This window comes from Hemitrygon akajei, chromosome 8 (assembly GCF_048418815.1).
Source record: "Hemitrygon akajei chromosome 8, sHemAka1.3, whole genome shotgun sequence".
NCBI lineage: Eukaryota > Metazoa > Chordata > Chondrichthyes > Myliobatiformes > Dasyatidae > Hemitrygon > Hemitrygon akajei.
In genome coordinates this window covers 78,525,404-78,597,492 of record NC_133131.1, presented here as the reverse complement: position 1 = coordinate 78,597,492, position 72,089 = coordinate 78,525,404, and the positions used below count along the sequence as shown (strand labels likewise).

Sequence of the window (72,089 nt, the reverse complement as noted above, 5' to 3'; positions counted from 1 at the left end):
AAGCGTGGAAGAGCACCAGAGGGAGGCAATGGGCAGGCAATGAGATAAGGTGAGAGAGGGAAAAGGGGATGGGGTGAAGGGGGTGGAGTGCCATTACCAGAAGTTTGAGAAATTGAAGTTCATGCCATCAGATTGGAGGCTACCAAGATAAGGTGTTGTTCCTCCAACCTGAAGGCTTCATCACTAAAGTGGAGGAGACCATGGATGGACATATCGGAATAGGAATGGGAAGTGGAATTAAAATGGGTGGCCACTGGGAGATCCCGCTTGTTCTGGCGGACAGTGCTCAGTGAAGTGGTCTCCCAATCTATGTTGGGTCTTACCGACATAAGACCATAAGATATAGGAGCAGGAGTGAGCCATTCGGCCCATTGATTCTGCTCCATCATTCAATCACGGGCTGATCCAATTCTTCCAGTCATCCCCACTCCCTTGCCTTCTCCCCATACCCTTTGACGCTCTGGTTAATCAAGAAGCTATTAACAAGGGGTGATTGATAAGTTCGTGGCCTAAGGTAGAAGGAGTCAATTTTAGAAATCCCAACACATTTATTTTTCCTACATTTACACACTTAATCCAGCTGTCGTAGAGCATACAGATCCCTCCTTTGTAGAAGTCGGCGTCTTGGACCTCCAGAAATGATCCACAGCAGGAGTGATAGTTTGTGGCCTAACATAGAAAGAGATTAGTCATTAACTTCAAACTTTCTCATTTTCACTCAAAGAGATGAAATGCATGCGCATGTAACGAGAGCTGTATAACTCAGCTCCTTCTAACTTAGGCCACAAACTTATCAATCACCCCTATTGTGGACCACTTCTACAAAGAAGGGATCCGTATGCTCCATGACTGCTGGACTAAGTGTGTGCATGTGGGAGGGAACTATGTTGAAAAATAAATTGGCTAGGGTTTCTAAAATTGACTCCTTTTACCTTAGGCCACAAACTTATCAATCACCCCTCGTATCTCTGCCTTAAATACACCCAATGACTTGGCTTCCACAGCCGCTCACGGCGACAAATTCCACAGATTTACCACCCTCTGACAAAAGTAACTTCTCCTCATTGCTGTTCTAAATGGACGTCCTTCGATCCTGACGTTGTGCCCTCTTGTCCTGGACTCCCCTACCATGGAAAATAACTTTGCCATATCTAATCTGTTCAGGTCTTTTAACATTCAGAATGTTTCTATGAGATCCCCCCTCTTTCTCCTGAATTCTGGGTAATAGAGGCCAAGAGCTGCCAGACGTTCCTCATAGGGTATCCCTTTCATTCCTGGAATAATTCTCGTGAATCTTCTCTGATCCCTCTTCAATGTCAGTATATGATTCCTAAAATAACATGAGGCCACACTGGGAGCTCCGAACACAGTATATGACCCCCAACAGACTCACAGGTTAAGTGTCACCTCACCTGAAGAGACTGTTTGGGGCCCCGAATGGTAGTGAGGGAGGAGGTGTAGGGGCAGGTGGCAGGTGGAGCACTTGTTCTGCTTGCAAGGATAAGTGCCAAGAGGGAGATCAGGGGGAGGGATGAATGGATGAGGGAGTTGTATAAGGAGCAATCCCTACAGAAAGAGGAAAGTGTGGGGTGGGGGTGGAATGTGCTTGGTGGTGGGATCCCGTTGGAGATGGTGGAAATTGCAGAGAATTATGAGCTGGACGTGGAGGCTGGCGGGGGATGGTAGGTGAGGATAAGAGGAACCCAAGAGGGTGGCAGGAGGATGGGGTGAGAGCAGACATGTGTGAAATGGAAGAGATGCGGTTGAGGGTAGTGTTGGTGGTGGAGGAAGGGAAGCCCTCTTCTTTGACAAAGGAGGAAAACCTTGTTTATCCTGCCTTCCCCATATCCAAAGGCCCTTACTGGTGAATCAGCTACCTCTATTAATTTTAACTACAGTTCGTGCTCAAAATGTGCTCATTTGAGATGACTAAACCTCTAGTTACCACTTCGCAGAACTTTATATATATACATACACATACATATATATATCCTGTCTCTTCCTCTCCCCCCTCCCCCTCTCTCACTTCCTATACTGTTCCAAGATGATCAATACAATCTCAAAAAACAACACTTCACCTTCTGGTTTTGCACAGATCAGAATTCAACATCAAATCCAACAATTCTGCATTTTTGTATTTTACATTTACAACAAAGGTTATTTCTAACTCTCTTCCCTGGATGTTTCAGATTTCATCCCTCCCCACCTTTTCCCTACATCTCCTCCGGATACCCTTCCCCAGTCATCATCACCACCATTAAATTCAGTCCCTCCTCGTCACCACCCAGTCACAAACTTCCCCTTTTGTTCCCTCCACCCTCCCCACTTTCCCTGCATCCCGAATGTTGTCTCAATTCTAACTTTTTCCGATGCAGGGCTTAGACCTAAAATATTAAAAATCGTCAATCTCTGTCTCCACGGATACTGCCTAACCTAATGAGTATTTCCAACTCCTACTCATTTTATTTTACGAGTGTAATTGTTAATGTTAATTAGATCTTCTTCCATGTGATGGTTTATAATCTGGCAATGTACATCTGAGTACAGTACTCTGCAAAGGTCTTAGGCACTGATACAGTGCTGTGCAAAAGTCTTAAGCGTGGATACAGTACAGTGCAAAAGTCTGAGGCATTTCCTTCTAACATCATACAGAAGATTTTGAGAAACTTAAACAACTGAACTATATCCAATCCTCTTGGCTGAGGGGTGGATAACTACGAGACATGGATTTAAGTGAATTGGTGGAAGAACATGACAAAATACATTCATCTCAATAGTGGGAGTATAGAACTTCTATCAAAAAAGATTCTGGTGTTGGAAACACTCAAATTTAAAATGCATGAGGATAAACACTTAAAGCAGGGGTTCCCTGCCTTTTTAATGCCATGGACTATTACCATTAACTGAGGGGTGCACAGTCACCAGGTTGGGAAACCCTGACTTCAGGGTCAAAACCTACCAGATTACAGGTCAGGAGTGAGACATGCTAATATGTTTGTCTGAATGGACAAAACAGACCAAGTACCCTCCTGCACCTACATTTCTTAAGAGTACCTCACCGATTCAGTGCCTTCTATGTCATCAACATTCCAGCATCATCCTGGAGGCTTCAAAAGCTTGAGAAATGGAAAGGAAGTGAGAAAGGTGCCCTCACTCAGCACACTTATCAGCCATAAAGTAATTAGATACAGGGAAGATTGCGCAGACTGAGGTGGGAAGCCATACGGTAAAACCTCCAGGAGCACTTCCATTGAGCTGGTAATCCTACCTGAAACGGATGACTGTGTCCATTCAAACAACACACACAAAATGCTGGTGGAACGCAGCAGGCCAGGCAGCATCTATAGGGAGAAGCACTGTCGATGTTTTGGGCCGAGACCCTTCGTCAGGACTAACGGAAAGGAAAGATACTAAGAGATTTGAAAGTAAGAGGGGGAGGGGGAAATGCGAAATGATAGGAAAAGACTGGAGGGGGTGGGATGAAGCTAAGAGCCGGAAAGAGGCGAAAGTGATACAGAGCTGGAGAAGGGAAAGGATCATGGGATGGGAGGCCTAGGGAGAAAGAAAGGGGGAGGGGAGCACCAGAGGGAGATGGAGAACAGGCAGAGTGATGGGCAACTGAATATGTCAGGGATGGGGTAAGAAGGGGAGGAGGGGCATTAACGAAAGTTAGAGAAGTTAATGTTCGTGCCATCAGGTTGGAGGCTACCCAGCCGGTATATAAGGTGTTGTTCCTCCAACCTGAGTGTGGCTTCATCTTGACAGTAGAGGAGGCCATGGATAGACATATCAGAATGAAAATGGGACGTGGAATTAAAATGTGTGGCCACTGTGAGATCCTGCTTTCTCTGGCGGACCAAGCGTAGGTGTTCAGCAAAACGGTCTCCCAGTCTGCATCGGGTCTCACCAATATATAAAAGGCCACACCGGGAGCACCGGACACAGTATACCACACCAGCCGACTCACAGGTGAAGTGTCACCTCACCTGGAAGGACTGTCTGGGGCCCTGAATGGTGGTGAGGGAGGAAGTGTAAGGGCAGATGTAGCACTTGTTCCGCTTACAAGGATAAGTGCCAGAAGGGAGATCGGTGGGAAGGGATGGGTGGGACGAGTGGACAAGGGAGTCACATCGGGAGCGATCCCTGCAGAAAGCAGAAAGAGTGGGGAGGGAAAGATGTGCTTGGTAGTGGGATCCTGTTCCATTCAAACAGATTTATAGCAGCAGATAGGCAAGGAATCAAAAATAATCTCTGGGATCCAGAGCACTGTAGATTGATGATCAGCACGCTGGTTGTAAACAATACAAGAAGGTACATAAGAACAGAGAAGGTTAATAAGATTTTCAGTTGATATTAGAACTTCCTTGGATAGATGACACAACGTTGTGGTGTAGATGTAGTCAATGTCAATAGAAACATAGAAAACTTACAGCACAATACAGGCCCTTCAGCCCATAAATCTGTGCCAAACATGTCCATACCTTAGAAATTACCTAGACTTACCCATAGCCCTCTATTTTTCTGAGTTCCATGTATCTATCCAGGAGTCTCTTAAAAGACCCTATCGTATCCACCTCCACCACTGATGCTGACAGCCCATTCCTCACTACTCTCTGCATAAAAAAAACTTACCTCTGACATCCCCTCTGTACCTACTTCCAAGCACTTTAAAACTGTGCCCTCTCATGCTAGCAATGTCAGCCCTGGGAAAAAGTCAGAAAAAGCTTCTAACTATCCACACAATCAATGCCTCTCATTACCTTATACACCTCTATCAGGTCACCTCTCATCCTCCGTCGCTCCAAGGAGAAAAGGCCAAGTTCACTCAACCTATTCTCATAAGGCATGCTCCCCAATCTAGGCAACATCCCTGTAAATCTCCTCTGCACCCTTTCTATGGTTTCCACATCCTTCCTGTAGTGAGGCGACCAGAACTGAGCACAGTAATCCAAGTGGGCTCTGACCAGGGTCCTATATAGCTGCAACATTACCTCTCGGCTCCTAAACTCAATCCCACGATTGATGAAGACTAATGCACTATATGCCTTCTTAACCACAGAGTCAACCGTCATAGTAGCTTTGAGTGTCCTATGGACTCGGACCCCAAGATCCCTCTGATCTTCCATACTGCCAAGAGTCTTAATAATTATTAATTATTAATACTATATTCTGCCATCATATTTAACCTTCCAAAATGAACCACCTCACACTTATCTGAATTGAACTCCATCTGCCACTTCTCAGCCCGGTTTTGCATCCTATCGATGTCCCGCTGTAACCTCTGACAGCCCTCCATACTATCCACAACACCTCCAACCTTTGTGTCATCAGTAAACTTACTAACCCATCCTTCCACTTCCTCATCGAGGTCATTAATAAAAATCACAAAGAGTAGGGTTCCCAGAAAAGATCCCTGAGGCACATCACTAGTCACCGAACTCCAGGCAGAATATGACCCATCTACAACCACTGTTTACCTTCTGTGGGCAAGACAGTTCTGGACCATAAAGCAATGTCCCCTTGGATCCCATCCCTCTTTACTTTCTCAATAAGCCTTGCATGGGGTACTTTATCAAATGCCTTGCTGAAATCCATATATGAGGGGTGATTGACAAGTTTGTGGTCTAAGGTAGAAGGAGATGACTTATACAACTCTCGTTACGTGCACATGCAGGTCAACTCCTTGAGTGGTTATGCAGAAAGTTTGAAATTAATAATACATTTCTTTCTAACTTAGGTTACGAACATCAATCACCCCTGCTGTGGGCACTTTCTGGAGGTCCAAGATCCGTATGCTCCACGACCGCTGGACTAAATGTGTAAATGTAGGTTGGGGACTATGTTGAAAACTAAATGTGCTAGGGTTTCTAAAATTGACTCCTTCTACCTTAGGCCACAAACTTATCAATCACCCCTCGTACACTACATGTACTGCTCTACCTTCATAATGTGTTTAGTCACATCATCAACAATCATCAATCAGGCCCATAAGGCACGACCTGCCTTTCACAAATCCATGCTAACTATTCCTAATCATATTATGCCTCTCCAAATGTTCATAAATCCTGCCTCTTAGGATCTTCTCCATCAACTTACCAAGCACTGAAGTAAGACTCACTGGCCTATAATTTCCTGGGCTATCTCTACTCCCTTTCTTGAATAAGGGAATAACTTCTGCAACCCTCCAATCCTCTGGAACCTCTCCCGTCCCCATTGATGATGCAAAGATCATTGTCAGAGGCTCAGCAATCTCCTCCCTCACCTCTCACAGTAGCCTGGGGTATGTCTCGTCCAGTCCTGGTGACTTATCCAACCTGATGTTTTCCAAAAGCTCCAGCACATCCTCTTCCTTAATATCCACATGCTCAAGCATTTCAGTCCTCTGTAAGTCATCCCTACAGTCACCAAGATCTTTTTCCGTGGTGAATACTGAAGCAATGTATTCATTAATGTTTAATGTTCAAAGTTCAACGTAAACTTATTATCGAAGTATGTATGTACATGCTGTAGGGTAACGTAATTGGTGCAAATGTACATCTTCACAGCCACCAACACTGAGTTGGGGGTTCATTTTAAGAGGCTGGTCTGATGTGATGACAATTATGTAAAGGGTTTTTAGAACACTTTGAGTTTGCTTTTATGCTGTTCAATAAATGAGTTGCTACAGCTTTTCTGAAACATGAAACACCTCACTTTGTTTTATTCGGGGAAACATACATTGCTGACCCTGATGCTCTAGGACAATTCCGGAGTTATTGAACATGTCGGCCAAAGTCGTCGCTTTGAAACTTTTTTTTAAGCTTTGGGAGGCTGCCAACAGCAGCAGGATCCAGACTTATGGGACACAACGGGTGACATTCTGCTTCAGTGGGTGGCATTACATGGGGGGCTTCATCATGGCTAAAGTGAAGGCGGAACTTAGGAGGGTTAATGGCACCTAACAACAACCCCTTTTGCTTGCATCTTCAGAAACAGCTCTATTTCCAACTTTAGTATCTTTATTTTTCCCTTTTGGGGTTCTTTTGAAGACCCTGACCTGGAGTTAAATGTAGGCTTTGGTTCTTGCAGGAACAGGACCCGTTCTCGGGGTTCCACAACTGGCCGTTATTCGACATGCCTGAGAGTCTCGATCATATTTCAAGCCTCAGATCTCGGGGGCGAATCCAGGGTCGGTGTCATGGCAGGAGACTCGTGTGTCATCGGGGAGGCTGGAAAATCTTTTGCTGTGGGCCCGAAGACTCGAGGTCTTTGCGATCTTCGGACGCAGAGCCCGAAAAAAACGATGAAATGGACTTTTAACATCGTAAACCAGCGGGTTGTTGTTATGTCTCCCGCTCGCTGTGAAATGGGGGACACCTCCCTCTCCCTTGCCGGGGAGAGAGAGAAAACCTGTGGTTTGTCGAATGTCAGATCAAATGCAAAGCCTTTGGGGTAACTCTGGTCTGTGTCTTTGCTATTGCTTAGCACACGCTTGGTCTCGGTGACAGTACCAATGTGCTTTTTTTTGCTGGTGGGGGGAGGGGGGATCATTGCTTGCTGCTGCTTACGCACAGGAGGGGGGAACTGGGGGATACTTTGGGGTTCTCATGTTTAACTGTCGTTCATTCTTTGGGTCGAGCTCCACAGTCCCACAACTGGCCTGCCATTCCATGCCTGCGTGTGGACTGGACCCAGAAAAGCTGGCTACCACAAAGGCCGAGTTTGCCAACATGGAAAGACTTGGCATTGTACGCTGGTCAAATAGCCCCTGGCTTTGCTCCTCAATATAGTCCCCAAGTCCAATGGTGGTTGCCGCTCATGTTGGCGATTAATGATGCCTTAACGAGGTCCCCACCCCCGAATGTTACCCAGTTTCACACATCCAAGACTTTTCAGCACCACCAAAATTGGGAGCATTGCACTGCCATGCCCCAGGTGTCAGGACCTGTCCATGAACTTGTCAACACACCTCAGGACGAGCCAGAGGTACCTACGGTTCCTCCACCCGCGGGACATAGGACCCAAGGATCGTCCGAGCTCCAGACAGGCTCACAATGCCAGTTTTAGTGAATTCAGGGGGTGGGGGGCTATGTTGGGTGATATAATAAGTGGAAATGTACATACCACCTACATTGAGTTGGGGTTTCACTTTAAGAGTCTGATCAGACATGATTACATAATTACATAAAGGATTTTTAGTGATCTTTGAGTTCAGTGCTTTGGTGCTCAATAACTGATTCGTTACGGCTTTTCTGAAACATAAAACACCTCTGTTTTTTCTTTTTGAAAGCCTACATTGGTGACCACATACGGCCTTGAGATTTCTGTAGCTTCCTGTTTCTCAGGGATCACATCTGCTCTTGAAGGGTGTTCCACCTGTCCAATGGGTATTAAATCCACCTGGATTCTAACTGAAGCACTTTCATTCACCGTCTCTCTCTCTCTCTCTCTCTCTCTCTCTCTCTCTCTCTCTCTCTCTCTCTCTCTCTCTCTCTCTCCACATTGTGACTGTATCTTCCAGTTTCAACTTCCTTCTTTACTTTCTTTATTAACTGCCAGTTTTTTAAAAATTTTTTAAAAATAAGTGTTTTAAAAATAATAGTTTTGCTCTGCGCCCAGGTACAGAGATGCATTCCCTGTTCTCTACACTCTGTCTCCCTTCCCTCCCCCACCCAGTCCAGTTTAAAATCTGCTTGTTTTCTCACTTCTCAATTCTGATGAAAGGTTTTCTTTATCTGAAATATCAACTCCATTTCTTGCCCACCTAGCAGTGCCTACCCTACTGAGTGTTTCTGGAACCCTCTGTCTCTGTTTTGGATTTGCAATTGCTTCCTCCAGTTTATTCAGTTATAAGTGGACTGCCTATTATTTATAACCAAAGTGTTATTTGTATAGGGACCAGCTAGCGTTTGTATCTCCTGTGTCAGTAGCAACACCATGACAAATTCCCTGGGTTCACTAAATCTGACTAACGATGTCAGATTTAGTGAACTGAGTAAGCCCCAAGCACTGGGAACAGGAGATACTAAACGGCCCTACTGACACCAACACTCTCAGATCTGCTCATGGAAGAATTACTATGCTGCTGCATGAAGGGTTTCTCTTCTGTTTGAGGTGCAGCATTGGGGACAGTGGACCATTCTGAGGAAATCTACTCAGTCACGAGGAGAAGCATGCAGTGGGGATTAGACAACACTCGGACATGGTTGATACAGTCAAAGGCAAGTAACAGATACCAGACGATGATCATCACCAGCAAGAGATACTTGTTCATGATATTCTGCAGCTGTACCAAAGTTCATAGTAAAATTTATTATCAGAGTACATATATGTCACCACATACAACCCAGAGATTCTTTGTGAGCATACTTAGCAAATCTATAGAATAGTAACTGTAAACATCAGGAACAGTAAACTGTAAACAAAGTGTGTAAATGCAGATAATAAATAAATAGCAATGAGTAATGAGCATGAAGTGGTAAGATAAAAGAGTCCTTAAGTGAGTGTATTTATCCCCTTTTGTTCAAAAGCCTGATGGTTGAGGGGTAGTACCTGTTCTTGAACCTGGTGGTGTAAGGCCTGAGGCTCTTGTACCTTCTACCTGATGGTAGAAGCGAGAAAAGAATATGGCCTGGGTGGTGAGGATCTTTGATGATAGATACTGCTTTTCTATGGGGCAATGTTTCCTGTGTATGTGCTCAATGGTTGGGAAGGTTTTGCCCGTGACGTACTGGGCCAAAATCCACTACATTTTGTAGGATTTTCCACTCAAAGGCATTGGTGTTCCCACACCAGGCTGTAATGCAGTCAGTCAAAACACTCTCCACCACACACCTGTAGAAGTTTACCAAGGTTTTTGATGACATGTCAAATATTGGCAGACTCCTAGTGAAGTAGAGGCACTGTTGTGCTTCTTTCGCAATTAAAAAAAAATTCTACTTTTCTTATAATATTTTTACCTGTGCACTTGTAATGCTACTGTGAAACTGTAATTTCTTTTGGGATCAATAAAGTATCTATTTATCTATTATATTTATATGACGAGTCCAGGACAGGTCCTCTGAGATAGTGACACCCAGGAATTTACTGTTCCTGACCCTCTTCACCGCTGAACATCAGTGAGACCTCTACTGCAACAGGCTGGATGTCACCATTGAACTGAACCTCAATAGGATCAGACACATGAAAATATGTCAGAATCTGGGGCATCATGCGATGAGTGACTCATCTCCTGCTTTCGTTCTGCTTTTCCATCATCTACAAGATGTGATGGATGCTCACTGCTTTCCTGGATAAGTGCAACTCCAACAACATGAAAGAATCTTGGATCCCATCCAGTATAAAGCAGCTCACTTGATTATCTCTACCCTACAAGCTTTTAATTTTTCAAGTGTATATCGCAGCATCCTTTGAAAAGCATCATTGAACTTGATTCTGGTGCTCAACCCCCTTCCCTTTCTTCCATGCTCTTCTACCCTTTCCTATCAGATCCCCTCTTCTCCAGCCCTTGATCCCATTCACCAATCAACCTCTCAGCTCTCTACTTCATCAGTCCCCCTCTCCCAGTTTCACCTTTCACCTACAACCTTGTACTTCTTCTTCTCCTCCCCCCACATTTTTACTCTGACTTCTCCCCTTTCTTTCCAGTACTGATGAACGGTCTCAGCCTGAAACGTCGACTGTTTACTCTTTTCAATAGATGCTGCCTGGCCTGCAGAGTTCCTCCAGCACTTTGTGTGTGTTGCTTTGGATTTCCAGCACCCGGAGATTTTCTCGTGTTTTTGAATCTATCATAACTGCAGGCCATACACTCCTCATCATAACATGGACATGGACAAGGACATTCAAGAGCCCAGGCTTGGCCTTGGCCCTGGAACCATTCCAAGCTTTCTACCATTGTTGATTATATCATAAATTTTTGAATTTTCATTTTTCCTCTATTTTGCTCCATCTTCCCTATTCCTACTGTTAGCAATCAATGGGCATATCCCCAAAGAATTATTATTCATATCCAAGGACCATTCCTGGGCTTTAAACATCCAAGGATACACATTGTATCGAAAGAACAGGCAGGTAGCTAGGGGGGTTGTGGTGACTCTGTTGGTAAAAAATGAAATCAAGTCCTGAGAAAGAGGCGATATAGGATTGGAAGATTTAGCATCCTTGTGGTTACAGTTAAGAAACAGAAATGGTAAAAATACCCTGTTGGGAGTTATATAAAGACATCCAAACAGTAGCCAGGATATGGGCTACAAATTACAATGAGAGATTAAAAAGGCATGTCAAAAGGACAATGTTGCAATAATCAAGGGGGATTTCAATGTGCAGGTAGATTGGGAAAATCAGGTTGGTGCTGGGGGATCCCAAGAGGGGGAGTTTGTAGAATGCCTACAAAATGGCTTTTTACAGCTGCTTGTGGTTGACCCCACTCGGGAAATGGCAATTCTGGACTGGCTGTTGAATAATGACCCAGATTTCATCAGGGAGCTTAAGGTAAAGGAACCCTTAGGAGACAGTGATCATAATAAGATAGCATTCACCCTGCAGTTTGAGAATTAATGGACAAATTGAATAAGTACTTTGCATCATTCTTCACTGTGGAAGACACTAGCAGAATACCAGAAATGTGAGAGTGTCAGGGGGCAGAAATGAGTGTCATTGTTATTAATAAAGAGAAGGTACTTGGGAAGCTGATAAATCTGAAGGTGGATAAGTCACCTGGACCTGATGGACTACACTCCAGGGTTCTGAAAGAGATAGCTGAACAGATTGTGAAGGTGTTAGTAATGGTCTTTCAAGAATCTCAGATTCTTGAATGGTTCCTGAGGACTGGAAAATTGCAAATGTAACTCCACTCTTTACGAAGGGAGGAAGGCAGAAGAAAGGAGATTATAGACCAGGTAGCCTGACTTCAGTGGTTGGAAAGATGGTGGAGTCTATTATTAAGATGAAATTTCAGAGTACTTGGAGATACATGATAAAATAGGCCAAAGTCAGCATGGTTTTCTGAAAGTGAAATCTTGCCAGACAAATCTGTTGGAATTCTTTGAGGAAATAACAGGCAGGATAGACAATGGAGAGTTAGTGAATGTTGTTTATTTGAATTTTCAGAAAGCCTTTGATAAGGTGCTGCACGCGAGGCTGCTAAACAAGATAAGAGCCCATGGTAATAAAGGAAAGATATACTAGAATGGACAGAGCACTGGCTGACTGGCAGGAGGCAAAGACTGGGAATAAAGGGAGCCTTTTACCGATTGGCTAGTGGTGTGCCGCAGTGGCTGGCTTTGGGTCCACTTCTTTTCACGTTATATGTCAGTGAAGAAATTGATGGCTTTGTGACCAAGTTCCTGGATGATATGAAGACAGGCGGAGGGCCAGGTAGTGTTGAGGAAGCAGGATATGTACAGAAGGACTAATACAGATTAGAGGAATGGGCAAAGTTGTAGAGGGAAGTTATGGTCAGGCACTTTAGTAGAAGGAATAAAGGAGTGGACTGTTTTCTAAATGGGGATAAAATTCAAAAACAGAGGTGCAAATGGTCTTGGGAGTCCTCATGGTGGATTCCCTAAAAGTTTAAGGTAAATGCAATGTTAGCATTCGTTTTAAGAGGACTAGATTACAAAAACAAGGATGTGTTGCTGAGGCTTTATAAGGCATGGGTCAGACCACACTTGGAGTATTGTGAGTTGTTTTCAGCCCTTTATCTAAGAAGAGATGTGCTGGCATTGAAGAGGGTCCAGAAGAAGTTCCTGGGAATTATTCCAGGAATCGAAGGGTTAATATATGAGGAGCCTGTACTTGCTGCAATTGGGAAGAATGGCGGTTCTAATTGAAAATGATCGAATTTTGAAAGGCCTTGATAGATCAGATGTGGAGAGAATGTTTTCTATAGTGGGAGAGTCCAGGACCAGAGGTCACCGCTTCATAATTGAATGACATTCATTTGGAACAGAGATGAGAAAAAATTTCTTTAGCCAGAGGGTGGTGAATTTGTGGAATTGATTGTCACAGACGGCTGCGCAGGCTAAGCGGAGGTTGACAGCCTTTTGACTAATCATGGCCTCAGAAGTTATGGGGGAGTAGGCAAGAGAATGGGGCTTAGAGGGATAATAAACCAGCCATGATAGAATTGCTGAGCAGACTCAATGGGCTGAGTGGCCTAATTCTGCTCCTATGTCTTATGCTCTAAACAAAGCTTCTCAAAATGTTTTAATTAAATTGGATGATGATATTAAGAACCACTTCATTTATGAATATCCATACTTGCCCAAGTGCATTAAGAATGTTCCAATTTTTAGGAATAGCAGATTTATTGACCCCCAAACTCAGATCCCATTGTCCGTAACTAAGAAAAATGAATTTTTGAGAAAGCTGAAGCCGGGATGTTAGATCTGAGTTTCCAGTTTGGGGAGTATCAATTTAAACAAGTGACAAAAAGCAACTTATCTGACAGGAAACAGAGTAGCTGTGTCCTAATTTTCCATATAAGTACAAGCCAATGGCATCAAGTGATAATAAGTGGTGTGCTGAACTGTAAAATGGGAGAATTTGGATGATAGTAAATGTAATCGCAAACCTCAATGGACTGTCTCCCCATTTGCCTTCAAGTACTTAAGTTTAAAAACATAGAAAAGTATGTTCTGATAGAAAAGTATCTGGGAGTACAGTTAGACGAGAAGCTAGACTGGACTGCCAACACAGATGCCTTGTGCAGGAAGGCACAGAGTCGACTGTACTTCCTAAGAAGGTTGGCGTCATTCAATGTCTGTAGTGAGATGCTGAAGATGTTCTATAGGTCAGTTGTGGAGAGCGCCCTCTTCTTTGTGGTGGCGTGTTGGGGAGGAAGCATTAAGAAGAGGGACGCCTCACGTCTTAATAAGCTGGTAAGGAAGGCGGGCTCTGTCGTGGGCAAATACTGGAGAGTTTAACATCGGTAGCTGAGCGAAGGGCGCTGAGTAGGCTACGGTCAATTATGGATAACTCTGAACATCCTCTACATAGCACCATCCAGAGACAGAGAAGCAGTTTCAGTGACAGGTTACTATCGATGCAATGCTCCTCAGACAGGATGAAGAGGTCAATACTCCCCAATGCCATTAGGCTTTACAATTCTACCGCCAGGACTTAAGAACTTTTTAAAAGCTATTATTAATGCTTTTTGAGATAATGATTTAGATGCATATCATATTTTTTTACTGAGTTAAGTATTGTATGTAATTAGTTTTGCTACAACAAGTGTATGGGACATTGGAAAAAAGTTGAATTTCCCCATGGGGATGAATAAAGTATCTATCTATCTATCTATCTATCTATCTATCTGTACTACATCGTAAGAGTTCAAAGTAAATTTATTATCGAAGTACGTATGGTGTATGTCACCATGAGATTCATTTCCTTGTGGGCATTCACAGTAGATACGAAGAAACACAATAGAATCAATGAAAAACTGCACACAAAGATGGACAAACAACTAATGTGCAAAAGAAGGCAAACTGCAAATACGGTACAATAAAGAAAATAAAAATAACAGTAATCAATAAATAAACTGATAGATTAATTAATTAATTGAAGACAAGAGTTGTAGAGTCCTTGAAAGTGAGTCCCTAGGTTGTGGAATCAGTTCCTAGATGGGGCTAACATGTGCAGGCTTTATCCTCTGAAACTGGGGGAGAGTGGAATGAGCGTTCATAGGTTTAGGGTGGAAGGTGAAATATTTAAGGGGAATCGGAGGGAGAACTTGTTCAGTCGGAAGATGGTGCAAGTGTGGAACAAGCTCCTTGCACAATGATACTTGCAAGTTTAAGTGCGACATATAAGACAAGTTTGGAAAGGAATGAAATGAATGAAAGGTGTATGAGGGGGCAATGGTCGAGATGCAAGTAGATGGGACTAGGCTGAAAAACAGGCTGCCACAGATTACAAACAAGAGAAATCTGCAGATGCCGGAAATCCGAGCTATACACACAAAATGCTGGAGGAACCCTGCAGGTCAGGCAGCATCTATGGGAAAAAGCACAGTCGACGTTTCAGGCCAAGACCATTCGGCAGGCTGCTGCCTGCCCGGCTGAGTTCCTCCTGCAGTGTGTGTGTGTGTGTGTGTGTGTGTGTGTGTGTGTGTGTGTGTGTGTGTGTGTGTGTGTGTGTGTGTGTGTGTGTGTGTGTGTGTGTGTGTGTGTGTGTGTGTGTGTGTGTGTGTGTGTGTGTGTGTGTACAAATTAGATGGGCTGAAGGGCCAGTTTCTGATCTATAGTGTTCTGTGATTCTGACTCTATGATAAACAAATCAGCGTTGAGGTGAGTGAAGTTATCCACGCCAGTTCAGGATCATGTGTATATAATGAAACTTATTCCCAACAGTGCACATCAAAATTCCACTCACTGCTGTTGGTCAAAGCAACTGTTGGCTAATACACTGGGAGGGACACCCTGAATTTCCTTGACAAGATTCCCACGATATCTTATTGTGCTCTTTGTTAAGCTTCCTTCCACCACCGTGCATGTGATCTTAACCATTACAACTAGAACTCCAAAGCATCCAGGAATACTAGCCCGGAGACTAACTTGACATCTCATCTGAGAGCTATCAGCTGGATATTACACTGTAAGTAGTGAAAGCACTGACGGGTGAGACAAACCCATGGAGAGAGAACTGGAGAAAGCATTTTGAGTCTTTGACCTTTCATCTGAGTGAAATGTCTGCTATTCCCAAGCCCTGATGTTTTGCTCAGGGCATAATTATATGTGTGCTCATCTGAGAAAATCTAATAAAAATATTTTATTAAAAAATTCATGATGGTAACCCAATAACCATACTGTACAGCAAATCCATCAAACAGCATTCACATGCAAAGTTTCTCCTCCAGAAATAGCCACATGTATAAATACTTCCAGCCTTTTATAGGAGATGACCAGACGGGATCAAGCAGCACTGTGTGTGAGGTTTCATTTGACACACATCACCCGGCTCTGCAGCCTGCTAGAACTCTATTAGACGAGATGTCTAAAGACAAGAAACCAGGTAGGAAATACTCTCATGCATTCCAAACAAACCCAAACCACATTCTGCTGTGAGACAATCTGAGCAATTACAGGCACAAAAATGCACAATGTTCAGTCTGCTTACGTCCTTACAGTTTGACAACTGTAATAGTTATGGTCCAAGGGTCCCCTCTCTCTGATTGAGTGGATCACAGTAGACTTGTAGCAGGAGAGATAAAATGTCAGCCTTTTTATTGCAGATTTGATTGCCAGTGTGAGTTTTTACTAACTCAGTCGCCTTATCTCTCAGCCTTCAATCTGAAGGTTGAAGCTGTGAAAAAAAAAATCTTTACAGCTGAAATTTTGATAAGTTTCATTAAGGGATACAATCTCTCTTTAATGTGCTGACAGCTCAGATGGAAACAGCAGATAAAAGCATCTGTTATCTATTGTTGTTTGATATGAAGATCCAAATTTCACTCTGGAACTAACTCTCTTGTCAACACGCATTTGATGTTAAAGAGAAGTTTTATTTCCAGCCAGACCTGTCTGACAGTGCAGATGAATGCTATGGAATCTTTCACAGGATTTTCTTTTGCTTCCCTTGCTTCCTCTAGGGGTTTCCAACATGGGTCCACAGACCCCTCCATTACAGGAACTAGGGCTCTACTTGTGAGGTCCTTAAAGTAATGAACCCTTTTCCCTATATAATGTTCACCTGTATCTTTGTGCTCCTGGAGATGTGTTATGAGGTAATGATTCAATGTGCACATAGCAAAGCTATAAAGAGACCCTGATAAGACACAACTCTGCTGACCAGGCCATGACTCTGGATGGCGTGATTGTCAATCCATGTGGTTAAGTATTAACTTCTGCACTGAAATAGGCTGAGGCTTCAGTGGAACATGAATCCAAGCATGAATTGGTTGACCTGTTCCTGTGCTCTACGATACCATGTCATTCTTTCTGTGTTTTGGTCTTCCATGGTGTAGCGAATCTCCACAAACTCCTAATGAGGTATAACTGTTGTGGACCCTTCATCGTCATTGCATCGATATGTTGACCCCAGGATAGGTTAGATCTGTAGACTGTAGATTTTACAATCTGGTAGATGAACAAATTGCCTTAGATGAACTGCCTTACTGAGGGCTTGTATTACGGAGCATTTGGTTACTGTGCCAGAAGCAAAACATGGTTCATATACAATGAAGGGAGTTTTGCTCTTGACGGAATCCTGAGAGCAGGGGATCTAGCAGACAGGGTTGAGGGGGAGGGAGTGTGGAGTTAAGAGGAGGAGACAGGGTTAATCTTCAGTGATAATGATGGATTTATAGAGTCAGGGAATATTAGAGTAATACTTCACAGAAACAGGTCCTTTAGCCCATATAGTCTGTGTTGAAATGTTATTCTAGCTTGTCCCATCAACTCACACCTCAATAACTGTCCCGTCTATGTATTTATCCAAACTTCTCCTAAGTGTTGCAATCAAACCTACAACTACCACTTCAATTGGCACTCTTAGCACCCTCTGAGTGAAGAAATTCCTCCTCATGTTCCCCTCACCCTTAACCTATGACCTCTGGTTCTACTCTTATCTAACCTCAGTGGAAGAAACCTACTTACACTATACCCCTGATAATTTTATATACCTTTATCAAATCTCCCCTCATTTTCTTATGCTCCATGGAATCAAATCTGAACCTATTCAACTCAGGTCCCCAAAATCCTTGAAAACTTTCTCTGTACTTTTTCAAATAATTGATATCTTTAAAAAGATATCTTATTGATACCTTATGGTCAATTTTGAAACTTACAGAACAATAGATGTCATTGAACCAACACAGAGAGGGAAAAGGGTGGCACATACATTTTTCCATGTCAGCCCCTTGATACAGACAAAATCCGTACATTACGGGAAGTAGGGAGAGGAATCAAGAATCCTGTGGAACTTCCTATATTCCTTTATTCACACTGGATAAGAGACCTGCTACATCAAATTCATGTTGACAAGAGAAGCTCCTGGATGAAACATGTATCTTTATATCAAATAACAACAGATAACAGATGCTTTTATCCTTTGTTTCCATCTGATCTGCCGGAATATTTAGAGAGAAGCTTCATTTTCCTATTGCGAGGAACAGCCCTAATGAGACATTCTAAAAATTGTGGTGTTTAGACAGATTTTTCACAACTACAGCCTTCAAGCTGTCACTTTTTCAACCAACTTTACAGATAAAACAGTGTTTTTTGTTCTTGTTCCTTTATCATTTGAGGAAAATATTCAAACATTCAAACATCGAGTGTGAATATAATTTTAGATCATGAGTAAACAAGGCTGACAAGTTCCGTTACAAGTACAAGGAGTGACAGGCATTTCCAACAGTGAGGTCGCATTAAGACTTGTCAGTGTTTGTGTTTGCAGAAGTAAGAATAGAATAATAAAGTCAAACGTTTGAAATCAGAATGCAAAGAAGAGAATGCAGCAGTGAGTGCTGGCATGTCAGCTGCACTGTAAACAGAGCACCCTGTTTGAAAGTGAGGGTCAGTCCTGTGGGACGTTCTCCTGCAGGGGTTCCCAAATACTTTATGCCCTGGAGCCATACCATTAACCGAGTGGTCCATGGACCCTGGGTTGGGAACTCCTGTTCTACTGGATTGTTTACAGAAATTACAGGGTTCTACTGAAATCTGCTCATCACCCACAAGTTATCTCCAACCTGACAGCATGAACATCGATTTCTCTACCTACCACTAATCTCTCTCTGTTACCCCCACCTTTTTTCTTTCCCTTGTCCCATCAGCCCCAATCGTTCCTTCTATATCGCTTCCCCATCATCTTGATCTGCTCAACATTCACACATTCTTCCCTCCAGTTCCCGTCCCCATCTGCTTCCTTTTATTCTAATGTCCACAGTCGTCTCCTACTAGTTCTTGCTCCACCCCTTTGCCAACAAACTCTCACCCTACAACCCCCCCCCCCCAGCAGTTTATACAGGTTCTCTCCCCTCTTTCTTCCAGTCTTGATGAAGGATCTTGACCTGAAACTTGGACTGTCCTTCACTGATGCTACCTGACCCTTTGAGTTCAACCTGTATTCTGTACGATGCTCCAGATCTCCAGCATCTGCAATCCCCTGTGTCTACAGGATTCTTTGATGCTTTCCCTGCTTCTTTGACCATGAGTGGAGGCAATGACATTCGCTGCCTGGTCACTAGGCAGGATCAAAGCTGCAGAAAGTTGTAAACTCAGCCAGCTCCATCATGGGCACTAGCCTCCCCAGCTTCCAGGATATCTTCATGGTTCAGTGCCTCAGAAAAGTGGCATCCATCATTAAGGACCCCCATCACCCGGGACATACCCTCTTCACATTGCTACCATCAGGGAGAAGGTACATAAGCCTGAAGGCACACACTCAGTGATTCAGAAACAGCTTCTTCCCCTCTGCCATCCATTTTCTGAATGGACATTGAACCCTTGAATACTACCTCACTACTTTTTTTTCTCTTGTTGCACTGATTATTTGATACACAGTTTTATAATTATGTATTGCAATGTACTGCTGCCACATAACAACAAATTTCATGACATATGCTAGTGATATTGAACCTGATCTGATTCTGATTTCAGCTTACAAGGGAAATTTGAAATCCTGATTGTCCCTTCTGCACCTTTATTAAATTGCTCGCATGTTCTCATAAAGCTCCCATTTACAACTCTGTTTCATTTCCATAAATTGATACTGCCAAGAACTCCAAATGCTTATGCTTATTTATAGAGCTGAGACAAGATTCACTGCGGCTGTGTGAACAGAAGATTGGAGGTTTCCCACACACACACTAACCATAGATTAATAAAATCACTAAATAGTTTACAAAGTGTATGTATAAATAAAGTACATATCTATTTCCACTTCAAGCCACCATTCTAAGCAGGAAATAAAGAAAGGGAAGCTGGATTATGAAAATAAACTAGTGCAAAATATAAAAATGAATAGTAAAAGTTTTTATAATTATGTAAAGCAGAAATGGTGGCTAAAGTTAACTTGGGTCCCTTGGAAGACAAGAAGGGGGAACTGATACAAGGAAATGAGGAAATGGCAGAGGTTTTGAATGACTATTTTGTGTCGGTTTTCACAGTGGAGGACATGTCTTATGTGCCAAAGAGAGATGGTATGCAAGTGTTGGGAGGTGAGAACCTCGATACAATAGCTATCACTAAAGAAGCAGTGCTGTACAAACTTGTGGGCCTGAAGATAGAAAAAGTCCCCTGGTCCTGATGGAATGCATCCCATAGTACTGAAAGAAATGGCTGATATAGTAGAGGCTTTAGTGATAATTTACCCAAATTCTCCGGACTCTGGGCAGGTCCCGGTGGACTGGAAGATGGCAAATGTCACACCACTGTTCAAAAAAGGATGTAGGCAAAAGGCAGGTAATTATAGGCCAGTTAGTTTAACACCTGTAGCTGGGAAAATGCTTGAAGCTATCACTAAAGAAGAAATAACAAAGCATCTGGTAAGAAATGGATCCATTAGCCAGATGCAGCATGGATTCAGCAAAGGCAGGTCCTGTTTGAGAAATTTACTGGAGTTCTCTGAGGATATAATGAGCACAGTGGATAGAGGGGAACAGACGGATGTTATTTACTTGAATTTCCAGAAGGTGTTCGATAAGGTGTCACATGAAAGAATTACCCATAATATAAAAATGCATAGAGTTGAGGGTGATGTATTAGCATGGAGAGGGGATTGGTTAACTAATAGAAAGCAGAGAGTTGGGATACATGGGTGTTACTCTGGTTGACAATCAGTGGTGAGCCGTGTGCCACAGGGGTCGGTGCTGGGCCTGCAACTGTTCACGATATACATTAATGATCTGGAAGAGGGGACCGAGTGTAGTGTATCTAAGTTTGCTGATGATACTAAATTGAGTGGAAAAGTAAATTTTGCAGAAGATACGGAGAGTCTGTAGAGAGATATAGACAGATTAAGTGAGTGGGAAAGGGTCTGACAGATGGAATACAATGTTGGTAAATACAAAGTCATCCAGTTTGGAAGGAAAAATGGAAGAGCAGATTGTTATTTAAATGGTAAAAAAAATTGCCTCACGCTGCTGTGCGGAGGGACGGGAGTGCTTGTGCATGAATCACAAAAGGTTGGTTTGCAGGTGCAGTAGTTTATCAAGAAGGCAAATGGAATGTTGACCTTTATTGCTAAAGGGATTGAATTTAAGAGCAGGGGAGGTTATGCTGAAACTATACAGGGTACTGGTGAGACCACACCTGGAGTACTGCGTGCAGTTCTGGTCTCCTTACTTGAAGAAGGATATACTGGCTTTGGAGGCGGTGCAGAGGTGCTTCACCAAGTTGATTCCAGAGATGAGGCAGTTAGACTTTGAGGAGATTAATTCACCTGAGACTGTACTCACTGAATTCAGAAGAATAAGAGGAAATCTTATAGAAACATATAAAAATATGAACGGGATGGATAAAATAAAGGCAGGAAAGTTGTTTCCACTGGTTGGTGAGACTAGAACTTGGGGACATAGCCTCAGAATTTTGGGGCAGTAGATTTAGGACAGAGGTAAGGAGGAACTACTTTTCCCAGAGGGTGGTGAATCTGTGGAATTCCCTGCCCAATGAAGCAGTGGAGGCTACCTCAGTAAATATATCTAAGACAAGTTTGGATAGATTGTTGCATAGTAGGGGAATTAAGGGTTATAGAGAAAAGGTAGGTAGTTGGAGATGAGTCCATGGCCAAATCAGCCATGACCTTATTGAATGGTGAATTCAATGATATCCTGCTCCTATTTCTTATGTTCTTTTGTTCTCATGTTAAGCGATTACCCTGCTTGAGGTGTAGAAATCTGCATCGTACTTGATATCGCTCTGATTGTTCTCCTCAAAGCTGTGGTGGATGTGCAGAGATAGTGTCATTCAGTGTACATGGTTTGGTACGGTAGGAGTCTGTGGGGTTGATTGAAAGTCTGGAAATTGAAGCCCAATGCCCCCAGAACCCTGAATCTGCAAATCTCTGCGAGTCTGCTGAGGGTAGGGTGGAAGGAGGGGGCATCTACAGGCCCAAGTCCATGTCTGCTGGAAGCCAGAGCTGTGTATGTGTGTGGGTGGCAGGGAGGAACAAATTTTGTATTTGTCATTGTGTTCCAGTCGGCCATGACCAGTGCTTGAGCTCTTGTACTTTGCAAAACTAAACCCAACAGGTACACAAAAATGTCTATAGCTGCTGATTTAACAAAGAAAGTTCTCCTTCCTATTGCTACACCTGCCTGCCCCCCCCCACCATCTTCTTTGCAAAGTGGTTGAATTTTGCTATTAAGTCAAAGTTTTGAAATCTTTTGAAAGCAAGCTATAAAGTTCTTTTTTCCAAGCCAAATCCTGAATAAGGTTTATATTTAGTTGTTATTTATTTTTGTAGGGGTGGTTTTGGGGATAGGGAGAGGATTTGGGGGTCTGGTTATCCTTTAGGGCAGGGATGTAGGGAATTAAAGGTTAGGTCGGAGTCTAAGTTTCCACTCTGTGTTTGAAGACCAGTGACATGGACGTGGGATATCTGCCAGTTGGATGCTGGGCAGGCAGACCAGAGTGGACAAGGGCTGGTAGCCCCCACCCCAGGGTCAACAAGTTGTTGCTGGGCTCTGGAGTTGGAATTCCATGCTTGCAGGAGAAACAGGATCCAATTCCACCCAAATCTGTGAGACCAGAGTTCGAGGCCTGGGTTCAGGATCCCATCATCAATGAGTCTGAAATTCAAGACCTAGCGTCTAGTGATCGGTGGGACCTGGGGCCGATGGCGAGATTGAGCCCCGATGATTGATTGGAAGTCCGATACCCAGAACCCAGAGTCAGCAAGTTTCTGTGAGTTTGCTGGTAGGAGGTGGTGTCTGAAGGCCCAAGTCCATGTCCGCTGGAGGCCGGGGCTGTGTTTGTGTGTGGGCGGGAGGGAGGGACGGGGTTTGTATTTGCTGTTGGTTTTATTACTTGTTTATGTTCCATGGTGTTCCGTTGAGCAGGGTGGGCATACTAATTTGGCACTCGAATGTGTGGGCTGCCCCCAGCACACCCTCAATGCAAACGATGCATTTCATTGTATGTACACGTGACAAATAAAGCTGAATCCTGAAACCTGAAATTGCCCTCTGATCCACCGATTATTAAATCATGTCATTGAAATGCAAAAAAGAAACAGATGTTGTAAATCTGGGACAGAAACAGAGAGTACTGGAGATTTCCAGCAGAAAATGTGGAGAGAGACAGTGACTGAATGTTTCCAGTCGATGACCTTTCAGTGCAACACTGATCACATTAAATGTTCTGCTCTTATAGTTGCTGTTTTACCCCCTGACTGTTTCAAACTTATCTGTATCTTTGTTGGGAAGTGCCCACACTGGTAATTCCGTGACATTTATAAACTAGAAATGATCTTACAGCTGCAATGTTGGGCCGTGGCTCAGTCTCTCCGAACTGGGAGAAGGATAATCACAGCCCATCCTGAAGCATCGCATGCAGGAGCTCTGATCAAGTGCCCCATTCCCGAAGATCCAACTGCTTTCTTGCTTCATGACTTAGACTCTGCCCGACAGAAGAGGGGAGAGAGTGAAAGCAGTGACTGACTGAGAAGAGCGGGCTGAGGGAGAGGCTGGACCATACCGCCAAATGAAGCAGACGGAGATGGAAAAGCTTGGCCTATGACCAATAGGGGAGAAGCAGGGGTGGGGACTGAACCTGACAAACACCAAGAGGAGGTTGAGAATGGAGAAGTAAACTGAAGGATCTACAACAGAGGTTTCACCCTTTTTTATGCTATAGAGTAACATCATTAAGCGAGGTAGGGAACCCCTGATCTACAGGAAGCTTGATGCTGGATGTCTTCCTCTACAGCTGTCTCCTGTGTGGTAGAGGAAAGGGAGATGTTATGTCACCAAAGACTCTAGCAAACGTCTACAGATGTACCGTGGAGGGCATTCTAGTGGAGGGGCCACTGCACAGGAATGGAACAAGCTGCAGAAAGTTGTGAACTCAGTCAGCTCCAACGTGGCCTCTAGCCTCCTCAGCATTGTGCACACTTTCAAAAGGCAATCCCCAGAAATGTGGCATCCATCATTAAGGGCCTCCATTACCCAGGACATTCCCTCTTCTCATCAAGGAGGAGGTACAGGAGGCTCAAGACACATACTCAACATTTCAGGAACAGCTTCTTCCCCTCCACCATCAGATTTCTGAATGGCCAATGAATCCATGAACCCCCAGCTTAGTAATTTTTTTATGCCATAGACCAATACCATTAAGTAAGGGGTCCATGGACCACAGATTGGGAACCCCATTTCTACTGTTATATATTAAGATAGTGCTGATAAATCTGACTCTTTGTGTGCAGCTCCAATGGGAATCATCAAATATTCCCACTTAGGACTACGAAAGCTGAAATCCACAGTCACAGCCATGGGTACTTCAGTAAGCAACATTGTTTTTAGATGTTTAACAAGTCAGATGGCAGACTTGGGTAGTGAGTGCAATCCCACTTTAAGGAAATAGAAGCGGGGATGCCACAGTGGTTTGCAAGTTCGATTGAGGCTTTAGAATTCCAGACCCGACTATCCTGCTGGCAAATATAGTCTCTGGATAACAAAACTGAAGGCATCAGAACCAGCACTGCTGTTTCAGTGGGACAACATCAGGGACACATGGCTCACCCCCGCCATTTTTGAAGTGACGTTGCAGCTTGATGGCTTTACCATTACCTACAAGGACAGGATAGCTTAGTCTCTTAAAGGCAAAGGAGGTGCTTTATGATTAACTCATTGTGGTGCACAAACATGGCAGTTCTGTCTCAGTCCTGCTCTCCTGCCCTGGAACATCTAGCTGTCAAATGCCATCCATTTAATCTGCCAAGTGGGTTTTCCACCATCATCCTGGTAGCAGTATATATTTCTCCTCAGGGTAATGTCAGGTGGGCATTGGAGGAGCTGAGCATGGAACCATACACACTGATGCTTTCTCTATCAATGTGGGAGATTTCAACCAGGCCAGCTTGAAGAAGTTTTTGAACTACCACCAACTTATCACCTGTGGAACCAGAGGAGCCAACACACTTAACTACTGTTACACAACCATCAAGAATGCTTACTGTGCCATCCCATGCCACACATTGGAAGGTCCGATCACCTGGCTGTACTTCTACTCCCAGTATACAGGCAGACACTGAAGACTGCAGCACCATTAGAGAGGACCAAGAAGGTATGGACAAGGGATGCAGAGGAAAGCTTTCAAGATTGCTTTGAATTGATGGGCTGGACAATATTGAGGGGATTCATTTTCAAGTCTGAGTAAATACACCATAGTTGTCACTGACTTCATTAAAAGCAATGTGGAGGAGTGTGTGCTTTCGAGAACATACCCAAACCAAAAGATGTGGATGAATACAGAGATTTGCAGTCTGCTGAGGGCTAGATCTGTGGCATTCAAGACCAGTGATCCAGAACGACACAAGAATTCCAGCCTATGGAAGGCTACCTCATGAGTGAAAACACGTGAAAACATTTTTGATTGAGGTTAGAGACAGAATTGGATGCACATCAGCTCTGTCAGGGATTGCAGGCCGTTATTTCTGACATCATGAGTACATGTGACATTTCACTCCCCAATGAGCTCAATGCCTTTAATGCACACAATTTGAAAGGAAGACTGAAGACTGAAAATATAACTATATGAACCCCTGCAGCATCCAGAAACCAATGTCAAAACATTTTCAAGAAGGTGAAAATGGTACACCCTACCAAGGTGTACCTGGTAGGGGTCTGAAAACCCATACCAACTAACTGGTGGGAGTGCTGTAGGATATTTTCAATCTCTCACTGCTGCAGATGGAGGTTCTTATCTGCTTCAAAAGGGTGACAATCACATCAGTGCCCAGGAAGAGCAGGGTGGGGTGCTTCAATGACAATCACACAGTGGAAATCATATCTCCTGTGAGGAAGAGCTTTGAGAGTTTGATTATGGCCAGGATCAACTCCAGCCTAAGCAAGGACCTGGACCCGCTGCAATTTGCCTATTGCAACAATAGGTCTACAGCAGATGCATTCTCACTCATCCTTAGATCACCTGGATAGTAGCTATATCTATGTTAGGCTGCTGTTTATTGATTACAGCTCAGTGTTCAACACAGTCATACCTTCAGTTCTAATCAAAAACCTCCAAAATTTGTGCCTTTGTACTTCTCTCTACAACTGTATCTTTGACATAGTCACCAAGAGACCTCAGTCTATGCAGATTGGAAATACCATCTTCTCCTCACTGACGATCAACACTGAAGCATCTCGACAATGTGTGCTTAGCCCACTGCTGTACACTCTCTACACCCATGAATGTGTGGTTAGGCACAGCTCAAACAGTGTCTATAAATTTGCTGACTACTCATAGAGTTTCAAATGATGACTAGGAGACATACAGGAGCAAGATTGATCAGCTGGTTGAGTGGTGTAGCAGAAACAACATTGCACTCAATGTCAGTAACAGGGAGAGGAAGTCACTGGAGCACACACCAGTCCTCATAAGGGATCAGAAGTGGAAAGGATGAGGATTTTCGAGTTCCTAGGTGTCGACATCTCTAAAGATCTATCCTGGACCCAACATAGAAACATAGAAAACATACAGTACAATACATATTGAAGCAATTACAAAGAAGGCACAATAGTGGCTGTGTTTCATTTGGATCTTGAGGAGGCTTAATACATCATCAAAGACTCTCACAAATTTCTGCAGATGTACTGCGGAGAGCATTTTAACTGGTTGCATCACTGTCTCAGAAAAAGCTGCAGAAAGCTGTAAACTCAATCAGCTCCATCATGGGCACTAACCTCCCCAGCATCCAGGACATCTTCATGGAACAGCACCTCAAAAAGGCGGCATCCATCATTAAGGACCCCCATCAACCAGGACATGCCCTCTTCTCATTGCTACCACAGGGAGGACATATTGGAGCCTGAAGACACACACTCAAAGTTTCAGAAATATCTTCTTCCCCTCCACCATCAGATTTCTGAATGGACAATGAACCCAGAAACACTCCCTCATTATTACGTTATCTTTCTTTTTGCATTGATTATTTATTTATATATATATATATTTCTTATTGCAATTTGTAGTTTTTATTATTATGCATTGCAATGTACTGCTGCAACAAAACAACAAATTTCATGACATATGCCAACAATATTAAATCTTTTCCAGAGCCTGAGAGTCTGGAGTTCTGATTGGCAGTGGCCAAGGCATTAATTTGCTTTTGCAATTTCCTCCGATCACTACACTGGCCTGCCCACTTCTATAAATGGATTGGTTTCTATCTCCCATTAAACCACTGCCGGCATAGACTTTGGCCACTGTGAGTTGATGTTTGAGGGAAACTTCTTGGTTTTCACTACAACTTCAGCTGCCCTGTCATGTCTGTCTGAACCAAACATCCTCTACTGATAGTGACCAACATCCAATTAACATCAGTGACTAATGTAACAATGGGTTAAAAGTCCAATCACATGATACAGGTAATTCTTAAAGGGGATACTCATTTTGTATATACCACGTATGTAATGGCTCAACATCATGTGCCGAAGCGGCTGTACTGTGCTGTAATTTTCTACATCCTGTGTTCATATTTTTCAATTCTGCTTGGCAGCTTCAACTGTGTTAAGCAGTTTGGGAGAATTCAATATATAGTGGATTCTGATTAATTGAGACCAGTACGTTTTGTCCCCATTAAGTGGAAGTTTCGTGGAAGTAGTTAAAAACATATAAAAAAGGCAAACTACCATTTAAATGAGTAACAAATTATGTATTTAAATGAAATACAGAGCAAATTAGAATTCTAGCAATACTACTGCGGTACTATAAAACTGTATTAGTTCCTGATAGTTATTGATGAAGGAATTCATCCAGTTTACACTGCTGTGTACTTTTGATTGTCTGTAACTGAACAAAATCAGTGCAGACAATGGACTGCCTTCATACAATGCTTTTGATGACTGCATCCTCCAAATCTTCTTTTACATTATAATATTCAGGATGATTATCGATACTTTCAGATTCTTCATAGTTTCTAACTTGTTGAAGTGAAATAATTTCATTTTCACTCCTGCCCGTTATTAGCATCTCACTTCAAACATCAGTGAGCAAAACAATTCCAAATTGTCTTACTGTTTATTTCTCACCAACTATCAGTGACAAAAATCACTACTTTTTGAACACAAACACATGCAACTGCCATTATTTAAAAACTGTTCGCTCTATGCATGGTGTCGTGTTTAACAGCCACACAAATGAATGCAACTGGCATTCAGTAGAAACTTCAGCAATAATCTCCTGTCTCAATTAAGTGGTATTGTGTCCCAAATAAACAAAAAGGGAATCCTGGCTATTTTCTTCATTAGTTTTTGTTCTTTAAGAGTTGTCCCAAATAAGAGGCTGCCCCAATTAACTACTGGCCCAAGAAAATGGAATCTAATGTACTATTAAAATATTAATAGTATCTTTTCACACCTCTACAAGACAGTTTTTCTTTTTGCTAAAAGTTGCCCAAGTATAATTGTACTTGAGTGCAGCTCCATAATAACAAAAAAATATGTTAAATATAATATCTGTATCTAATTCATAGCCTATCTTTCTTAAATTCTCTTATAAATTTTCTGCTTGATTAAACTTTATCACTCATTTCTGTTACTTTGTGAATTTCCTTTCTAGGATTAGATGAGAAATCACGGCTCTTAGCTGAGAAAGTCTTTGCACATGATGCTAAGGATGAAGACGAAAAAGATGAGGTCTCCCCATTTGGCATGGCGGACGACTGTCCAATTGGACAACATGAGCTACAAGACAGCCTAATTAACAGAACGACAAAGGAATCCATTGAGAAGAGGTACCAATGCACAAAGATTGAATCACAAAAATATCTTGAATTTATGTAATTATCCTCTCTAATGTAGAAAGATATCTCAAAGGGTTTAACAATAACACTACCCACTATGACTTTGACAAAGAGCAATAGAGGGAAGTTCAGGACTCATGAGCAAAATGTGAGGTCAGAGAAGGAATTCCAGAGCTTAAGAATTTGGGGACCAGAAGTATGGCTGTAAGTGGTGAAGTGATTAAAATCAAATATGGCAAAACTAGTGGAACATGGAGGTGTTGAAATTTTGGACGACTGAAGGAAATTCCAAAATTAGGAGGAACCTGGTATTTGATAATTTGAAAAACTAGGCTTGGTGTTTTAAAGCTTGGTGTTTTATTAGTCTAGGAATTTTGTAAACTCAGTAGGCATAGGGGTGTAAAGGACTAGGTGAGTTAGGAGCTAGGCTTTGGAGATAGATGTCCACATTTACACAGGGTGAGGAGAAATTGATCAGATGAACACTAGTGTGGATGATGGTTTCCAATGGGGACAGGTTCAGCTTGGGTCAGAATAGTTGATGGTACAAAGGTGAAAGTGAATAATCTTGCTCGCTGGATGGAAATATCATCAGGGGCTCAAACACAACACTCAAAGTTATGAAAAGTCAGGTTCAGGCTAATGGCAAAAAAAGTAGCCGAGGAAGAAGTAGCAGGGATGAAAGTCAATAGCTTTTACCCTTCTGATATTAGGGCAACACACCACAGTTTGCAGAACCGGAGAAGGGGAACGTACAAGGATGTCATGGGCAATGAGTGATGTACCAAACCTCATAGCCTCTGAGTCAAAGTTGTACAGGGAACATCAGATGATAATGAGCAAGATAACAATGCAGGCAGGCAATTTGTATTGATATTATAGATTTTTCTGCATTTGATTATTAATAATTATTTTATTAATCATTTACGCCTTTCTCCCTCCACAGAAAAGGATTAGATTAGCTCCATAAAGTGAAATAACAAGGAATATAGTTGACACATTTACCTTCCAATCCAGTTTTTGAGCAGAATGTTGGTAGACAAAGACATATCATTTGATTGTTACTTCCTTGCCTTTCCATCTGTTTTTTTTTATAGAAACATAGAAAATAGGTGCAGGAGTAGGCCATTCGGCCCTTCAAGCCTGCATCGCCATTCAGTATGATCATGGCTGATCATCCAACTCAGAACCCTGTACCTGCTTTCTCTCCATACCCCCGATCCCTTTAGCCACAAGGGCCATATCTAACTCATGGATTGAGATATCTAAATCATGGATTGAGATTTGGATTGTGGGTCACCTTCTTCCTAATACATAGCCGAATGTATTAGAAAGTAAAGATGGATACTTGGGAAGTCCTTAAGAACTCTTGGCTGGAAATGAAAGCTCCACAAAGAGAACAACTGTAAAAATGTGGAGAAATACAGCATCAATTTGCCCATATGCCTCAAGTCTTCGTATGTAACAATAAAAAATGCCCTTATCTTGGTGGTTGCAGGTTAAGTGTTTGAGTCTGTTTTGTTTTATCTTTGACTCATGTCCTTTGATCATTTCATTGTATTTTACTGAAAACTAACCAGCAGCTCAGTTCTCTGGATAGAGAGTTAACATAAACCCCTTTCCCTATCTATCCTTACCCACTTTGCCTGGACTAAACACACCATCTCCTCCCCGGATGAACCTCCACAAGTATGGCCAAGTCATTCTTCATGTCACACAGGCTCTCCTTACTCAGTGCCTCAGGATGCTGATTGACGTACTTCCAACACACACAAAACGCTGGTGGAACGCAGCAGGTCAGGCAGCATCTACCAGTATTCCACCAGCATTTTGTGTGTGTTGCTTGAATTTCCAGCATCTGCAGATTTCCTCATGTTTGGCTTACTTCCCTTCAGTTTGTGGTTTCTGAAGTGGCTCATGTGGGAACATCAGGTTCTTCTACAAGTGATGGAGTGGATGGGTGGTACCTTGCATGGTGGGATGCTTTTTTCACCACTTAGATAATGCATGCACTCAATAACATCCCAGCTGCTCCTTCTTCACTTTAAAACGGGGTCGGAGATTCCCAAGAGATAACGGCGATAATGCATTTTTTCAAAGAGGCTTTAAGTACATCTTTTCCTCTGATCATCTGGTAATCTCTTTGCATGACAGAACACGATCTCAATAACAGGATTGGCCTAATTCTGTCTCCAGCCAAGGTCCATCCCGCACTTTCCAACAGAGTGGATGGTCTATGAGTCACTGTCTAGCACAGTCATAGAATCACAGACACAGAGAGCATGGAGAAAGCACAATTGTGATGATCTTCATTGGGAATTTGACATTAAGCAGCCTTGGTCTCATAGTTAAAACTATAGCTGACAGTTCAGCTACTAACTGATCTAGAAGGCTCAAAGTTCTGCTGATGTTGGTGATCTGTTTCAAAACAAAGATGTGGTCTTTGCTTTAATTAACACAGATTCCGGACTGTGTTGTCATGTTAGGAAGAAGATAAGAGCAAAGGTAATTGAAACGACAGTGCCAATTGCCCAAGTGCAACAGGTTTACTCAGCCAGTCGGGTGATGGAGCCATCGTATGAAGATGTACCTGATTTCCAGAGAGTCTCCATCACTGGAGACTATGCGTCAGGGGTAAGAATAACCTCACACTATTGAATGAAGCTTTGCACCAAGTGCCAATTCTACCTGGGTTTTTTTTCTTATAGAGACATAGACTGAAATGAGAAATCTGAAATAAAATAATTTAGAGCAGGAGTTCCCAACCCGGGCTCCAGGGACCCCTTGGTTAATGGTAGGGGTTCATGGCAAATAAAAGGTTTTTATGATTTAGAGTGACTGTGGAACACAGCAGGTTAGTGATAAAAAAAAACATTCCTAGTTGTACAGAATTAGCCAGAAGGGAGCTTAAAAGAGAAAAGTGAGTCAAATGTGAGTTTTCCATGTATAACCATATAACAATTACAGCACGGAAACAGGACATCTCGGCCCTTCTAGTCCGTGCCGAATACTTACTCTCACCTAGTCCCACCTACCTGCACTCAGCCCATAACCCTCCATTCCATTCCTGTCCATATACCTATCCAATTCTTTTTTAAATGACAATAGCAAACCTGCCTCTACCACTTCTACTGGAAGCTCGTTCCACACAGCTACCACTCTCTGAGTAAAGAAGTTCCTCCTCATGTTACCCCTAAACTTTTGCCCCCTAACTCTCAACTCATGTCCTCTTGTTTGAATCTCCTCTACTCTCAATGGAAAAAGCCTATCCACGTCAACTCTATGTATCCCCCTCATAATTTTAAGTACCTCTATCAAGTCCCCCCTCAACCTTCTACGCTCCAAAGAATAAAGACCTAACTTGTTCAACCTTTCTCTGTAACTTAGGTGCTGAAACCCAGGTAACATTCTAGTAAATCTCCTCTGTACTGATGTGACTGATATTCCAAATTGGTTTATTGATGACATGCACCCTGTAAGTCTCAGAAGGCCTTTAGTATGATTAAAGCAATTAATAGTTTGATAAAGACTGACAGAACCAAAATGTTCATTCTTTCCCTTTCCCTAGCTACTCAATATTCCTTAACACTACTCTTATTTATTAGTTTATGTTCAACTGTGTGTATCTTAGACTCTTCCGTGCATGGATGAAAGAAAACTGGAGGGCTATGTGGGAAGGAAGTGTTAGATTGCTCTTGGAGTAGGTTAAAAGGTAGGCATAATTGTGGGCCGAAGAGCCTGTGCTGTGCTTTACTGTTATATGTTCTTTCTGTATAGTCTATAGAGGTGGACATGAGAAAAGGTGACTGAGAGAGATTGGTGGCTGGCAGTATCTATTTTTCAAATCGGGGGAGAGTACTTTGAAGAATGCATGAATGACACAATTTTCAAAAGGAGGAAAAGAAACCTTTTGCCATTTCAGCCAATAAGGCAAGTTATGTGGTGGGTAGCAGAGCTGAGAGAGTAGGAAGTAAGCCTCCTTGATATCATTTGTGCATTGGTACCCTATCCCGTCTTCTCTGATGTCCACATTACAGATCTACTCTCATCAGCAGTATCATCTAAGTAAGTTCTATTGCAAGCTCTCCAAAAGCTTAAATCCAGTTATTACTGCAGAGATGATCAAGGTATGTTGGTGACTGACTCCAACTAAGAACTGGACTGGATCGATATTGGATGACAAGATAACTTCGGATGTAGGATAGCTGGAGAGATTCAGGGAGAATAAGAACCCTGAGACCACTCTGAATTCGATCGTCTCCCTTTTGAACAGGTAACCTTGGAAGATTTTGAGCTCGCCTGCAAGGGTCTACACCGAGCTTTGACAATTCGGGAAAAGTACATGCGGCTCTCCTCGCAAAGGTTTTTCAGAACCACTTCGCACTTCCTGCGAGTAATGGAACGTGAGCAGTGGAAAGAGGAGGATGAAGTGCACCCAGGTAAGGACACCTGCCCGAGGGTAAGAACACATCTTATACTCTGCATGACTATGGTCCAGTTACAGGGTCATAGAGTCATAGAATCAAGCAGCATGGAAGCAGGCCCATTACATCCACACTGACTAGTGGGCACCTACCTGTAGCGATCCCTGCTTCCTGCACTTGCCCTGTCGCCCTCCATACCCGGGTGATTTAAATACATCTTGGACACTTTATTTATGTTGCGAGTAACTCTGTTTCCACCACTCTCTCTCACAGTGCGTTCCAGGTCCTCACCAGTCTCTGGGTGAAAATGGTCTCCCTCACATCCCTCTCAAGTTCCTCCTCCTTACACTGCCCGATCTAACAATCTTTATTTCTCTCAGCACCATTCCCAAACTTTGCATTGCTTGCAGGCTAGCGTGTAGTTATTTTCCATTTGATTTTCTAAATCAGTTCTTAGTGCAGTTTTGAACCACAAAACCTGGATATGAGACCATACCTGGGTGGAAAATAGTGGGATAGTTCATGGATCCTCAAGAATAAGAGATTAGGTGCAGTTTGGAAAGGAAGGGGTTATAATTCATTCATTATTACACATTCTGCCGTATGAGGTGGGCGATCGTGGTCTTTCCATGGCCATGATTGTTCTTGGCAAATTTTTCTACAGAATTGGTTTGCCATTGTCTTCTTCTGAGCAGTGTCTTTGCAAGACGGGTGACCCCAGTCATTATCAATACTCTTCAGAGGTTGTCTGCCTGGCGTCGGTGGTCACATTACTAGGACTTGCAATATGTTACTGTTTAAAGGTTGCTGTTCATACGACCATCCACCACCTGCTCCCATGGCTTCTCATGACCCTGACTGAGGGGTTAAGCAGGTTCTACACCTTGCTTATTAACTGGATGTGGTATGTATTCAGGCCAGCAGAGGGAAGGAGTGCCTTTGTCACCCAGGGATTATAATGTGTTTCTATAAGGTTTTAACATAGTTTCAAGACTCTGGGAAAGAAATGGCTCATGTTAGGTAGCTTACCAGTTTTTAAAAAAGGCAAATTAAGAGTAAGGAAATGTTACAGTACAGCACAGTACAGGGACTTTAGCCCACAATGTTGTGCTGACCTATTAATCTACTTCAAGATCAACCTAGCCCTTCCCTCCCACATAGATCTCATTTTTCTTTCATCCGTGTGTTTCTAATGTTTCTGCCTCTACCCCATTGCGTTCTGTGCATTTACTACTCTCCATGTAAAAACCTGCCTCTGATGTCCCCCCTATACTTTTCTACAATCACTTTAAATTATGGCCTCTCATACTAAAAGCATTGGCTGCTCACCTGGTCTATGCCTCTTATTATCTTGTACGCCTCTATCTCCCACCTTCCTTTGCTCCAAAGTGAAAAGCCCTAAACTTTCCCAACCTATCCTCATAACACATGCTCTCTATTCCAGGCAGTGTCCTGGTAAATCTCCACTGCAGCCTCCCTAAGTGGTCAGAATTGAACACTGTATTCTAAATGTCACTCTCACCAGAGTTCTAAAGAGTTGCAACATTACATTGTGCCCTTGAACTCAGTTTGCCAGCTAATGAAAGCCTACACACCACACACCTTCTTAATTATTCCATCAATGTGTGCAGCAACTTAGAGGGATCTATGGCTACGACCCCCATGATCCCTCTGTTCCACTATACTGCTAAGAATCCTGCCATTAACCTTGAACTCTGCCTCAAGTTCAACTTTTGAAAGTGTATCACTTAACAGATTTCCAGATTGAACTCCATCTGTCTCTTCTCAGCCTGGCTCTACAGGCAATCAGTTGTATTCTACAACTACCTTTGACACTATCCACACCGTCAACTTTTGTGTCATCGACAAACTTACTAACCCACCATTTCACTTCCCCATCTACATCACTTTAAAAATCAGATAGAGCACAGATTCCAGAACAGATCCCTGCGGAACACTGCTCATCACTGATCTCCAGGTAGAAAATGCTCCATCTACTACCCACCCTCTGCCTTCTGTGGTCAAACCAATTCTGAACCCATGCAGCCAGAGTTCCCTCGTGACTTTCTGAATGAGCCTACTATGGAGAACCTTGTCAAACATCTACTAAAAGCCACTTACATCACACCCACTGCTCTACATTCATCAATTTGTTTTGGCACTTCCAATCTGGCTCATGAGACACCAGCTGCTCCTCGCAAATCCAACCTGACTATCTCTAATCAGACCATGCTTCTCTAAATGCAAATATAGAGTTATTTGTAAATTTAATTAGATTGTGGTAAAGAGTTCTGAAGTGAATTAAGGTTTATAATAATGTTTAGCTCAGTCACTAAGTAGCACCTGTGTAATAGCAAACCTGAGACATGGGTGTGGAATGCGGCAGAATTTGAAGAGACATTTTGATGGCAGACTACTCCAGCAGCGTGTGAGATCCAGGGTGAGCTGGTTGGCTGGATCCAAATATGGCCTGCTGATAGGAGGCAGTAGCTAAGTATTGGAAGGATACTTTTCTGATTGGAATTCTGTGACCTGTGGTGCACCACTAAGTTTGGCACTGGGACGTTAGCTGGCTGTGATATGTTTTCATGCCTTCGATGTGCATGTGAGAAGTGCCATTAGTAAGTTCGCAGATTGATGAGATCATGAGAAAGGTTGTCTAAGGCTAGAGCAGGTTACAGATTAGATGGAAAGTTGGGCAGAACAATGGCAGATGGAATTTAATCCTAACAAGTGCACGGTGATTAATTTTGAGAAGGATAGGACATGTACAGTAAATGGTAGAGCACTGAGGAATGATGATGAACAGAGAGATGTTAGGTCCCAAGTCCATAGTTCCAGAAGGTGGCGACACAAGTGGATAAGCTGGTGAGGAAGGCATTTAGAATGACTACATTTATGAATTAGGACTCAGAATATAACAGTTGGCATGTTATGTTGCAATTTCACAAAACATTGATTTTTGCACTTGAGTACACTGTAGCAACACTGTAGGAAAGGTGTGATTGTGTTGGAGAGATTGCAGAGGAGATCCACTAGGATGTTGCCTGGACTGGAGAACATTACTTATGGGGAGAGATTGGATAGGCTGGTCTAGTTTGCCCAGGGGTGAAGGAGGCAAACTCACCCTATCATTGAAATATTACCAGAACCCATGGACTCACTTTCCAGGGCTTTTCATCTCATGTTCCCAATGTTTATTGCTTATTTATTAATTATTATTATTTCTTTTTGTTTGCATTTGCACAGTTTGCTGTCTTTTTGCACACTGGTTGAATGCCCAAGTTCATTGCTTCTGTTATGAATTTGTTGAGTATGCCCACAGGAAAATAAATCTCTGGGTTGTATATGGTAACGTACTTTGATAATAAATTTACTTTGAACTTTGATTTGATAGAAGTATGTAAAATAATAAAAGGCAGAAAAAGTATAGGTAATCAGAAGCTTTTTACACTTAATAAGTGCATCAAAAACAAAAGGTCACAGGTTTAAGGGATTTTAAAAAGGTACTAAAAGACGATTTGTTTTTACATAGAGAGAGATTGAAACTTGGAAGACGCTGCTTGAGATGGTGATGGCATCAGATGTAATGAATATTCAGTCTCCCACTCTGTTGTGGCCTTTGCACTCTACTTGTGATCTGCACTGCACTTTCTCTGTAGCTACGGCACTCGATTCTGCATTCTGATTTTTCTGTGGATTACCTCAACGTACTAGGCATGATCTACCTGGATGGAATGAAAACAAAAACTGGATCTTAGTTCACACTCAACGATTTAGTAACAGCTTCTTCCTCTCTGCCATCAGATTTCTGAAAGGGACATTGAACCCATGAACACTACCTCACTACTTGTTTTGCATAATTTATTTAATTGAACTATTATGTGTATGTATGCTGGTGATATTAAACTGACTCTGATTCTAACAATATTTCCCCAATATTAATGCCAATAGTACTATTATCTTCCCTACAGTATGGATAATTGTCTAATTTTGTCCTGTACAGATAGCAATTCAAGTAGCTGGGAAAGAATACATTAAAATAGCAAATGCCAAGATAAATTGGATTTCAAAGCATCAAGAATGCAAGGAGGTGGATGGTGACACTAGAAACTGCAGATGCAGAAAAGAAAACAACTGGGAGAAATAAGCATGTCGGGCAGCACCTGACGAAGTGGGTGGCGGTGGGGAGGGGGTGGGCGGTGGTCTATATGATTCTATGCTGTAGCCTGGGAAGGAAACAGAGCGAAAAGACAAATGATCAGTCTGGTTGTCATTAGAATAGAAGATGAAATTAAAGAGATTACAGTAGTTGTTTGAACGGGGTCAGCCAGAGCAGGATTATTTGTACGTATGTTGCTGAGTTACTCTCGTTTCTTTTTATTTCAGTGTATACTCCACAATTGAAGGCAGGAGAAGATCCCTTTAATCCCAAGAATCTGCCTGAAAACCTTGGATATGTGTGTAAAATGAAAGATGGTATCATCTATGTTTATGCCAATGATGAATCCGTCAAAAGGGATGAACCCAAAGACCTGCCCTACCCAGATCTGCCCAGCTTCATAGACGACATGAATTTTCTAATTGCACTAATTGCCCAGGGGCCTGTGTAAGTGATGATAACCATCTCATGTTTAGCACTGAATCATGAAATATTAATGTGTGTGTGTGTGTCTGTGTGTGTGTGTGTGTGCGTGTGTGTGCGTGTGTGTGTGTGTATGTGTGTGTGTGTGTGTGTGTGTATGTGTGTGTGTGTGTGTGTGTGCGTGTGTGTGCGTGTGTGTGTGTGTGTATGTGTGTGTGTGTGTATGTATGTGTGTGTGTATGTATGTGTGTGTGTATGTGTATGTGCGTGTATGCGTGTGTGTGCGCGTGTGTGCGTGTGTGTGTGCGTGCGTGTGTGCGTGTGTGTGTGCGCGTGTGTGCGTGTGTGTGTGCGTGCGTGTGTGTGTGTGAGAGAGAGAGAGAGAGAAGTAAATAGAAAAAGAGAAAAAGAGGGAAGAGAAGGAAAGTGAGAGAGAAATGAGGTAAGAGGGTCCAATAAAGAGAAAAAGAGAAAGAGAGACAGAAAAAGTGTATTGTATTCAGAATGAAAAACTGCAGGATGGAGGTGTTAGTGCATATGATGATGAGTTGATTTAGTAGTTCATGCTGCCAATGGTCTCGAGGATTATAAACTGGAGGAGGGATTATAAACTTCAGTCTAACTCATAGACCTTAGCTCCTTTGCCCATGACTTCTCAAAAGACAAGAATTAAAACTTACATTTCCATGCCATTCACTTTCACAGCTTTGGGCCGTCCTCCGGTGCCATTTTGTGAATCTCGGAGTCTGTTCACTTTCACATTATCTTTCCAAAGTGCAGTGAGCAAAGTGTTGCATGCACATAACTAATGGGGGTCAATGTATGTGAGCAGAATCATCTACATTGTGTATAATGATAACACGAGCTTTGGAAGATGAAAATACAGCTCTCTCCTATTTCACCCTTTGTTTTATTTTTGTTTAGGAAGACATATGCCCACCGTCGCTTAAAATTTCTTAATTCTAAGTTTAACCTGCATGAAATGCTGAATGACATGGAAGAGATAAAAGAATTGAAGATTAATCCTCATAGAGATTTCTACAATGTCAGAAAGGTAAAACCGTGATTTCCTTTTCCTGCAGTATCCTGATACACAGACAGCTCCACACATTGCTCTGTCTGGGTAGTATACTACCAGGTCTACTTGAACATCCCAGTCTCACTCACAGTAATAATCAGCAGAGCCACACACAAAATTATCAATATTCTGCAGCTCCAGTCATTGGTTCTTCTACTTCTAGGTGAGGCAGCGGATTGGCTGGTACTTTCTCTATTGATATCAGTGTTGGGGAAACTAAATAGAGAATGGCTGATATCCTCTGTCAAATGGTTCTTCGGTACTTTGGTTGTTGTCCTATACTCACTCCATCTTCCCTGATCCCAGTCTCTAGTCTTTATTTATTTATTGAGCTACAGAGCGGAATAGGCCCTTCCAGCCCTTTGAGCTGCTGAGCAACCCCAAGTTTAACCCTAGCCTGGTCATGGGACAATTTACAATGACCAATTAATCTACCAACCAGTACATGTTTATATTGTGGGAGGAAACCGGAGCACCCGAAGGAAACCCACTTGGTCTCTGGGAGAAGGTAAAAACTCCTTATAGGTAGCAGTGGGTCTCCATCTTCGCAGACTCCAGTCTCTGATCTTGTTCCCATGTAGACCAATATAAGCTCAAAGAATAGCACCTCACCTTCTAATCAGGCATGTTACAGCCCTCCAGTTTCAACACTGAGTTAACTTCTCAAAACAGAGCATCTCCAACATATTCTGTTTTTATTTCAGATTACATTGATCCACAATAATTTCCTTTAGTCATTTCAGGTAATGATTTGGATTCTCCCATGTATATTTCCCCAGACCGGCCTTTGTTTCTTTACTTATCGCACTACCACTCTATCTCACACCATCACCTTCCCTGTTATTTAATCTTTATCACTTAATCCCACCTTTCATTCTTTTGGGCCTTCCCTTTGCCTTTTCAATTTCCCAATTTTTCAATTTCCCTTTGTCTTTTCTTTTATATCTTCAAATTGTTGGCAGGTTTTTTTTAAAAAAAAGGTCATTGTTTCTTTCACCAGAGATGCTGCCTGATTTGCTGAGTAACTCCAAAACTTTCGGCTTTTATTTCTGATTTCTGGCATCTGCAGCATTTTGATTTTGTGCACAATGTTATTAACAATAAATAGTCCTTGAATGTGTCACAGTATCTCACCCAACTACTTTGAGTCACCATAAGCACATTCATCTACTCAGGTATTTGAGAGACCATAAACCTATTCATCTTCTCAGCGTATGTTCAGGTAAAACTACTAAAGCTACTAACTACTGCTCTTCCACACTTCTATTCCTCTCAAAATCTAAAGGAGTTGAAACTCAGCTTGGTAATATCAAAGTTGTAGTTAACTTTGTCGTTTTTCTATCTCCTTTAAAATAAAAAGAGAAAGTAGGAGAAATATTCAGCAGGTCAGGCAGAGAGCAACAGTTGACATTTTAGATCGATGACTAAATCAATGTTAGAAATCAGACTTGTGTTAGGGTGGAAGGGTTTAGGGGCAGGGGATGGTTAGTGATGGAGAGAAGAAAGGGAATGTCTCTGACAGAGCAGAGACAAAGGGAGACTTAATCACGCAAGTGATCATGGTGAAGGGTTAATAATCCGGAGGTAGAAACTGAAGGAGGTCAACGAAAACAGTGAACAAGGGGGACATCGGTGCTAGGACATTGAGGTCCACAATGGTGAAGATGCTGGAAATCTGAAATAGAAACAGAAACTGCTCAGCAGTTCAGCAACATCTGCTGAGAGAAAAACAAAATTAATGCTTAAGCTTGGTTACCTGACAGCAGAATGGGCCATGTCCAACACAAACTGGAAAGGCTGGTTATCTGAAATTGACGAATTCAATGTTAAGACTGTAAGAATTTAATGATTTCAGATTTCTGGCCTTTCCAGTTTTCACCAGAAATGGTCAGCAATCTGTAACACTTTCTCCCCCCAAGGCTGCATGACCTGCTGTGTATTCCCAGTTTTATTTCAGGCAGCAGTTTATGTCTCCAAGTTCCTATATTATTCATGTATACACTTTCTTATTCTCTGTTTTCACTTATCCTGCTCAATTTCATCCCTCCTCTCAAATCAGTGATTAACAAGACTTTGCTCAGCCAGCACCACCACTGTGTCATTCAGTTCCTCTTGCTCTCCACCCTATCACAGAATTCTCTTCAACCAACACCAGCCCCCCTTCCCTTCTACTTAAAATCTGCTTGATTTCCAGCTTTTCTCTTTTCTGATAAATTGTCTGATAATTGTCATTAACCTGAAACATGAGTCTGATTTCTCTCCCCTGTCTGACCTACTGCATGTTTTCAACATTCTGTGTTTCTATCTCCAGCTTCCAACCTGTTTTGATTTTACAGCTTTTGACCCTAGTATGGGGTTTATTTACATATGAGGAAGTCTAAGAACGGTCCCCCTTAACTTTCTGTCCCTCAGGTTGATACTCACATCCACGCAGCCGCCTGCATGAACCAGAAGCACCTCCTGCGCTTTATAAAGAAGACTTCCTTGATGGATTCAGATCGTATTGTCTGGAGCACCAAGGATGAGAAGCTAACCCTGAAAGAGCTCTTCACGAAGTTGAAGTTGAATGCTTATGACCTAACTGTTGATTCCTTGGATGTGCATGCTGTAAGTATTTAGCTACACTTAAGATAAACCACCAGACAGCTACGTTCAAAGGAGGGGCAGGATAGTGGTAGATCACGGAGTGTCTGGACACTTCACTTGGTGCACTCTCTCATTAGGAATGGATCACCTGTTTCTGTGTTCCATCCCGGGAAATGTCCTGGTGAATCTGCTCAGCACCCTCTCCAGCGTAATCATGTCCTTGGGGTGTGGTGATCAGAGATACACACAATGCTGCATCAGTGGCCTCACCACTCATCAGTGGTATATAAAGCTGTACCATAATCTCCCTGCTCTTATATTCTGCTCCTCTTTATCTACCTGTGCTGTCACATTTTGGAATTCTTACTCTGGTAAACCGAGCTGCCTCTTATCATCAAAATTTGCATTAGTCCTATCATTCTTTGTGTTAATCATTAGTCCCTGGGGATTTATTGACATTTAAGCCCACTGCAACACTTATCCCTGTTAATGCTAACATGTTCCCAAATTTCCCTGCCTCTCTCCCCAATTTCCAGCAATAATATTTTTCTTACTGAATTCAGATAAGTAGTATTACTTTGAGACGTCATGTGTGTCTTCCCATTCTGCACACATATCGTTAATTTGGTCCCTACTGTGTTTTATTCTTTCCTTGATTACCTTTAATATACATGCAAAGTTGTAGCATTTTCCTTCCTCCTGCCTGACACTCATACTTCATGGCCCTCCTTTGTCCTATCAATCTCCTTAGCAAGCACCCACCCCATACAAACACACTAGCTGCACTCGGAATGGCCTTCCCATTTCAATAGGTATATTTAATGTCAGAGAAATGTATACAATATACATCCTGAAATTTTTATTCTTCAGTTCTCCGTACCTGCCACATGTTTACTTTTCCCCCTTTATCCGACCATCAGCCTTCTTTGACATCTGTGATTCCCTGGATTTTCTACATTTCCTTTTATTCTTACAGGAACACATTGATCCTGAGCTCTCACTGTCTCAGGTTTCAACTTGTTCCATTTCTTGGTTGTGGATCTACCAGAAAGTAATTGTTCCTAGTCTCCTTCTGATATCGAAAGGACATTAATTTCTAGACCATCCCAGTTCCTTTCCCTTTCCATAACTATCTTGAATCTTACAGTTGTACATGTCACTGTCTCCAAAATGCTTTTCTATTACACTACAGCCACTTGGTAAGCTACGTTTCCCAAGATTAGGTCAGGTATTGTAACAGAGGTGTTTGCCAGACTGGGTTGAACTGGAGTTGTTAAGGTATCCTTCACCTATGATCTACTGGGTGAGACATAGACCAGGTGGATCAAAGTGCAGAGGAGACCAGAGATAAGGATGGAGTGGAATGAAAAATATTTACTTGAGGATTGTTTTGTAGAGAACACGGACTAGGACTACCCACAGGCTAGGTAAACTCAAGACTGAACAAAGACAAACAAAACAGAGGAAACTTAAAAAGAGAAATAAAACTAAGATACAAATGCACTGATAATTAAAATGACATACAGGTGAAAATAACCAACGAATAACCAGGGAGAGGGAATGATGAAGCCTGGAGAACTCTAGCACCCCTGGTGATCAGACGGAAGAATGACAGGACTCCTTCCCCACTAAGACTTGCACTTGATTGTCCAGGGTGATCTGAGTGGCAACAGTGGAAGCCTCTCATCAAATCTGGGTCCAGGATATCACAGGAGGGAATCCATAACCTTTCCTCTGGGCCGTAACTGTCCCAATCCACCAACTGCTGCCTCTGACAGTTAGCATGCTGCTGTTGTTAGAGAGATACCATCAACAGGGCTGCTCGAGCTTTTTTCACCTCTGCCAGCAATGATGGGACTCCTGCTCGGGAAACGGAGGGTGGATAACCAAACTGATAGAAAGGGAGACATGCCATTAGAGGAGTGAGACAGAGTGTTAGAAGCAAACTCTGCCCAGAGCAGATAATCACACCAAGTTAATGGGTTGCCCATCATAAGGCACCCCAGGGTCTTCTCCAGGTCCTGGTTGGTCTTCTCCATCCACCCATTGGACTGGGCATGAAATCCCGATGAGTGGCTGACCATAGCTCCAATGAGCCAACAGATCTTCCACAACCAGGGGCCTTGTTCAGAAACAATGCCCTGTGGAAAGCTGTGCACTCTAAACATGTAGTACAATGTAAGGTGGCCCATCTCTCGAACTTGAGAGAGGCACAAAGGGGCAGGCCTTGGAGATCTGGTCCAGCACCATCGTAATCACGGTGTTAACTCACAATGGTGGTACGGAGATATAGGAACAGGGCCAGAAAAGAGTGGGTAGTGGACATGATCTGGGTTCCTTGCTCCGGATGCACAAGTGACGGGCTGCCATGTATGATTTAACATTCCCGTTCTTGCCCTACCACCAGAACCACATCTTGATGAGCTGTGATGTTTGTGCAGTCCCGGATGTCCTGTGATACGTCATGTGTGCCCCGACTGTAACACATGTGAATGGGCAGAGTTGGGGACTAAAAGGTGACCCGGGGCCTGCACCCTTGGTTTGTCTCCTGCTCTTCTGACAGTGTTCTCAACCTCCTGTCGAGCCCATGTCACTAGCTCAGACCACAGGAGGATGGATTGTGGGACGGCAATGAGATCTGGTTATACAAACTGCCTGGAGAGGGTGTCCGGCATCTGATTCTTTGAATCTGGATTGTAGGTAATGATATAATCAAAATGGTTAAGAAAGAGAGACCATCGAGCCTGGTGCAAATTTAACTGTTTTGCCTCCTGAATGTTGGTTAGGTTCTTGTGATCAGGCAAGACCACAAATGGATGTTTGGACCTCTGCAACCAATGTCTTCATTCCTCCAGGGCTAATTTGACCACCAACAGCTCTCTGTTCCCAATATCCCAAGTCTTCTTCACCAGAGACAGCTGCTGTGAGGTGAAAGCACAGGGATGAAGTTTCTGATCCGGCAAGGGTTGTTGTGAGAACTCCAGCCTCTGAGGCATTTACTTCAATGATGATTGGCAGCTCTGGGTCAGGAAAAACAAGGGTGGAAGCTGTTGTGAAGCGATACTTCAATTCCTGGAAAGTTACCTCAGTTTCTGGGGTCCAGCGAAATGGGCCAGAGGTTCTCCTAGTCAGAGCTTTTAGGGGTGCTGCAATGGAACTAAAGTTGTGGATGAGCTCCCGGTAAAAATTAATGAAACCCGGAAAGATCTGGAGCTCCTTGATCATGGGGTTTACAGCCAATTCCTGACGCCACAGGTCTAGCTAGGGTCCATCTCCAAGTTCCTCTCAGAGACAATAAATCTGAGGAAGAAGACTTTGGAGACATGGAGCTCACACTTCTCCAGTTGGACGACTAGTTGTTTCTGGAGAAAACGTCAAACATATGGTAGGTCTTGTCAAAGATGAGTATATTATCCAGGTACATGAAGGCAAAGTGATTAAGCATTTCTCATAGAACATCATTGAGGAGGGCCTGGAAGACCACCGGGGCATTGACTAAACTGAACAGCATCACGAGATTTTCACAGTAGCCAGTGGCAGTGTTAAAATGGGTCTTCCATTCATCACCATTCTGAATGTGGGGAACTAGGTTATATACATTTTGGAGGTCTAGTTTAGTAAAGATGGCTGCCCCTTGCAGCAACTCAAATACCATGTGCGTCAGTGGCCAGGGGAACTGGTTCTTCACTGTGATTTTACTGAGGCCACGTGGTTAGAGTCTACCATCCTACTTCACCACAAGAAAGAAGCCCACAACAACAAAGGAGGTGGAGGAATAGATTAAAACAGATGCTAGACCATCAATAAGAATTCCTCCATGGACACCCTTTCTGGAGCTGACAGTGAGTAGAGTCTTCCTTGGGGTGGACAGGTTCCAGGCAGCAACTCAACTGTTCAGTCGTGGGTTTGATAAGGTGGGAGCGTTGTGGCCCTTTTTCTCACTAAAAACATCTAGCAGGTCTGCATACTTGGTAGGAACTCGGGACAGCCCGAGAGATGTAGGGAGGCAGTTGGCCCATTCTGTGAGAAGACCATCATGGAATGCATTGTGGGTTGTGGAGGGCTAACTATGGGTATCCTAGGATCAATGGAAAATCAGGGGAATGAATAAGATAAAACTGGGCAGTCTCGGTATGAAGTTCTATAACTAATCAGATGGGAGCAGTGAAGTGGCAAGTCCTCCCAAGACTCAGAGATCTTCTGTCCAGAGCTGTGACCATGACCAGTTAGTCAAGATGGGCCGGGGAACTCGGAGATGTTTTGCTAACCAAGGTCCGCGAAATTGCCTGCTGCACCCAAATCCATCTAAGGGCACGTTGCTGTTCTCCCAGGAGATGGGGGTAGACAGCACGACCTTGGATACAGCAGACCTGGGAGAAATGGTGAAATCAGTGACAGACCTCCCTTCCCTGGAAGGGTCTGGATGTTTTCCCGACGACCCAGGACAGGTAGAACGCAAATAGCCTGACTCACCACAATAGAGGCAGCACTTGCCCTTCATTTTGGAGAAAGGTGGGTTCTGCCCACTTGCATCAAACACTATGGAGCAAGTTGGGAAGAGCTGGGGGTGCTCAGAGACTGGAATCCCTAGAGGATTTACTGTGACACTCCCTTGCTGGAGACGATTGTCAACCCGGATGGAGGTACTGACGAGAGTCTCAAGATCCTCAATGGGGTCTCTAGCTGGCAATTCATCTTTAACTTCACCGGATAACAAGCGGTGAAACATTGCCGTTAGGGTTTTGTTGTTCCAACTAGTCTCTATCATCAGGATGTAGAACTCGATTGCGTAGTCAGCCATGCCACGGGTACCCTCACGAAGTTAGAGCAGTCAGTTGGCTGCCTCACGTCTGCTGACTGGGTGGTTAAACACACTCTTCATCTTCCTGGTAGAAGGATACAACTATACAACTTGGAGAGTTCTTTGCCCAGAACATGTTAGTGCAGGTGAGAGCTTTGCCAGCGAGGGAAGAGATGATATTGGCCATTTTGCAGCAGTTGGAGAGGAGTTTGAGTGAGACTAGAACTCAAGGTCATGGGTCAAGAGGTCATGGGTCAAGTGTTTAAGAGGAGCATGAGAGGGAACTTCTTCACTCAGAAGGTGCTGAGAGTATAGAACGAGTTGCCAGTAGAGGTGGTGGATGCAGGTTCAATTTCAACATTTAAGAGAAGTTTGGATAGGCACAGGGACTATGTGGAGGACTGTGGTCCAGGTGCCGGTCGATGGAACTAGACAGATTAATAGCTGAATGTGGACTAGATGGGCTGAAGGTCCTGTATCAGTGCTGTAGCATTCCATGACTCTATGACGTTGCTGTTCTCAATGGTTCCACCTGTCACACACCAGCTTCAGTCTACAGAGGACTTCTTACTCTTGTAAGATAATGTTTTTCATGACAAGGTGGGGAGTCATTCTGCTTTTCAGGAGAGATTTGTGGCAGTGAAACAATCCTTTTGGAAAACCACCTCACATTGCTTTGTCCATTCCATTTCTTCCTGATCTGTAGTAATGAGTTCAAGGGGTGGAGCACAGTAACCAAGTTCGGCAGGAACCTGTTATTATAATTGACAAATCTTTAAAATGACCTCAACTGTGACATATCATTTGCCCTTGGGGCATCCACCACTGCTTGAATTTTCTCAGCAAAATTGTGTAATCCTTGTGCGTCAATAGTATAACCAGAGTAAGTGTTGCTTGGTTTAAAGAATTCACTCTTGTCACATTGTGCTCTGAGCCTATAATCTTCTAATCTTTTTATCACTGTCTTGAGATTTCAAAGGTGATCATAGTCATCCTCACTAGTAACAATGTTGTCATCCAGGTAACACTGAGTGCCTGGACAGCCTTGTAGCTCCTGGCCCACAGCTTCCTGCCAGACTGCAAGTGCAGATGCCACTCCAAAAATAAGCCTATCAGAGTGATAATTTGTGAGTGTTTATGGTGAGGAACACTTTGGACTCTTCTTCCATCTCCATCTGTAGATATGTCCTAGCTAAGTCCACTTTGCTGAAGTACTTTCCTATAGAAAGGTTTGCATATATATCCCCTATCCTGGGCAGAGGGTATTGATCTACTTTTAGTATAGGGTTGATTGTGACTTTAAAATCACCACAGATCCTGACAGACCCATTCTGTTTGGCTACTGAGACCACTAGCATTGCCTATGGGCTCCACTCAGCATTGGAAAGAATTCCTTTCGCCTCCTGTGATCTAGCTCACTGGTTACTTTATCACGGTTTGTATAATTTCCTGGATGGGCTTTGACAATATTGGGTGTGGCATTTCCATTTAACATTATTTTATCCTTGATATGTTTGAGTTTTCCAGTGTCATCCTTGAAAAGCGCTGTGACATCATCCAGTACCTTTCTTAATTCACTTTCAGTTGATTCTATTACAGGGGATGTGGCATGCAAATGGTGAATGGACCTCCAATCAAGTTGTAGTTGTCTCAGTCAATCTTGGATCCACAATGCTGGCCCTCTTGTGTTTACCACCTACAAGCCCAATGTAGCTTGTTGGTTGCTGTATTTCACCGTTAAGAATATCATTCTCACAGGAATTATCTTTTCTTCAGCATAAGTTCTTAGTTGGATATCTGCAGACTTCAGTTCAGTGTCACTGAAGTGCCATTCCAGCTCATTTTGTGGAATGACTGAAGCAGCCGAGCCAGTGTCCAATTACATTTTAATTAATTTGCTGTTCACCTCTGGTGTAAGCTGTGTTGCTTGCCTCTTGTTAGTTTTCACATTGTAACTCTCAACACTACTCAGTCCTGTGTCACTCCCATCACTCTGTTTTTTCATCATCATATGCAGTTTAGTGCTCTTTTTTAAACTAAAACTTAACTTTTTATCTTTAACTCTTCCCTGGGCACTCCATTTATTTTTGTCTGCCTGGCATGCTTGTTGTATATGTCCTACTTTGCTGCATTTTCTGCAAGTTTTGCCTTTAAACCTGTGCTGGCCTGGTGTTTGTGAATCCCTGCTACAACAATAACACAATTTGTTCAGCCAGGCAGGTTATTGTTTAGATGTTTCAATTTTGTTCACTATCATTTTAATTCCTGACTGCAACTCAGTTGTGTTTCTCTCTGCAATTTCCATTGAAACAGTGATTTCAACTACTTTTTTAAATGTGAGTTGTGCTTCAGTTGGAGCTGTTTCTGAATGCTTCCAGTAAGATTTCACAAACTAAACAATCTCTCAATGCATTGTTAAGCCCATCACTGAAATGACAATGCTCAGACAATTTCTTCAAATCAACCATGCAAGCTGGATTGGTCTCCTCTTTCTTTGGATTCCATTTATGAAACCTAAATCATTTTTGAAATTGACAATAGCTTAGGTTCTAAATGTTCCTGCATTATGTCAAAAATATCACCAAGTTCACTTTGGCTAATTTGGTTGGAGTAGTTAAATGGCAAAGCAAACCATGCTTTTCCACCTATTGCACTCAACACTGGCACTCATTTTTCATTGGCTATTTCATTTGCTTAAAAATACTGCTCAGTTTGTTCAGTATACATCATCCAGTTATCTGTTGTGCAATCGAACAGGTCTATCTTTCCGATGTAACTGCCATTTCTGTTTTTTAAATTTTATTATTATTATCATCCTGTACTCATCATTGATGAAGCATGGTTTGTTAATTTCATCTGTTTTCTGCCTTTTAAAAGAGATATAAAGTCTCTCTCCCCTCCCGAAGAAAAACATGCTGCGCTTCAACCGATAGGTATTCAACTTGGGGTCATTTTCAAACTTCTTTGTCACCACTGCTAAGTTTTGAAACTTTGGAAAGTAATCAAAAAAAAAACACAGGAGTCAGGATACTCGTCTGCTTAGGTTTTATTTTCCTTTTTTGTTAGTGAGGCTCTCACATATGACACAGTGGCACATATGACACAGTATGCCATTCACATACTTTTATATATATAACACATAGTGAATTAAGTAAACAAATAAAGAATACTTAATCAAACAACACATTTACAAAATTACTCAAATATTACTGAAATATTGAATACACTACACTTCCTGTTCCCACAACACACACAAAATGCTGGTGGAACACAGCAGACCAGGCAGCATCTATAGAGAGGAGCACTGTCGACGTTTCAGGCCGAGACCCTTCGTCAGGACTTCCTGTTCCCATTTGTTCTGGATGCAGGGTCTCAGTCCAATACATCTGCTTACAACTTTTACTTCACAGGTGCTGTTTAACCCACAAGAGGTTTTCTAGACTTGTGTTTTCTTGTGCCTACAGTAATGTCCTTTATCCTCATTATGCATTTGCTCAAAATGCTGTGCTGGATGCATGCTAAAAATTCCACCCCCTCTGGGCCTTTCCCATTAAAAGATGCCAAGTGAATATAAGAGAAGTTGTAATCTCCTACCACTCTGACCCTATTACTCCTACATCTCTCTGTGATTTGTCCTCAATCTCGTGCAGTATGTAGTATAGCCCCAACAAAGCTATTACTCTCTTTGTGTTCCTGAGTTCCACACACAGTAACGCAGGAGGTTCACTTAGCTGACAAGGTTGCTCTGTCATTAATGGCTAAAGATGTTGAATCTGTATGATTTAGCATTTAGGAGAATAATGGCTGATTTTATTGAAGCATGTAAGAGGACACGACAGCATAGATCAGAGGTATTTCTACTAGTAGGAGCAAGGTAAAAGAGTGATCAATTAAAACTGAGCAGCATCAGAGTTTCTCCTGCAATGATGGTGAATCTCTGGAATTCAGTATTATTGTGAAGATTAGATCATTATTAGCTTTTAAAGAGGAAACAGGGAGCTTTTTGTGAATGGCATTGAAGATGAATTGAGGCCTGTGGCAGGTTAGGCATAGTCTTATTGAATGGGAGGGTAGGCTTGAGGGGTCTGCTAGCTCATTCTTATTTTCTTATGCTTTTGAGTTCTTGTGAGATAGCAGAGTGACTGAGATAACTGAACAGAACAGTGATGAGGTGAACAGTAGGAAGGCACAGAGATAGGAACATGATATAACAATTGGAGAGTGATATCATGTAAACTATGAGTTCACATTTATCGTCATAGGCTAACATTCACAGGGTATCATTTGATTGTTATCTGCCGTACCTTATGTGGGTGATCATGGCATAGTTTTCTACACAAGTGGTTTGACATTGCTTCTTCTGGGCAATGTCTTTACAAGATGGGTGACCCCAGCCCAGGTTGTCTGCCTGGTGTGAGTGGTTGCATAACCAGGATTTGTGATAAGCACCAGCTGCTTATATGACCATCCACCACCTGCACCTATGGCTTCACATGATCCTGATCAGGGTTAGGGAGAGGGGCTAAGCAGGTGCTACATCTTTCCCAAGGGTGACCTTCAGGCTAGCGGAGGGAAGGAGTGACTTACACCTCCTTTGGTAGAGACATAGCCCTATGCTGCCACCCAAACATATGGTACATACAATATTTATACAAAATTGGTTGACATTCAGATTCAAAAACCTAGATTTTGGGTTAGAATTACTTTGAGAAACATGATTGACATGGTGTGACTAAATGTATCCCAGCTGTTTATATGTAAATATCTGACCTGCAAACTAACCGAGTAACTTAGTCAAGGAATGGCCAGCAAATATCTGTTTTGCAAATAACTTTATATCCCAAGAATGGATTTTAAAAATACAATCATCAGTACAGTACAGAAACCGACCTGTCTCTGAAATTATTTTTATTCAGGGTCGTCAGACGTTCCAGCGTTTTGATAAGTTCAATGCCAAGTACAATCCAATGGGTGCCAGTGAGCTCCGTGACCTTTATCTGAAAACAGAGAATGCCATAGATGGAGAATACTTTGCTCATATCATCAAGGTATGTGGTCTTGTAAATTATTTGATTTATTCATGTGAAGGAATTGTAATATGATTCTTCACTCTCTTCAGCTTAACCATCACAAAAAATTCCTGGTCCCATAATTTGAAGCTTTCACTGTTAAATACCTCCAATGGTCCATCCTTCCTTTCTGTATAGTCTACACACTCTTCTTACGTTCTGGCCTTATGTGCACACCTCCACCTCTTTCTCACCATGGATAGGGAACTGTTCAGCTGGCCTTTAAAGCACACTCTGAGACTCTTTCCTTAACTCCTTCCACTTTACACACTTCACTTTCTGAAAACACATCTTCTTGACCAGTCTCTCAGCCAGTCTCATTGATTTGAAATCTATATCCTGCCTTTACTAATACCTTGTCCGTTAGTAAAGTTTTGCAAGGTGTTACTTACAAGCTGTGTGTACCATGTAGAACATGAGAAATAGGAGCGGCAGTTGGCCACCTGGCCTGTTGAGCTTGGTCCATCATTCAATAAGATAATGGCTAATCTAGCCATGGACTCAGTTCTACTTAACTGCCTTTTCATCATATCCCTTAATTCCCCTGCTATGCGAAAATCTATCTAACTATGTCTCAAATGTATTTAATAAAGTAGCCTCCACTGCCTCCCCAGGCAGAGAATTCTCTGTGGGAAAAACAGTTTTTCCTTATCTCTGTCCTAAATCTATTCTCCCAAATATAGAGGCTATTTCGCTTTGTTCTAGTCTCACTTACCACTGGAAACAACTTTCCTGCCTCTGCCTTATCTCTCCCTTTCACAATTTTATGTTTATATCAGATCCCCTTTTGTTCTTCTGAATTCCAGCAAGTATAGTCCCAGGTGACTCAGTCTCTCCTCATAGGCTGTCCTTCATCTCCAGAATCAACCTGGTGGACCTCCTCTGCCCTGTTTCCAAAGCCAGTGTATCTTTTGTCAAGTAAGAAGAGTAGAACTACATTCCATACTCCAGTTGCATCCTCATCTGTGATTTGTACAGTTGCAACATAACCTCTCTGCTCATAAATTCAATCCCACTAGCAATGAAGGCCAATATTCTATTTGCCTTCTTGGACCATAAGAGCATAAGACATAGGAGCAGAATTAGGCCATTCAGCCCATCAAGTCTGCTCCTCATTCCATCATGGCTGATCCCAGATCCCACTCAACCCCATACACCTGCCTTCTCACCATGTTCTTTGATGCCCTGACCAATCAGGAAACAATCAACTTCTACCTTAATTATACCCACAGACTTGGCCTTCAACACAGTCTGTGTCAATGCATTCCACAGATTCACCACTCTCTGGCTTAAAAAAAATCCTCCTTACCTCTGTTCTAAAGGGTCACCCTCAATTTTGAGGTCATGTCCTCTATTTCCAGATACCCCCACCAGAGGAAACATCCTCTCAACAACCACCCTACCTAGTCCTTTCAACATTCAGTAGGTTTCAGTGAGATCCTCACATATTCTTCTAAATTCCAGTGAGCACAGGCCCAAAGCTGCCAAACTCACCTCATGTGTTAACCCCTTCGTTCCTGGAATCATCCTCATGAACTTCCTCTGTACTCTCTCCAATAACAACTCATCCTTTCTAAGATAAGGGTCCCAAAACTGTTGACAATACTCCAAGTGCGGCCCGACTGGTGTCTTATAAAGGCTCAGCATTATCTCCTTGTTTTTATATTCTATTCCGCTTGAAATAAGCGCCGACATTGCATTTGCTTTCTTTATCACAGACTCAGCCTGTGCAAGTCTTGCACAAGGACTCCTAAGTCTCTCTCCATCTCTAATGTTTGAATCTTCCTATGAGCACCCGGGTTTCCTCCAGATGATCTGGTTTCCTCCCAAAGATGAACTTGTTAGCAGGTTAATTGGTCATTGTGATTAGGCTAATTAGATGGGTTGCTGGGCAGCGTAGCTCATTGGGCCAGGAGGGCCTATTCCACATTATATCTCTAAATCAGGGGCTCCCAATCTTTTCTTTTATGCTATGGACCAAAACCATTAAGCATGGGGTCCGTCAACCCCAGTAAAAATAAACAAATAAATAAATAAATAGATAGATAGATAAATAAATCAATAGTCACAGTTTGTATATTTCTTTGTGCTGCCCCCTCATTCTAATAGAGGCCAGAAAGTATTGGCCAGTCTGGTAAATTTTTCTGCATGGGACAATCCCACTATCCCAGGAATCAATCTGGCGAACCTTTGGTGCATTCCTTAGATCACAAGCCTATCCTTGTTCAGGCAGGGAAACCAAGCATACACACAATGTTCTGGGTGCAGTCTCACCTGTGCCCTGTACAATAGAAGCACAATACATTCGCTCTTCTATTCAATCCTTTTACATTAAATTCCAATAAATCTAATTGCTTCTTGTACCTACAAGTTAACTTTCAGTGACCTATGCACAGGAACACTCGCTGGACATCAAAACCTTACAATATTTTACCTTTTTAAAGTTCTCCAATTTCTATTCTTTTCTACTAAAGTGGATGAATTTGCATTCCCCTTTGTCATAGTTCCATCTGCCATGTTCTGGACCATTTACCCAATCCCGCTTAATACTCCAATCTCCAGCTTCTTCTCACAATTCTGTCCTCTACAAGAAGCATTGTAACATACAAAGTTTGTAAATCAATAGAATTAATGGCCTTATTCTCCTGGTGTATGTTATAACACAATTGGCCTTGGTCTGGAATTCAAGGTCAATACCTCATCCACCAACGTATACAGCCATGGAGTTCTCTCTGTAAGGAGTATGTGCATTCTCCCTGTGACTGCATGGGTTTTCTCTGGGTGTTCCAGTTTCCTTCCATGTTCCAAGATTGTATGGTTATGGTTGATGAGTTGTGGGCATTTTGTGTTCGTGCTGGAAGCATGGTGACACTTGTGAAGTGCCCTCAATGCAATCCATGGACAGTGTTGCTTGTTGAAGCAAAACAACGCATTTCACTGTATGTTTCAAAGTTTCAATGTATATGCGACAAATAAAACTAATCTTCAATCTTTAAACACTGGCCTTGTCAACGATGCTCACATCCCTGTGTGTGCATGAACATTTTGTAAGTAGTCCAAAGTACTTCACTTCTCAAGTTCACACTCAACTGATTGGTCTCTGACGCTGATCAAGCTGGTTAAATTGGCATCAACATGGCAGTGGTGGCCTTGAGACTGGGTGAAAAATGTTACACATTGGTAATACGTAGATTGGAGGATCCAAAATTACATCTGGTGAACTGCCCAAACCAGGATGATGCAATGGCCAGCCTGTGCTTCTGTTTAATGGGAGTGAAGCTTCAGATCCTTTCAGCTACTTAGGACCATTTCTGCCATTCTAGGTTAAAACTTAACGTGGAGTAGTTCTTAATGTCATGTACTTGACCAGACAGAATGAGACAAAAGTAAAGGAATATTACACAAGAGCTTTTTGGGATTCTGGAGGAAAACTTTTTTGAGAAGCTACTTTACACTCTAACCGCCTTTCCAAGAAGTATATTTCTCATACCTCCAGAGTGTTGCTTGCTCTGGAGCAGAACAAGTATCTTGGCAGACAAACTTATGTGAAGATTGGGCCCTAAAATGGTTCAGGTCACTTTTTACGGTGTTTAAGTAATGGAGTAATTTATACCATCTGAATTAACTGTCCTCCAATGACCAGCTGTCCATTAATCAATGAACCTGTTAGACAATTCTCTCCATTGAATGGGCATTAACAGTTATAATCTATCTTTATGAGTGAAAGTTGTGTGAAGAGAAGACATAGCCAGCTAGGCTGCTGATGTTCAACATCCAAGTATACCTGTTGTGGAAATGAGGAAGAGAAAGCTCTGGGCTTCAGGATAAATGGGGCAGATAGTGTCAAAAAAGTTGCTTCTTGTTCTTTAACTTCACCACACCAAAAGGTGTGTGTGCCCACTTGAATCTTGAAAAGGTGCACGTTTTTTTTCTTCTTAAAAATTTAAGAGCAAATCTTCTTATCATGAATGACTGAAGAAATTAAATCAAAACACGCTGGAGTTTAAAAGAATGAGGGATGATCTTAATGAAATATACAAGATCCCGACTGGGCATAATACAATCTGTTGAAATGTTTCTGTGGAGGCCAGATCATTAGGGGCATAAAAAGAGAAAATAGAAAATGTTCAGGAAGGATCAAGGAGGGCTACAAATATAATCGGATATAATCTTATCCTCTTTCATTGGATGCAGAAACCAAGGAATCAGGGGAAACGTTTTTCTGCATCATGTCTATAATCCTCTTCCCTTGTTAAATCCGATTTGATGCCCAAGCACGTGATTGTTTCAGTTTTCAGAACCAGAACTGGGTTTATTATCACTGAGATGCATGTGTTGTGAAATTGTAAACACAAGAGATCCTATGAACACAAGGAATTTTGGAGTTTAACTGCATCGCTAACAGTGGCGCTGTTGTATGGCAGGAGGTGGCATCGGACTTCGAGGATGCCAAGTACCAGTTTGCAGAGCCACGTTTGTCCATTTATGGGCGGTCGCCAGATGAGTGGTCAAAGTTGGCAACGTGGTTTATCAAACACAGGCTCTTCTCCCCCCACATGAAGTGGATGATCCAGATCCCCAGAATATAGTAAGTTGGAAGTTGCATTGAATAAGTGTCTCTGAGAGATCTGTTGGATATACTGGATTGATTCTTATATGAATGGGTTGCCTGTATGTGAAACCTTAAGGTTGTTACAGCCAGGGTCGGTGATGGGGAGAAGCTCCCACTACCTATTAAATGCTACCAATGGTGTGTGCCTCAAATAGCCTCTGACTACCAAATCCAGCTCCTGGACTTCACATGGGGTTTAGCTACTAAGCCCGGCAGAACTGCTTCTACTGACAGGAGAAGGGGCAAAGGTGGATTACTGATGACTTATGACCAGTCGGTTTGGACAGTAGGGGCTCGTCAGCTCTGGCTGGCAGCTCATCCAGGAGAAGAAAATCTCTGATCTCAAACTTCAGCTGCCTTGTGGCTGTGTCCACTCCTGGGGAAGGCTTTGGGAGGAATCCGGAGCTGGAGTCCCTAAGGCAGTCCTATGTTAAGTCCAATGCTGACTAGCAACTCCTGCGATGCTGCTGGTCCCAAACTGTATCGGTCCCTCTGGTTCCTTTGGGTTCATCAGATGAGTGGAGAGGGAGAACTTGCTACATGGGCAACAATTTGCTGCCCATACTGCCCAGGCCTGCATATCTAGACAGCTAGGCCACAATATCCACGGTCGACCCCAACTGAAGGAGGCCTCTCATGTGTAAGGAAGTGTGAAAAAGGTGAAAGGGTAACAGGCATAGTGAGGTAAAATAAGAATTCTGATTAGAGAGACTGGTTCACAGCTGAACTGCTTCTTGTTTCACTATTAGGCTTTGATGACGTGTCAGGTTTGAATATTGTGCTATCAGAGCATGGACAATACAATCTAAAGGCAGCTGCACCTGTTCCACCGAACCTTGCTGTACTTTGAACGCAATGTTGTGGAGGGAGAAAGGTGCAATGGACAAAACAGAATATTTTTGCAAGAAGTGACATGGGAGAAGCAACCTAATAATCTGGGAAGAATGAACACAGAAAATTAGGAAGATAAGGATTCACTATTGGGAATAAGAAAATGTAATTCTCATGGACATTGTCATACAACACAGAAACAACTCTCTGGCCCGTGCTGTCAGTACCATCCATTAAGCATGTGTCTCTGGAATTCTGAACCAATTCCACTGTATTTTCCCATACTACGATTACCTCCCCCAGGTTCCATCTGCACGTTGGGAACAATTTACAATATCTGCAAGCACGTAGAGTCATACTGTGCAGCACAGAACCCGGCCCTTTATCCCATGTAGTCTGTGTCGAACCATTTAAACTCCCTACTCCCATTGACCTGCACTCGGATCATAATCCCCCATATCCTTCCCGTCCATGTCCTTGTGGATGTGACCTCTCTGTCAAGCAGAAGGGGAGAAGTACTGGGGGCAGAGCCATGGGTACAAGCAAGCAATAGCGCCTCCTCGGCTGACACGATAGCTGACAAATCCTATCATGTGCCACAATTGCGTACACCATTTAACTCAATTTCATTGACAGAAAAATTTTGTGAAGAGTTCTTTAGGCCTGTATGGGGCACCAGAAAGCATTGGGTCCAAGGTTTTTAGAGCACCTGAATTGATTAATTGTTGTTTATTAATAGTCGTTAATTGGTTAGAGTTCCTTGTGTTTTTCTTGAGTGACTCACTCTTTGGAATTTGGTTTTCTGGTGCCTCCTGTTTCACCTTGTTAAGTTTATTTTGATTGGCTCAGGGGTTCCATGTTACTTGTATTATTCAAGTGGATGCCTGATTAGTGCCAGTCACAGGGTCCTAGTTTTGAGAATGTTACTTCTTGTAGTATTGCTTGGCTGAGTCACCAATGTCCTTTTGGAATTATTATGAATAAACTCTCATCACCATCTCTACATCAGAGTCTGTCTTTCCTCTAGACTTGGGTTCTGATTTTGTCAACAAATGTTGTGACAAATTAGCCATAAAATTTAGGTGTGGATGGAAGAGGCTAGCTGTGAGCAGTGTACAAATGAACCACCCTCATGGGGCTACCGGCTTTCCTGAATGCTCTCTAACAGTTGAAATTAGTCACTGTTTAGATATTCTCACATTTCTGTCACTTGCTCTTCTACTTTAAGTTCCTGATTTTTTTTCCATATATTTTTAAGTGATATTTTCAGGGCTCAAAATGTCATCCCACACTTTGGAAAAATGCTTGAAAACATCTTCTTGCCGATCTTCGAAGCCACAGTGAATCCTCAGAATAACATCAAGCTCAGCATTTTCCTCAAACACGTGAGTAAAGATGCCAGGTGCTCTTCAGTAAGGCCCACCTCCCCATTCCATGGGCTCTGTGATGCCAGTATTCATGGGGAGGGGTCATTAACTTCAAATGGTTGATAGCGAGCTCTCAGTGGAAGCAAACATCAAAGATGTAAAAGTGGTTGCCAGTTCCTTATGACCTAAAGCAAATGAGTGCACAAAAGCAAAATTACCTCACATCCTGTGATATAATAGCACTGAAATTGTGTAGCATTTCCAGATGCTGGTTCTCACTTCTGGTGGCTGAAACAGAGTTTCCATTACAACGGTTAAAATACCTATACCATCCTTCATGGGCCAACGTTCCTTCATGTGTTGTCAATTATCTTGAGGCATCTTAAGAACCCAAGAGTTTTCCTAATGTCTTGAATAACAGAGTAAATGTATTATCAAAGTACATATATACAACCCCGAGATTCATTTTCTTGTGGGCATACTCAATAAATTCATAATAGAATAATAACCATAATAGAATCTAGACCCCACACCAACTTGGGTGTTCAACCAGTGTAACAACAACAACAACAACGAATTTAAAGTTGCTGATCCTCTCAACCTCTGATCCTCCAGTGAGGACTGACTCATGGACCTCAGGTTTCCTCCTCCTGACGTCAATAATCAGCTCCTTGGTATTGCTGAGATTGAGTAAGTGGTTATTGTTGTGGCACCACTCTGCCAGATCTCCATCTCTGTCCTATTTACTCATTCATCACCACCTTCCTAACAATCATCCCTTCTAACAAAATACCTGATTGAAACACATTCATCTCACTGCTGCCTGAGGAAATCATTAGATTCAATAAAAGACAAAAATACTGGGAACATTCAACAGGTCAGGCAGTATCTATAGAGAGAGAAGCAGGATTAATAGTTCTGGTTAAAATCATTGCATTCGAACCAGCATCTGGGAATGTTTGCCTTTATGGTTATATGTAAAATGTTTCTGTCAACAATAGTAATGGTGCCAGTAATGAGTGATCAGGAGTTCAAGTCCTTTTGGACACCTTGAGTAGAAGAGTTATGCTGATGTTTGTATTGTAATTCTGTGCAATTTCTGTACTGCCAGAACAGCCGAGACCTATGATCATAAAAGATGAATGAAATTGTCTTCATAATGAAAACACCAGTTATCCTCAGTGCCCTTTTCAATATTTATCCCATAGCTGTTATAATTAATGCAGATTAATTAAACTATTGTAAGATTACCATTTATGGATCTTGCTATATGCAAATTGAATTGGATAAAATCACAGAATTATTCCAAGGAAGGAATGTGTTCAGCCCATAAATCTATGTTGGCTGCTGACCAGTTTAACAAAATCCCATCACTTCCAACTTTTTTTCCCATTGCCATAAAGATTCTCCTCCATTAAGTATCTTTTTGAAGGCAATGGTTAATCACACTGTGAAGACATGCTTTTCCTCACATAATCATTTTATATGTTTCCAGAATTGTAAATCTCTGCCTTCTAGTTCCTGAACTAATGCAGATGGAAACAGATTCCCTCTTTTTATCCTGTCTCGACCAGTCACCATCTTGTGTGTCTCCACCAACCCACTTTTCTACATTAACCTTCAAAAAATAGTTGGTTGGCCATTAAGGTGATGCATGCAGACCTTAAAAATTATTTTATCCTTAAAAATAATTGAAAGGATTGGAGTGTGTTGTAGGGGAAAGAATAGTGAGGGCTAGTAACTAGTACCTAGGGATGTGGATTATTCTAATGTGGGAACAGGGAGCCGTAGACTAAAATAGAGACATGAAATGAAGCAGCAAGTCACAGGAACTTCACTAATGATGTTATACGTGCACCCAGTGTTGTAATAGAAAATTGGATTTACTGCTAGATAATAGTTTTAATCTGTAATCAAGATCTAGTCTATTACTTAATTAAGTCTTGCTGTAGCCACCATTCTGTTATCAAAACGTAGTTTTACTAGTAATCTCATCAACCAGGAATACAGTACAAGCTATATCGAACACATACTCAGGTGGACTGGCATTAGCCACTCTCCTGTTGCACACTAGTTTTTAATAACTTGCCTGTTCTTTTGAACACGGACTCTGTATGATTAAGTCCTCTGTAAATACAAGCCTTTATTGCAACATCAGCCTTTGTGATCAATGAGAGTTTCAGGTAAGCCTCATTTTCTCTTTTCTTCATTGACCCAGATCACTGCCTTTGACAGCGTGGATGATGAGTCCAAACATAGTGGTCATATGTTCTCCACAAAGAGCCCAAAACCTGAGGAATGGAACATCCCAAAGAATCCTTCGTACTCCTACTACCTCTGCTATATGTATATGAACATCATGGTCCTAAACAATCTGCGGAGGTAAAGCCCTTTAATTAGTCATGCGGAGCAGGGTGGGCTCATAGAATCTGTTCTTATATTGTCAGATGTACAGAAAGTTCTGATCTCTCATGTTGTTGAAATCTTATTGCCTTCTTCTGCCTTTATTCAAAGCCCATCCCCTTCACTGGCTGAGCCTGCCTGCTGCTGACACCTCATCCGTGACTACGGCACCTGTCACTTTCTACACCTTGGTGATTAGTGCACATTAAAAACTACCTCTTATATTGCAATCCACAGCACACTGTCTTCCGGTGCTTATTCATTTACAGCTCTAGATTAGGCGATGTTTCAGTTACATTGCTGTCATCATGGAAATCAATGCACTGCACAGAGTCATCCCACTAATATCACCTCTGGCTTTACAGTCCGTAAGGATCCCAGCACTCTTCCAATCCTGGTCCTTGGTCATTATCTCTGGAGATCAGTCCACTACACAGAGTCATCTCTCCCTTCCGCTATTATCACCCCTTGCTTTGCAGTCTGAGAAGATCTCTGGGCTCTTCCAGTTCTGGTCCCTTATTCAATGTGGTTATATTTGCTGATACTTGGCTTAAACTCTACAAATTCATCCTAATCCACTCTGCCTCCCTAGCTGCCCTCCTTGACATTGCTCCCTAATGTCTCTGTCTTTGTCCTAGCCTTTAATCAGTTGTCCAAGTGTATATCCTTTGCCTCAGTTTCAAATATTACATGATAAAAGTTGGAGGAGAAGTGCATTGGAACAGTTTATTATGTGAACAGTTTATTAAATGTGAATATCTCTATTGTTGCATACACACTCATAACAGAGAGATTGACCCTTATTTGCTTGAACAAACTCCAGAACTGTGACAGTCGCAGAGACAGCAAACGTTAGCTTTAAGATGTAGGATTTCTTCATTTATTCGATTGCAACTGGTTTAGGGTAGGAGATATAACTGTTTTAATATGGAGATGGCTGCATTTAGTGTCTCTGGAGGAATGTGCAAGTGATTGAGGGTAAAATTTGATTGAAAATTGCCATCCAGGAGGCTAAGATCCAAACTGTACCATGAGATGGAGGAACATCTTTTCTGAAAGGTTTTCCAGTTTGAAAATGAAATCAGAATCAGAATCAGAATCAGGTTTACTATCACTGACATATGTTGCAAAATTTGTCGCCTTGTGACAGAGGTACAGTGCAAGGCATAAGAATTATTATAAGCTATAAAATAATAAATAAATAATGCAAAAGATGAAAAATAAGATAACGTTCATGAAATGTTCATAAATCTGATGGCAGAGGGAAATAAGCTGTTCCTAAAATGTTGAGTGGGGGTCTCCAGTGGTAGTAATTTCCCAGATGGTGAGGGTAAAGTATTGAGTGGGGGTCTCCAGGCTCCTGTAACTCTTCCCCAGTGGTAGTAATGTCCCAGATGGTGAGAGATGAAGCCCCCTTTTAGAGGTATCACCTTTTGGAATGTGGGGAAGTTGTACTTGTGATGGAGAAGGCTGAGTTAAAGCTGGTTTGACTTGTCATGACAAAGCAAGACGTTGCATTTGGACTCTGACATATTGTACACTATGGGTCAATTCACTGGACGGATTATGCACTGAGTGCTACATTCTACAGGCTGCTTTTCGTTGTGAAAATGTTCAATAATTTTGAGCTGCTCTTGAGGACAGGGTGGTTAAAATGACTGGGTAATCCTGAATACTTTGAAACTAGTGGACTCTCTTTGGCTTTCTTTCAGAGAACGAGGGCTAAACACCTTCACATTTCGGCCTCACTGCGGTGAGGCAGGAGCTGTGACTCACCTCCTGGCAGCATTCATGACTGCTGATAACATCTCACATGGGCTTAACCTGAAAAAGGTTTGTACCAGAGAGAAGGGGGATCCGGGGAGGAAGAGAGATGAGTCAAGAACATTTTTGGCTGCAGGAAACATTCATTCATGCAAGGTTCTCCATTCATATAGCTGTTGAATTGGGAGTAAGTTCAGCTGGGAATAGCCCAAGCAGACCCTCAGCCTGGAAAGATGTAGATTAGTGGAGATGGTGATGTGGCTTGGAATTTCTGAATCCCTGGCCCAGGTTAATGGAAGATTGGAGATGAAATGTGAGAATGTGTGTAGATCTTTAGAAACCTTATGTTCGCCAACAGTGGTCTCTTAAGGAGAGCTCCCAGATGGGTGCCCCATTGAACATTTCCATTAGGGGGCACAACGAGTTCTTCTGCCAATTGGTAACTGGCAGGGATCCCAGCTCAGTGATCCAGCAGAGATGGGGTAGGAGTTCTCAGCTATGAAAATAGATCGGGCATACCAAAAAATGTATCACATGAGGGAGAGAGAGAGATACAGGGACAGAGAGTGAGAGTGTGGGAGAGAGAGACAGACAGAGACAGAGAGATACAAACAGACAGAGATGCTCAATATAAAATAGCAAGACAAGAGAAGATTTGATACAAGGGAAAATAGAGAATCTGGGGTTATTAGATCAGATTTAAAACTGAATAGCAATGATACTATGAAAAAGAGAAACCATAAATAAATTAATAATAAACCTGACTGATTTAAACATCAAATATAGAATATTATCAGTGTTTAGTCTGATATTGTACTCTGTATACAACTGTGTCCCTAAGCAAAGCTGTGAAGTTGAAAGGTTCTTTGATGAATTAGTATCTGCCCTATGGGCATGTTTCAGTGAGCAGTTCAAATGTTGCTCCTTCATTTCTCTCGCTTTCTCTTGGGAAGGCCTGAGGTCAGTTTGTAAGTCAGATGAACACACTCCAACACAAGGAGGCACTGGTGAGGCAGTCACACACTGGGTGGGGCCAGAAACTGTGAAGCTTATGTTTAGGAATGCTTTTTATCTTTCAGAGTCCAGTGCTGCAGTACTTGTACTTTCTGGCTCAGATCCCCATCGCCATGTCTCCTCTCAGCAACAATAGCCTCTTCCTGGAGTATGCCAAAAATCCACTACCTGAGTATCAGAAGAAAGGCCTGATGATCTCGCTCTCCACTGATGATCCCATGCAGTTCCACTACACCAAGGTTAGAACTACTTAGGTCACTCAGCTAGTAAACCTGGAACCAGCCCAATGTCTTACTGAAGGTTCATTAAGGAAAGCTATGCATCCTTAAGACTAATTAGGACAAGACGTTGTACACTATCCAATATGGCACATACAGGCCTTGATTTTTGCTAAACTGGTTGCTTCTACCTAGGGAACCAGTGACTACCACTCCCTATAGCAGCAAGGACTTTCTATTTCTAAAGCACCTTTCAGGGCTTCAGAGTGAACCAAACTGCATTATGGAAGCTGAGGTTCTTCTAAGGTAGAGGCTCCCAACATGGGGACCATAGACCCCTCAGTTAATGGCATGAAGAAGGTTGGGAGCCTCTGTTCTAAGGTAGTATCTGTGTTTGTAAGTTGGCGGATTGTGTATTGCAGAGCAAGGCTTAGTTAATCAGTATTTTATTGATATTTTTGAGGGATCGAGAATAGTAGGGATGTGACATTCCTTAATCCTCCTCAAATATTGCTGTGGAATTTGATAGCTCCTCTAACGTAGACTGAAGTGGACCTGGATAAACATTATTGCTGATATATATCATGAAATCTGGTGTGTTGTGGCAGCAGAACAGTGTAAGACCTAAAATTAATTTAAGTTTTACATAATAAATTAATAAATAAATAGTGCAAAAGAGGAGTAGGTTAGTTCATGGACTGCTCAGATATCTGAAGGCAGAAGGGAAGAAACTGTTCCCAAAATGCTGAGTGTGGGTCTTGAGGATCCTGTACCTCCTTCCTGATGGTAATAATTAGAAGACGGCATGTCCCGGATAGTGCAATTACTTATTAATGGAGGCCAACATTGGGGCACTTCCCCTGGAAGATGTCCTTGAATAGTGGGGAGGCTTCTGCCTGTGATGAAGCTGCCAGAGTCTACAACCATCTGCAGCCTCAGTTGATTCTCTGCTCATTGGAGACTCCATATCAGCCATGATGCAACCATCAGAATACTCACCACCACAGATCTATAGAAATTTGTGAGAGTCTATGGTGATATATCAAATCTCCTCAAACTCCTAATGAAGCAGAGGTGCTGGCATGCCTTCTTTGTGATAGTATTAATGTTGTCATGAGCGCTGTATTTGTTACATTATCTAAAGTCGTTTAGCCCTTCTGTTTTCTGTTTCATCTTGTAAAGTTTATTTTGACTGGCACGGATTGTCAGCACACTGTGATTATTTAAAGTGAACTCCCAGTTCGTGCTGATCGCAGGGTCCTTGTTTGTGTGTTTGGACAATGATCCCTCTCATGGTGTCGCTCAGTCACACCACTGATGTTCAGTTGGAACTCCTATGATTGAACTCCTGTTTCTGTTTATCCATGGGAGTCTGTCGTTCCTCCACACCTGGGTTCAGTCATTAGTCAGCCCAAACTGTGACAAATGTGTTGAGCCCAAGATAAATCCTCTGAAACATTGGTGCCCAGGAACTTAAAGCTGCTCACCCTTTCCCAGGTGCATGGACTTGATAAGTTGAAGGGCTTGTTTCTGTGCTGTATGATATCATCTGTGATTTCTATGATCATTAGTCCATCCAATAGTTTCCAATCCAGTAATATAACCATACAGCACAATTCTTCTGTGCTTCAATATTAATGTGTATGGCTTAACATGCCTAGCCTGTTTTTAATTGTGTCTCACACGGACAGGAGCCACTGATGGAGGAATATGCCATTGCCGCTCAGGTCTTCAAGCTGACTACTTGCGACATGTGTGAAATAGCACGTAACAGCGTCCTACAGAGTGGCCTCTCCAAGGAGGTAAATGGTCCATTCGGGGATATCTAAGCCTCTATCTGGGAGTTTTCCAACACAAAGGCAGGCAGGGGCAAATCCTTTGCAGAGACAGGTGAAGTATTGTGGAGACTAGATCACTGAAGGTATCTAAAGTGAAGACAGGTTTTCTTTTTGAGATTGGGATCTGGATGACTGTAGTGAACTGGCTCAGGAGTTGAGACCTGGGGCAGATCATATCCAACGGTTGGGCAGGCATGGTATAGGTTTGTAAGTACAGAGTGAAACTTCTGTTTGCATGCCTCCAAGACAGCTCATTCCATACATGAGCACATATGGGTAGCATAAAGGAAAATAAAATTCACAATAGAGTGATACAGTTACAACTCAACTCTTCACCATTTGGTGACTGGACTGGGCTCGTGCATCCCATCACACTTCTGTGATTTAGCCCACTTTTCCTGGTCTAACTCCTTTAGGTTTGACTGCACTTCTCGCAGGGGAAGGCTGTGTTTGTAATCAATACTGTGCACCAACGTACACTGGAAAACACAAGACAAATGCAATGTTAGCATTCACTTACAGATGACTAGAGCACAAAAGCAAGGATGTATTGCTCTGGCTTTATAAAGGGCTGGTTCTACAATATTTGGAATATTGTGAATACTTTTGGACCCCATTTCTATGGAAAGAAGTGCTGGCCCTGGAGAGGGTCCATAGGAGATTCAGAAGAACAACCTGGAGAATGGAAGGCAAAATATATGAGGAGCGTATGATGGCTGTGGGCCCATGGGGTTCAGGAGGAGGGTGGAGGGGGGAATCTCACTAAAACCTGCTGGGAACTGAAAGGTCTGGATGTGTAGAGGATGTTTCCATTAGTGGGAAATCTAGAATCTAAGGGCATAACCTCAGAATAAAGGGAATATAGAACTGAGATAGGGAGGAATTGAGTCAGCTCGAGGGTGGTGAATCTGTGAAATTCAGTGCTACACTGGGCTGTTGAAATCAAATCATTGGGTGTACCTGAGGCAGCGATTAGTAGGTTCCTGATTGGTAAGGGGGTTAGGGGTAATGGAGCAAAGACAGGAGAATGGGGTCGAGAAAAAATAAGTCAGCCATGACTGAATGGCAGACCAGACTCAGTGAGCCGAATAGCCTAATTCTGCTCTATATCTTATGGTTTTATGTATATGCTACCATTTAATTTTATCTTCTAGGAGAAAGTCTGCTTTCTTGGACCAAATTACCACAAAGAAGGCCCAGAAGGCAATAGCATCCAGAAGACGAACGTACCTCAGATACGGATGGCCTATCGCTACGAAACACTCTGCTATGAACTTAACCTGATCAGAGAAGGACTTCAGGGTCTGGAGTAAAGGGATTGCCACTGCGCCAGCAACGTGAATTAGTCTGTTGTGGGTCAGGATACATTTTCTTGTAGTTCTAGTTGCTCGTGTCTGAAGCGACAATCCTGTCCCATAGGGGAAATGACCAGTGATTGCCGTGAAGTGTCACACAAACCCATAGCAGGCTGATGTTTAGCCTTTCAATGACAATAGATGTGTAATGGGAAGGAAGGAATTCTGCTGCCCGCCAACTCTCAGCTTCAACCACAGCCGGAGGATACTTCAGTTTCCATTCGGGTGAATGTTTCTGCAGGTCTTTGTTGAGTAATTGTCGGACAGTAAGTGAAATGGAGGACTTGGTCTATATTTATTTTTATTGTCCATTTTTAAAAAGGGTTGTTACAGGAAAAGTGCCAGCAAGTGCTTGGGATTCTCCACTGTCTGTGTGTACTGCCTCTTTCCTATCAGCTTCTGTTCTCCTCGTACAGTCCCTCAGCATGTCTTGATTCCAATCCGATCATCGGTCGTGATGCCAGTGATGGGTACACTAGCTTATTACTGTTATGTGATGAGGTACAGTGAAAAGCTTTGTGTTGTATGCTACGCAAGCAGATCTTCCCAATGCATCAGCTCATTGAGGTCATACGAGGGAAAGCAATAACAGAGTGAAGATCAGAGCGTTACTGTTGCTGAGGAAGTGCAGTGCAGGCAGATCACTAGAAGCAAGAGCTAAGATATGAGGTCCATCGTCCTTCTTATCTTACTGGGGGACTATTCAATAGTCTTGTAGGAGCTGTCCTTAATCCTGGTGGTGTCCCTGTGTTCGAATGGTCTCACTCTCCCTCTTGCTCCATGCTGCCGGAGTCCTGGGTCTTGGGCAAGGTTTAATCAATGCAATTTGTGGATTGGACTCTGCAGCTCACGTTACGATGTGTTTCTAGTTGCTTCTTTGTTTTTTTTTGCTGATGCTTTGTGTGATTTTGATGGTACTGGCCTGGAGATGATGAACAACACAGAATTAGATGGCGCTGGACTGACCTAAGCTGAATCTGCCTCGACTCTCTGCATGTTGTGTTTTCTGTACTGCTCTTTTCACTTGTTTTTTTTGCCATTTGCGTAGTTTATTTATTTGGTACGTGGAGGGGTGGGGGGTGATGTTTTGCTTTGAGCAGGTTCCATGGTTTCTCTTTGTTTTGTGGCTGTCTGTGGGAAGGTGAATCACGAGGTATATACTGCATGTATAATTTGATAATAAATGGTCTTTGAACCTTTGGTAAAGCCAAAGAGGGAACTGCAGTCTCTGTGTAGGTGTCAGGAAGGACTTGGGTGTGCTCATAGTTTGTGCTTCCCTTCCTCTGCCTGTGCTCCTAAATGGTGCCCGTGACTTATCAATTCGCTTCTTCCTGGGCTGTCCCACAGGGTCAAGGATATGGTAGTGTACCCTTGGACGGGATGGTGGCATAGTGGTGAGCACAACGCTTTACAGTACAGGCAACCCCGGTTCAATTCCCACCGCTGCCTGCAAGCAGTTTGCACGTTCTCCCTGTGGCCGCGTGGGATTCCCCCTGGTGCTCTGGTTTCCTCCCACAGTCGAAAGGCACACTGGTCGGTAGGTTAATCGGTTATTACAAATTGTCCTGTGATTAGGCTCGGGTTAAATTGGGGGTTGCTGGGTGCTGTGGCTTGAATAGCTGGAAGGGCCTATTCTCTGCTGTATCTCAATAAATAAATACAAATAACAAAGGATAATTTGCTTCCATTTCAATTCTATAACCTTGGAGATGGTGGATTAGATCAATGCGGGAACCACAGACTCTAATATATCTGGTGCAGGATACATTGAATGTAAGAGGTGATACATGCCTTGCACCGCATTGTGCTGTGTCTGTTCCCGAAAGTAATGGCTCAATGGTCACCGCGCCGCCTGGAATTCTCCTTCCACATTTCGATTGATCAAGAGCCATGATTTTCCGAGTGATGTGGGAATGTTTCACTGTGGCAAGGCGCTTTTCCATCCTTGAGTCACTTCCTCTGTCCGCTTGAGTATCTCTGGTGTGGTGGACCCTAGGTCCAGCTACTGACCTGCCCTTTGCACCGGCAGACACTCGGGCCTGGGTCAGGGCAACGACGCATCTGTGCAGCAGGAGGATATGGAGGCTTCAGCAGAGTCAGTTTATAGTCATGCACACAGGCACGTACATGTACAGGTGCAATAAAAAAAAACTTGCTTGCATCATCATCACAGGAACATGGCATCACACAAACAGAATTCACAAGAGAAACATAAATTACTCACAGTTTTACATACATCCCTGGAACAGTACAGTACAGGAAAAGGCCACATGCCAAATCAACTGAAAAGTAAATCAAGTCCCTCACGCAAACAGTAATCCCTCCTACCTTCACAATGTCCATATCCCTCCATCTTCCTCCCATTTCTGTGCCAATCTAAATGTCTCTTAAAAGCCTCTATTGTATTTGTCTCATCACCACACCAGGCAGCGCATTCCAGGCATCCACCACTCCCTTAAGTGAAAAACTCACCTTCACGTCCTCTTTGAACCTACCTCTCTCATCTCCAATGCAAGCCCTCTGGTATTAGACGTTTCTGCCCAGGAAAACAGGTTCTCCCTGTTTACTCTATCATTCTTTTCATAATCTTACCTTCCTCTGTCAAGAAAGAATGCAATTAGAAAAGGAAAGTACACTAAGAGGAAAGTGATCAAAGTGGTCATAATTTTGCTAAAGTGTGGTGATTAGAATAGTGCCAGTTGGTTCAGGGACTAAAGGGATGAATGGTAATATCTCGCCAACATTTGTAACACATCGCTCAGCCATTGCTTTCAATCAATAAATCCCTCATTTTCACTTTGCTTCTTTGTGTGTCATGCAGGGAAAGTGACTCACTCCTGGCCATGCCGTTAAAAGCAGCGTGATCGTTCACACTGAGCTTTGCACACTGGCGTTGACTGACATCATCGGGAGGAATAAGAGTGTAAAGTGTCAGCTACAACTAGTTCAGTGTTCCTGGGTTACGGAAGAATAATTCTGTTTTATATTGGACAGGCATGTACACCAGCTGAGATCAAGTAAGGCTTAGCTGGTTCAGGTCATGGAGGCTTGAGACTACAACGTAAAGCCTCCTTAAATCGGTTTTGCTCTCCTCACGATAATCTCTGGCTGCGACAGAGCTTGGAGTAGATGGTCTGTTCAGGAGAATGATAACAGGCATGTGAACTGTGTGACCCTGTGGCCAGATCCAGGGAAGGGATGAGTGCTGCGGACAGCAAACAAATGATTGGTTACATCGCAAAGTTCAAAGTAAATTTATTATCAAAGTACATGTATATCACCACATACACCCCTAACATTCTTGCGGACATTCACAATATATACAAGAAACACAGTATGAACAATGAAAGACCATATCCAATAGGACAGATGAACAACCAGCGTGGAAACAACAAACTGTGCAAATACAAAAAGAAGTAAAAAAAAAACAAGCAATAAAGAGTCCCTGAAAGTGAGTCCATAGGTTCAGTGATGGGATGAGTGAAATTGAGTGAAGTTATCCCCGCCCTTCAAAAGCCTGATGGTTGAGGAGTAATAATTGTTCCTGAACCTGGTGGTGTGCGTCCTGAGGCTCCTGTACCTCTTGCCTAGTGGCAGCAGCAATAAGAGAGCATGACCTGGATATTGGGGGTCCTTGATGATGGATACTGCTTTCCTGTGACAGCTCACTTAATGGTGGGGAGGGCTTTATTCATGATACACTCAGATGGATCCACTACTCTTTATAGGATTTTCTGTTTCCGTACCAGGCTGTGATGCAGCCAGTCAATATACCCTCCACTATACATCTATAGAAGTTTGTCAAAGTTTTAGATGAGATCCCGACTCTTTGCAAAGTTCTGAGAAAGTAAAGGCGCAACCATACCTGCTTTCTAATGGCAAATATGTGCTGGACCCAGGTCAGATCCTCAGAAATGTTAACACCGAGGAATTTAAAGTTGCTGACCCTCTCCATCTCTGATTTCCCTGATGAGGACTGGCTTCATGGACATCCAGATTCTTCCTCCTGAAGTCAGTAATCAGCTCCTTGCTCTTGTTGATATTGAGTGAGATGTTCTTGTTGTGGGTACTACTTTGTCAGATTTTCAGTCTCTCTCCTATATGCTGATTTGTAACCACCTTTGATTCAGCCTACAACAGTGGTATCATCAGCAAACTTAAATATGGCATTGGAGCTGTGCTTAGCTACACAGTCATAAGTGTAAGTCAAGTAGATGAGGGGGCTAAGCACACAGTCTTCTGGTGCACCTGTGTTGATGGAGATCATGGAGGAGATGTTGTTGCCAATCTGACCTCACTGGGGTCTTGAGTGAGGAAATTGAGGGTCCAGTTGCACAAGGAAGTATTGAGGCCAAGGTCTTGAAGTTTATTGATTAGTTTCGAGGGGTTGATAGTATTGAATGCCAAGCTGTAGTTGAAGAAGAGCACCCTGTTGTATGCACCTTCACTGTCCAGATGTTCCAATATTGAGTGTAGAATCAATGAGATGGAATCTGCTGTTGACCTGTTGCTCCGGTAGGCAAATTGGAGAAGATCCAAATCACTTCTCAAGCAGGCGTTGGTATGTTACATCACCAACCTCTGAAAACACTTCATCATCACTGATGCAAGTGCTGTGGGATGAGGCAGGTTTCCTCACTGTTTTTGTACTATTGAAGCCTGCTTGATATAACTGGATCCCTCCGACTGCCAAATCGAGGGGTTAAAGTTATCGATGAACACCCCAGCCAGTTAAGCTACACTGATCTTTAATACTCAGCCATGTAACCCATCTGAGCCGGATGCTTTTCATGGCTTCACCCTCCTGAAGGATGATCTCACATCATTCGCAGATACTGAAATCACAGGGTCGTCAGGGCTGTGGGAGTTTGGGTGCATTATTGTGAAATGGATTGCGGCTAAGGACACCACATCTTACGTGAGTAGTCCAGTCACAATGTTACCACATCTAACATTAGACTTATTATGGAGGCATGAGTCTATTCTGACAAGACATTTAATCTTATAATGTTGTTTTCTCCAGTAAACTGTTAAGGTTCCTATTTGAAGAAATGTCCTAGCCCACAATATATCCAGCTGTTAAGCCAGTGATGTGTGGGCCAAAGTAGTTACTTTTACATACCACAAAGCAACTCTTAATGGTAGATCTTGTAATGGGTCATTATCATCATCACTATGTGCCATGTCGTATGACATCATCATTATGTATGACATGGGCGATCATAGTCTTTCTATGACCAAGAGCGTTCTTGGCAAA

General features: G+C 42.7%; 1 protein-coding gene across 1 annotated transcript; it reads left to right on the top strand.

Moving 5' to 3' along the window:
• Positions 1-15,884: 15,884 nt before the first annotated feature.
• ampd1 (adenosine monophosphate deaminase 1 (isoform M)) lies at positions 15,885-68,509 on the top strand. The gene is made up of 15 exons (XM_073054077.1): positions 15,885-15,996; positions 28,704-28,878; positions 31,374-31,521; positions 33,161-33,326; positions 37,701-37,920; positions 38,821-38,950; positions 41,387-41,581; positions 51,278-51,409; positions 55,855-56,018; positions 58,132-58,258; positions 60,459-60,622; positions 62,356-62,476; positions 63,487-63,660; positions 65,331-65,441; positions 66,632-68,509. Exons 1-15 carry the CDS (start codon positions 15,975-15,977, stop codon positions 66,788-66,790), a joined length of 2,208 nt encoding a protein of 735 aa, XP_072910178.1. The 5' UTR covers positions 15,885-15,974; the 3' UTR covers positions 66,791-68,509.
• The last annotated feature ends 3,580 nt before the right edge of the window (positions 68,510-72,089 follow it).

Excerpts from the sequence above, each read along its gene's own strand:
- ampd1 (XM_073054077.1), top strand. The coding sequence starts at position 15,975 with ATGTCTAAAGACAAGAAACCAG. Across the intron at positions 33,327-37,700 it reads GGAGGATGAAGTGCACCCAG|TGTATACTCCACAATTGAAG; the intron begins GTAAGGACACCT and ends TTTTTATTTCAG. Across the intron at positions 37,921-38,820 it reads CTAATTGCCCAGGGGCCTGT|GAAGACATATGCCCACCGTC; the intron begins GTAAGTGATGAT and ends ATTTTTGTTTAG.